At 50.6% G+C, this 51,084-nt stretch overlaps 4 protein-coding genes across 5 annotated transcripts; 2 read left to right on the top strand and 2 right to left on the bottom strand.

Moving 5' to 3' along the window:
• The first annotated feature begins 925 nt into the window (after positions 1 to 925).
• On the top strand, positions 926 to 6,828 carry NAT16 (N-acetyltransferase 16 (putative)). Its single transcript, XM_016199060.2, is given in 5 exon segments — positions 926 to 3,538; positions 4,103 to 4,510; positions 5,264 to 5,488; positions 6,111 to 6,415; positions 6,417 to 6,828. Coding segments are annotated over 4 exon segments (1,197 nt in total). The 5' UTR covers positions 926 to 3,538; positions 4,103 to 4,108; the 3' UTR covers positions 6,682 to 6,828.
• A 6,962-nt stretch (positions 6,829 to 13,790) lies between these two features.
• VGF (VGF nerve growth factor inducible) lies at positions 13,791 to 15,650 on the top strand. Its single transcript, XM_087815094.1, has one exon. The coding sequence runs from the start codon at positions 13,803 to 13,805 to the stop codon at positions 15,648 to 15,650; it is 1,848 nt and encodes a 615-aa protein (XP_087671220.1). The 5' UTR covers positions 13,791 to 13,802.
• Positions 15,651 to 17,023: 1,373 nt separating this feature from the next.
• AP1S1 (adaptor related protein complex 1 subunit sigma 1) lies at positions 17,024 to 20,723 on the bottom strand. The gene is made up of 4 exons (XM_016198974.2): positions 20,530 to 20,723; positions 19,810 to 19,918; positions 19,042 to 19,179; positions 17,024 to 17,787 (listed from the first exon to the last, which is right to left on the bottom strand). Exons 1-4 carry the CDS (start codon positions 20,706 to 20,708, stop codon positions 17,740 to 17,742), a joined length of 474 nt encoding a protein of 157 aa, XP_016054460.2. The 5' UTR covers positions 20,709 to 20,723; the 3' UTR covers positions 17,024 to 17,739.
• Positions 20,724 to 35,091: 14,368 nt separating this feature from the next.
• SERPINE1 (serpin family E member 1) lies at positions 35,092 to 40,493 on the bottom strand. Of its 2 annotated transcripts, XM_016198973.2 has the most exons (8): positions 40,223 to 40,493; positions 39,341 to 39,574; positions 38,602 to 38,796; positions 37,801 to 37,999; positions 36,623 to 36,723; positions 36,421 to 36,507; positions 35,777 to 35,860; positions 35,092 to 35,482 (listed from the first exon to the last, which is right to left on the bottom strand). In XM_016198973.2, exons 1-8 carry the CDS (start codon positions 40,491 to 40,493, stop codon positions 35,445 to 35,447), a joined length of 1,209 nt encoding a protein of 402 aa, XP_016054459.1. In that variant the 3' UTR covers positions 35,092 to 35,444. The 2 variants fall into 2 exon arrangements, with proteins under 2 accessions (XP_016054459.1, XP_087671219.1); XM_087815093.1 differs by lacking the exon at positions 36,421 to 36,507 and having other exon boundaries at positions 35,777 to 35,811.
• Positions 40,494 to 51,084: the final 10,591 nt, after the last annotated feature.

Here is a 51,084-nt window from a genome sequence, read left to right as displayed (position 1 = left end):
GATAACTAAGTCAGAGTCGCCTCCCCATCCTCTGGCCACCGCCCCGCCAGGGCGAGGGGCGGGGTCTCGTCCGCGGGACTAGGCCACCCGGCCGCCCCCGCCCCCAAGACCGCCCGCCAGGGGTCCTCTCCGCCCCGCCCCGCCCCGCTCCCGCAAGTCCCCGAGTCCGCTCCGGATCCGCGCCGGGTTTCCTCCTCGCCGCTGGGGTCTCCGCCCCTCGGAGTCGCCGGCCGGGGCCGAGCCGAGTGTCGCCGCGGGAGCCACACGCACCGCCCGCGCCCCGAACCGTTGGGTGCCGGAGCCCGCGCGCGACAGTGAGCTGCGGCGCGCACCCCGCTTTCGCATTCGAACTCCCGAGTCTGGACCGATACAGTCTGTGCGTCACCCGAATTAGACCCTCGGGGGTGCGAAGTGACCCCATCTCGGCACCGTGAGCTGCCTGCGCGGCCTCCCCGCTCCGCTTCTCAGCATCCCGGCCCGGGGTCCGACTCCGGCGAGGTAGGGGGGCCGTGGGACCTCCGGGGGCTGGCGTGCTCCTCCACCGCGGGATAGAGACAGCAGAGACCTCCGTCCCCGGGGGAAGAAAGCCGCTGCGCCCCCAGGACCAAACCCCTCCCAGTTCCGTGACCTGGAAAACTGAGACGGAGACCTCACCTCAGGTGTTCCGGGGCGCCCCCCCTTCCACCATCCCTACCCCCCCGTCGCCATTCCGCTCCCACCCGCCCCCGGATCTGCTGCCTGGGGGATCCCCTGCCAAGTGAGCTTCCTTGTAATCTCCCTACCGGCCTCTTTCCCCACCCCACTCCGGGGAAGACCCTCCAGTGCAGCCCCTCCGAGGCACCCCTCCCCCCACTCCTTGGTCCGCCTTCCTCCACCCGCGCCTCTGCCCCACTGCGTCTTGTCGCCCCGGCCTCTTTCCTCCAGGTCTCCGCTCTCCTCCAGCCTCTTTTCCGGCTCCCTCCTTTCCTTGACCCCTTCCCCCACCCCACGCCCGAGAGAAGGGGGTGTGTCACTCTGCTTTCTCTTTACTGGCTCCCTGGGGAGGGGGTGCAGTGCTAGAACTTTTTTTGCATCAGCTGAGCCCTGAGTCACGAGGTGTCGCGTCTGTGATTCCGTGTCCATGCCTGCCCTCCCCTCTCCTATCCTCTCTGACCCCACCTCCCTGTCCCCCTTTGTCTCCTCTCTGCCTATGCTCTCCTCCTTTCTGGTCTGGTACTTGGGCGCTTTGTGTAGCTGCCATCTCTTTGTCTCAGTCTCTCTGCTCTCTCTCCTCCTTCTTCCAGCTCCCAAAAGCTGGGATCTCAAGGGCATCAATATATCAGGTGTGTGGGGTCTGGTGGAGGTGGGAAGGGGGGGCTCCCAGCATGCCCAGAGATGACTTCAATCCTCCCCTTATCCCTACAGTGATCATTCACGTTTATGAGATTGAAAGAACAGATACAAGGATGTGGGGATATGGATGGCAGGGAAATGCTGCCCCTCTTCCTGGAACTTGGTCCACGTGATGCCTGAACTACGTTTCCCACAGTGCCCTGGAGGCACAGGACTGCCTCTGCCTAGACACTTTATGGGAGTTATAGTTCAAGGAGCCAAATTGGAGGGTATCATACTGGAGGGTGGGAAGTGATCAGTGTGTGGAGCAAAGGTTGTGGAGCTGGTTGGCAGCTTTGGCTTGGCGTGGAACCCCTGGCCTTATTTTTTTCCCCAGCACCCACCTCCTCCAGGGTTTAAGGGCCTTGGAATCTTTGTATCCCCCCAAAATGGAATAGGAGTAGAGAGGAGTGCCTTGGAAGAAAAGATGGGTGATGAACTGGCAAGCCTTTCCTTCTTCCCTGTGACCCTGGGAATCCCCTCCCCTCCCCTTTACAAACAACCTAGTCTGACATGTAGACACCATTGAAAATAGTCTCATCTTGAAAGCAAGGGAGGGAAAGAAAAGCCTAATGTCTTAGATTTGTTGGATATGCTCCAGTTTACAAGTTGCTCACATTCTGCCCCCCTTGGGGGCAGTGGGGAATTGCTGAAGTTACCCCTAAACTACCAGCTTTCACTTTCCAGGGATGCATGAACAGCTGGTGAGGTTGCCTGGAGATGCAGATGGGAGGCATCTCTAGGGCCCATCATCTCCAGAGTCTGACGCAAGGAGTCTGATGCTTCACCTTGTTGTTGGCCTAGAAATTGCTGACAGTGGGGGGAAGGCAGTGGGGGTTCCTCCCACAATCCCATCTCTGATTCTGAGTCAGCTCAGCCCTTAGCATTTGGGACATCTGATTCCTGCCAAGGACCCAGTAATTCCTATCTTTGCTTTTCAGACTGGGTTTGGAGATCTAGATACACAAAAAAATATTAAAAATTTACATTTTCCTGGCCCCCCCACTAGCCTGGGAGCCAGGAAAGCTTACAATCTTGAGAATGGATTTCCTCACTGTGAAATAAATGGGTTGAACTTGGTGGTCTCTGGTGACCCTAGCTCTAAGATCCTCTGAGCCTGTGCCTCGGATGATATTGGCCTGAACTGTCTTACCTAGAAGAACCTAAGGCATCAACATCAGATTGAAAAGAGGAAGATGGTGCTGATGTTTTGAAGCTTGTTTGTATAGTAAGCACTGTGTTTACATGAGCTCTGTTTATGGTATGGAAGCTAAAATCATCCCTAACCCACCTTTTGGTGCCCCTCCCAAGCCTAGGTCAAGTTCTTGTTAAAAAAAAAATCCTCGGGGCTGGTGTGGCTCAGCAGCTGAGCATCGACCTATGACCTGTAATCTAGGAGATCAGGGCTTAATTCCTGCTCAGGGCACATGCCTGGGTTTCAGGCTCGATCCCGAGTAGGGGGAGTGCTGAAGGCAGTCAATCAATGACTCTCATCATTAATGTTTCTCTCTCTCTCCCTCTCCCTTCCTCTCTGTGAAATAAATAAAGACATATTAAAAAAAAATCCGACCAAGCCAATTTCACCCTCCACAAAGTACCTGGTATGTGTGTCCCTTGGGATGTTTGTTAATGAGGTTTAATGCAGGTTATGTGAGGGGGAGTTATAACTGGCCAAAAGAGAGAGGAAGGGGATTTGATGGCTTGGTCTGGGAAATAGTCATCTGGACTTGGGGAAGGGGCTTTCTTTTTGGCCCTGTCTCTGGCAGGGAAAAGAGAAAAGACCAGAGGCCAAACAGGTGCCAGATCTACATGGAATTGACCCAAAAAGGAAACCTGGAGGAATGGGAAGGGCAGGGAAAGTCCTGTGTGGGAGATGGGGCAAAGATTACAGGAACAAATTTTAAAAGGAGGAAGGGGGAGAAGAGAGGAGAGGAGGGACTCCATCTTTGGAAGGGAGGAAAATGGGGAGAGCACATGGGTGATCTTGGTGGACATTTTTTTTGTTGGAGCCCCAACAGAGCCCTTTTCAAAATGATCATACTGGAGGGGAGCTAAGTCTTGCTAAGGAGGGAACAGACTCAAGGATGAAGGAAAGGGCGGTTTTGATGAGCCTGGAAGGAACGGCTTGACATTTTCTAATGGAGCTGTCCATCTGTCCACTCCTTTGGTTTGTATTTGAATATGTGTGTTGGAGGTGGAGGGCACTAGGGCAGCAATATGAAGAAAATCTGGGGTCTAAATCTCCCTCCCTTTGCCCTGGGATGATAAGTGACAGTGGCAGGAAAGGTGGTGGGAGTTGAATCCTTCCCTTTTCCTGAAAACCCTCCTGGAAGGGGAGTGCTGATGATAGGAATTCCTTTCTCATGTTCTTACAGAGAGGTGGTAGGGCCCTTGAGGGGATGTCCCTCCATTATTTACACCCCCTTCTTTCCTTTAAGTCTTTGGGCTGACTGGGGATGATGAGGGTCAGGGGCTAGTCTCTGGGGGGCTGACAAGATCCTGAGTTTGTGAGTGTTAAGAAGCATCCTGGTTGGGTGGAGCAGAGTAGGATTGGGAGTTCTTGAAGCGGGTGGGAGGGGGGAGCTAGAGGCCCTCTATTCCCAGGAGGATCTGTGTGGAGAGCAGAAGAGAAGCAGTGTTTGTGTAGAAAGGGGTTGTGGGGACTGTGTGTAGGGGGCCAGATGTGGAAACAGGAGGCTCTGACCCAACGCTGGGTTCTCTCTTTCTGCAGGGTATAATGAAGCTGGAAGCTGGCTGTGGCATAGCCACCTCAGAGGTCCCTAACCCCAAAAAAGAGGCAGAGCCAGATGTGGAGCCACTTTCAGAAATCTTGCCACAGGAGGCCAGGGCTAAGCCCAAGTCTGGATCAGGGATGGAGGCTGAAAAAGAGCCTCTGGGGTCCCAGTCAGGGCCTGAGGCCAAGGCCAAGTTCTTGGGGGCCAAGCCCAGGTCCAGATCTGGGCCTAAGACCAAGGTTGAGCAGTTGGACCTTGTGGTGGCCACATAACAGAAGTTTAAGGAGGTGCTGGCCATTTCAGGAGGCATCTATGGTGACCTTGGCTATCTTCCCAGCTGCTACCACAGCTGGCTCGGGGATCCCAACTGTACTATGGTGCTGGCCAAGCACAACAGAGGAGCGGTGAGAACCGGGGCTGGGACCCAGGTGAAAAAGGGTGAAGCCACCTTTGGGTGCCTGGATCTTAAGAAGGAGAGAGAGCAAGCCTTTCCCTCAGTCCTTGTCAGGTTGCTGAGGATATAGAGTAGGCTTTGGAATCAAAGAGTAGGACGTTCAGATTCAGGGGCCTAACCAGTGAGGGTGGGGTGGGGGACCTGTAGAACTCAGAATAGTGGAGGAACTGGAGGGATTGGTGAGAGCATCGGTATTTCAGGATTTGTTTGAGGAGTTTCTGGGCACAGGAGCACAAAAAGAGGGGAGCAGGTGGAGTGGAGGTAGAGTGGGGCCAGGACTCTTGAATAGACTGACCTTTCACACAATCACACAAAGAAGGCCTGGTTGAGGTGGGTGTGCAGGACTAGTTCAGAGATGGGCTGGGGGAGAAGCCTAGAAGAAGGGAGCAGGGTAGGTAGCTGGGACGTGGCCATCTCCTGGGGGTGGGCCCAATGAAAGGGGGCGTGGCGAGTGGTCAGGGACCTGTTTGCACTGGGAGCTAAAGCATCTCAAGAGGTGGAAGCGGCCCCGGCGAATGACCGTTACTGCCAGCTCTGGAATCCGAGACCCAAGTGCTGAGGAGACCTCCCAGGACTGGCACCAGGTCTGGCCTGGCGCCCAGGGTAATGACGAAGGAGCGCTCAGCGTGTGCGAAGAAGCCAGCCCTACCAGCCGAATGGGCTGGAGGCGGGGAAGGGGCCCCCTAATGACCTGGGTCCACAGATCGCGCTGGAGTCGGTGCTCGTGATCGATGCCGAGAAGACCGCGCTGGCGGAGGCGCTGCGCGTGGCGCTCCGGGAGCGCGGCGAGGGCGAGGCCAGGCTGCCGCAGCGCTTCTGCTCGCTGCTGGTCAAGCGACAGCACCCGCGGGTCAAGGTGGCACGGCTTACCCGGGACCGCCAGCTGGGTCCCCAGGAGCTAAAGAAATACCACCTAATCACCAAGCAGGTGAGAAGGACAAGGGGGCTCGGCGTCCTACCCCAGGCCCAGCCAGGCACCGGCTTTCTTTCTCTGCCGGCTCTACCGGGTGAGAGCGCCCACGAGCCCTGCCCTGGGATTCCCAGTCCTTACCCATGCCCTGTTGCCAAGGGGAAGTCAAACAGCTCCTGACTCCCAGCTGCCAAACCCTCAGTCCTTATTTGGGGAGACTGAAGAGCCCAGGAGTCGACTTCCGTGGCCCTGCCTCCCTCCCCTACATCAGCCCTGTCTCCCTTCAGGAACCCAAACACCGAGCCTTTACCCTCCCTCCGCCTCCCTCATGCCGCCAACTGATCTGCTTCCCCACTTCCACTTCCCTCGGAGACTCGGCGGCCCACATCCCCAGGCCCCTGGGTACTCCACACTGACCCCACGCCTCCTGTTCCGAGGCTTTGCCTCTGGTTCATCCATGCTATCCTCCGGGACCCAGGCTTTCACATGTTCACTTCACCCTGTAAAGCACGGTCTATGCCCCTGCAGGGCCCAAGTGGGACCCCGTGGCGTGAATGTGGGAGCGAAACGCCGAGAGGCAGTGGCGCCGGGCTCGCCAGCCCTCCCGCCGCCCTCGGGCGCTCACTTGTGCCCCCCACAGGGCATCCTTTTGTTCCGGCTCCGCGCGCCGGCGCTGCTGGCAGGACTGGACGCCGGGCTGGCGGCGCTGCGGGCCTCCGGCACTTACTCAGCGCTGCCCACTGAGGCCCGGGCAGAAGCAGGCGGTGACGTGGCCGGCCTCCTGCTGTCGATTTCCGTGCAGCGCGACGTGCTCCCGGGTGGAACCAGCATCCAGGACTCGCAGCCCTACCAGCCGATCGGGAGCAACTGGCACCTGTTGGCGGCCAAGGGCTTGGAGTGGTGCGTGGACAGCCGCCCGCGCCCGCGCGTGATCACACCGTGCACACCCCTTTCCTATCCCGCCTTGAGGCGACGGCACATGGTGCTGCCTCAACATCGATGCCTTCGGCTGCGACTGCTCCCAGGTGCAGAGCCAGCTTCTCTGGCACCTGCAGTGCCAGGCTCGGCGCCTTGCCGGCCTCAACGTCATGTGTCAGCTCTTCCTGGTGCCCCACTTGTGTTCACAGCTGGCTTATTTCTGCCAGGCCAGCTTGGGGCTCGAGCTGGTCAAGGGTTACACTGAGCAGTACCTGCTGGAGGCTGACATCTGAGGCTTCTACTACTTGAGAATAAGCACTTTAGACCCCCCTTCACCAGGTCCCCAGAAAGCCCTGTCCTTATTTGCAAGCTCCACCCCTACTCAGCGCCCTACCATCTCCCACTGCAGCCCCTTCCCTTTCCTTCCCCCCTAATCTCTATCTGCCATCTTGTCTCTAACCCCCCCCCCCCCAACGCTGTTGCCCACAGCCAGATCAGAATCACCTGGCTTGGTGGAGCCCCTTTCCCTGCTACTGTCCACCCTTTGCTTTCCCGGCAAAGAACTGTTTCCTTCACAGGCTTCAGAGCTCTTCCCTGTCCATTGCCCTAGCCTGGGAGTGAACTCTGTCCTCTCTTGCTTCTCCCTTGTGCCTCCTGCTGGATGGAAGTAGACTGAAGCGCGTGCAATGCCTAGCACCTCTCCAGTAGCACAGCTGTCTCATGCGTATTTTCTTCCTTCTGCTCTTACTCAAGCCCTCTGAGCTTGCTCCATTTCCCCCTCACTGCCCTCTTAGCCTCTTGTCCCTCTAAATCAGTGTCTTTTCCCTCCTTCTCTCTGTACCCCCATCTTCCTCCTCCCTGGACCTCTCAGACACTTAGTTCCTCCTTGCCTCTTTGTTCCCTTTCCCCATTCTCTCTTTATCACCCACCTTGTGTGCAATATGGAAAGAGACCCTGTAAATGAAATCGATTTATACTGTTCCCTCTGCTTTGGCCCCCTGTTTATGCTCTGGTGATGCACCTTTCTGACCTTGCACCCCCTGACTGAGGTTCCCTCCATTTTTGCACTATGTTGCTAATGTCCCCAACCAGTGGTAGAACCAGAGGGTTCAGGCTGGAGAGTTTGGTGTAGTGGAGGGCAGGTCCCTCAGTCAGTGTGGGGCTCGCTCCTGACTAATGAGGCTGCCTTCAGGTGAGACTGGAACCCCCACCTCCAGGTATTTCTGGACACTCCTCTTTTTCTCTAGTTCCTTTATGCTTTCTTGGACTTTGACAGTCTTCTATTTAAATTCAAGTAGTAACAGTTGTATTTGCGCGGCACTATCTTCTAACTGGATCCTCACATCTACCACAGAGGGAGGAAATAGAGGCCCAGAAAGATCAAAGTGACTTCCCAGTCACTTGCAGTAGCTGGAAGCCTCTCAGGGATTAGAACCCAGGTGTCCCAAGCCCAAAGCATGCCTCAGAACATCACTCATGGACGGTGATAGCTTGAGCTTCTTGTTGGACAATGAACAGCTGCTAAGGATACATCAACAGAGAGCACAGGGTTCACTGGGATGGGGTCCAAGACGTGGGCAGGCGAGGGTGCCAGGAGGTGGAAGGTGGGCAAAGAGGACCACCACTGCTTCACCACTGTCTCAGCTCTGGCTTTGCTGATGTACTCCTCTGCCTCCTGTGCCTGGCCATGCTGCCACCCTCCCTGTCACTTCAACCAAGTCTCTGTTAAAATAAAACAGATTCTTAGCCCACTCTGTTTGTCTTACTTCATTATCTTCCCCTTCCCCCGTAGCCTGTATTAGGATGTTTTAGCCCTATGGTAATGGGGCCAACGACTTCCTGGAGGGGAGCTGGGAAAAGCTACTAGCCCTCGCCCCCCCCCCCCCCCCCCCCACGGCAGCCAAGAGGCTGAAAGCCAGGCAGTAGCGCGGCGCCCGGACTAGACACTCCTCCCCCCTCCGCCCACCTCGGCGGTAAGCTGCTGTCCAAATTCTACGGGCTCTTCCGCCAAGTTCCCCTTGGCATCCACGACCAGCCTCCCTCAGCCCTGCGGTGCGGGCGTCTAACTCCCAGCTCTCGACCCTCTCGTGGCCAGCACGCTGGCTTTCTCCATTCCTGGATGGGCACCGCGCAGAAGGTGGAGGTAGCCTGGGAGGCTCTTCCCCTGGGAACCAAGCTCGAGAGCAGCGAAGACTGCGATCCCCAAAAGTAACACGCGGGGGCGCCAGGACGTGCGCGGACGAGGGCGAGGCAGTGCAAGGTGGTTTCCGTCCGTATGAGTGTGTCCACGGGCGTCTTTGTGTGTCTGCGTTTCTGTACATGTGTGTACGAGTGCGTAAGAGGGTGTCTGGGTGAGATGTGTTCGGGACAACGTGGCTGGTGTACCCCAGAATCAGGTACTCCAAGTGTCTTTTTGGTGAGGACGATGCTTGATATGTTGCTATGTACGTGTGGATGGGGAGGCAGGGAACTGTGTGTGTGTCCTCGTGTGCGCAAGGCGTAGCCTCTGAGTTCCTGATTTGAGTCTTGGATTTTTGAAGTCACATACCTTCAGGGTTTTTACTCCCTTCCACCATCCTGTGTAAAAAGAATGAAGGCTCTCAACGGGAATCTCCATTACCGTCACCTCTTCAGCATGGGTCTTCATGACCCTGCTAGGCTAGGTGTAACATTGTGTTTGTGTAAGTGGGTGTGTCTCAGAATATCAATGTAACTCTGAATGACAGTGTGTTGTGTGTGTGTGACAGGTGGGTGTTGGAGGAGGCTGCTTCAGGATTATGGAAGTAAAAAATTTCCTTTTTCCTGTTAGTTCGTGGATATCACCTTCATGGCATGTTTTCCTTTCTCAGTCTCTCCAGTAGTTGTCTCTCTTTGTGTCTCTCCTCATCTCTGTTTCTTTCTCTGTCTCCCTTTCTTGGTGACTCATCTCTGCGGCTTTGCCCTCCCCGGGCTTCCTGGGTCTCCCCTCCCCCACTCAGGAGTGGGTGGGAATATGAGGCAATGGGACTTGGGGACTGAAAATTAGGGAGAGCAACCCCTTCCTATCACTTATAATTCCAAGATGTGTCAGTGGCCCCCAGCCCTCTCCCAGTCTCCTTCCCAGGACTCCCCATCCTACTGAGCTGGGGTGGCAGAGGATAGGGCAATAATGCATTCTAATGGGGCCATTTGGGGGGGGGGGTGCCTCAGCAGCTTCTCTCCATTCAAAGTGGAGACCCCTGCCCCTCTAATAAAGTGCTCCCCCCCTGCCCTGCCTGTCCCCCCACCCTCTATGGCTGACGCAATGAAAGCCTGCAGAGGTGAGTCACCGGTTGGGGGAGAAAGAAGAGAAGGGGGGGGTGGACTGTGAGCTGTGAGGGGGAGGGGCTTGGGGTGAGGGAACAAGCCCCTGCTCTCTTTCTCTCCCAAACTTTCTCAGGGAATAGACCCAATGCTCTTCCCCCTCCCCTGGTTTTCCAAATCTTTAGTTTGGGTCACTACTCTGCTGGACCCCACCTTCTCCTGCTACCCTACTGGAGAGTGGGAGATTCAGAAACAAAGACAGAGAGAGATGGATTTATACAAACAATTCAGAGCAAACACCAGGCATCCTCTCCAGGTCCCCATCTCAGCTTTGCCTTTTCCAGCTCTGTCTCTTCATTTCTCTTTCTTCCCTGCCATCTTCCTCTCTCCCCGATCCCAGGAACCTGTCCCCAGTCCAGCTTTTTTTTTTTTTTTTTCTCTCCCAGCAGCCCCTAGAGTCAGCAGGGTATGAAGAACACAGTACATCTTCAAGAGGTAGAGTGTGTATGAATAAACTGACCCAGGTAGGGAACTGGAAAGGAGAGAGGCAGAAACAGACCCAGAGATTCAGAGACCATGAAGATAAGAGGGATCAAGATCCAGACTGTGGAATCACTGAGCCTATTGTCTTTGGTGCCTGGGGTTTCCACTTTGCTGCCCCTCCTTCACCCCATGATGAGTGAGACTCTCAGGGATGTTAATTTTTGAGTCGTTGCCCTGGGCTTCAGGGCTACTGTGGACAAAGGAAGGAGTGGGGAGTTGGGGTAGGATGGAGAAATGTAGGGACACTCTGAAAACAAGGGGCAAGGACCTGAACTTGAGGGCTGCAGATGAATGGCTTGGATACTGAGGCTTTATGGCATAGAAATCTAGAGAAAAAGGTGAATGTGGGGAAGAGGCAGGAAAGAGCAAAGTCACATATAAATCCACATATACCAACAGGCATGAAAGGACTCAGAGAACTGCACAAAGGCATATATGTACACACACACACATACACAGTATTGACGCACCAACTCAGGCACACTTTTCAGACACCAGCAGGTGCCCAGACTGGGTGCACTCAAGACTCTTAACTATGTAGGTATACTGGCACTCAGAAGGGATCAGAACCCACACACACTCACTTACACACAGACACCTGGAAAGAGGCAAAAACACAGCCACACAAATTGGAAAAGACTACATATTTAAACTGGAACACTACCATACCCATCTACTTTTGGTCCCAATTCCCTTTCTTTTCCTTTCCTCCCATATATCTCACTAATCTCTGTACACATATACACACACGTATGTGCACACAGAGGTGCGTGTCCACAGTAGCACAGTTTCTCTAGGTGCCTGTCTCCCCCCACACTTAGTCTCTAAGCCCATCAGCCTCTCAGTCTCCCCCACTCCCTCCCTGCTTCCTCGCTCTTGGGTGGCTTCCCCTCCCCCTCTCCAGATGTCTGAACCGTCTCTCTCCGATTCTTCCTCCTCAGGAAGGTAACATGACCCTTCCTCATTCCCAGGCTCTCAGTAACCACATTGGGGGAGAAAGGGGGAGATGGGGAAGGAGAGGAAGAATGAGGGGGGTGGGGACCATAGGGGCAGTGGGAGGTCCTAGATTGGTATGTGGGTGGAGGGGAGGGACTGCTGTGGGGTCTGCTGCCCCTCCTCTCCCTCCTTTCCTTGGCATCTCCGCAGTCACCTTGGCTTTCAGGAGTTTTTTCCTCCTTTAGCCTGTTCCTTCTACCTTTTCCAGAACCCCTCCTTCCTCCCTCTCCCGCTGCCTTCTGTTCTCTCTTTCCTCCTTCTCTACTCCTCCCCACCTCTTTCCTCGCAGAGCTGATGGGCTTTCTTCTGGGAAAGTCAAGCCACTGATGGAACCGAGAAGCCACTGTTGGCTATAGGGGGAAAACACGTGAGTGATTGTATGTGTGTGAGGTGGAGAGAGGAAGAGAGAGAGATGAGGATCAGTGCTGGGGAAAGATGAGGAGGGGGTTGAGGACTGGCTCTGAGCCCCGCGTGTGCCCATGGGCACCCCTGTGGGCGCAGTTCTTGTGTGTCTGGTGTGTGTCATTGTAACTCCCCCCTTTCCCTGCCCACGCCCCCGCACAGCTCTGTGCCTGCACCGCAGCCCCCCTCCCTCCCCTTCATTCCTGCAGTGCCTGCCCCCCTTGGCTCCCTCCCCTTCCCCTGCCCCCTCCCCATTTCCGTCCCCCCTCCGCCCCCGCCCACGGCTGGTCTCCCTTCACTGGACCCGGCTCCCTGATAGATTCTCTTTGCGCAATCTGTGCGTCATCGCCCCCCATTCCCCGGAACCTCTAGCTGTCCAAGCCCCCAGCCCCAACCTCTCAGGCCGGAGATACGGTCGAGGGGTATGGTTGCCATAAGGGGCGATCTCTGACGTTGCATGTCCACCCCCACCCCCTCCCGCACCGCGTTCAGACCTTCCCTTTAAGCAATGGAGAGCTGGAGTTGAGCCACCCGCCCCCACCTGCGCAACCCCCTCCCCACCTGGTTTGCTCTTGCCCTCCAAACGTCCTCTGGGGGGGAGGCAGCAGGAGGAAAAGAAGCTGAAGGAGGATGGGGAGTAGTGGGCTGAAAAGGGGCACAGCGGAGGCGCCAACATACATTACTGAGTCAGCTGGACAGAAGAACAGACACACCTTTTTCTTCAGACATGCACGGACCGTGTACAGACACGACACAGGGGCATACACCTCCTCAATCTTTTCCCTTTCTTTCAACTTGGACCCTTTTCGGTGGGATTACCAAAACCGCAAGAACCCACCCATCTGCCCTGGCCCAGGGCCGGCACCCCGCACCGCGGATCCCCGGACAGCGCCAGCAGGCGCGCAGATCCGTCCCTCCTTTCTCAGGTTCACGCCGTCCTTGGGTGTGTTCCCCATGGACTGTGATGTCGGAGGATGGGGAGCTTGCTCCTACCTCCGGCTTTGGATTCCTTATCCTCCCCCTCCCAGTACAGATTTCCTACTGGTGCCCAGTCAGACCTGGGAGTTTCCCCATCCTATTCTGTTTGGAGACGCGGGCTCCCGCCGTTGCAAATTGTTGGGTAAAACCCACCCTCCTGCCTTCCAGTGCCTCTGCATCCACCTTTCCTTCCATTCATTCATTCTTTTCTCCTTATCCCTCCTTCATTCATTCATAGCCCCCAACCCCGCCCGCCTCGGCATTTCATTCATTCACTCATTCATTCATTCATTTCTCCAGTGCTCCACTAGCGCACGCCCCTCCAGCAGAGGGCCCCAACGCGCAGGCGCAGGCCGGAAGAACATCGCATCCTCCAATCGCTGGGCATCCTCCCGCCTCTAGGCGCCCGCCCGCTTCCCCATGAATGAACATTGACGTCAATGGGGCGGGACGATCCCACGTGACACCGCGCGCTCCCGTTTATAAGGCGGCAGCGGCGCGGGCGCTGTCCAGCGTGCTGAAGCCGGAGCGAGCGAGCCGCCGAGAGCTGCGCGGACCCAGCGGAGCCCAGCCCACTGGACGCCAGACCTCGACACTCGATCGTATCCCAGCCACCTCTTGGAACCGAGGCGGACGCGTCTCGATCTTCGCCTGTCCCCACCTCGACCCTCTTCTCCACCTCCAGAGTCGTGACACCAGCTGGTAATTACTTCTGTCCGTCCCTCAAACCCTGGCAGAGGTGGGCGTGAGGGAGGGTTCTCTCTCTTTCCGGATGAGGGTGTTGAAAACATATCGAGGAGCCCCCCCCACAAGGGTCCCTGGTAAATGGGGGAGTCGCCGCTTTTTTTTTTTTTTTTTGCTGCTGAAGTCGCCCACGCACCATCCAGATTGTCCTGTGGGGAGGGAGCTGAGATTTTCCCCTTATCCTCGCTGCTTAGTACGTGGGCGCTGGCAATGAGATGGCTCAGAGACGGGGGCGAGGAGGCACCGTGGGTGTGAGGGTTGCGGGCATTTTCCCACTTATACGACTCCAAAGATTCACACAACATCCTCCTTTGCACCTAAACGTCCCTCTCTTGGGTAAGGTTTGGGGAAACCCTGATTTCCTGATTAAAGATGGGGGAAGGGAATATAGAAACAGCGGAAAATCCTTACAGAAATCCTTTCTTTCTTTTCCCCCTTCTGTTTTTCAGTCTCCAACAGTCCCCTGGTCATGAAATCGCTCAGGTTGCCGGCTTCTGCCCTATTCTGCTTCCTTCTGCTGATTAAGGGGCTGGGAGGAGCGCCCCCCGGGCGCCCTGAGGCGCAGTCACCTCCCCTCAGCTCTGAGCATAAAGAGTCGGTAGCTGGGGACGCAGTGCCAGGGCTGAAGGATGGTCGCGCCCCAGAGGTCCGAGCCGCTCGAAATTCAGAGCCGCAGGACGAGGGAGAGCTTTTCCAGGGTGTGGATCCCCGGGCGCTGGCCGAGGTGCTGCTACAAGCACTCGACCGCCGGGCCTCTCCCCCGGCGCCAGGCGGCTCCCAACGGGAGCCATCGGAAGAAGCAGCAGAAGCTCTATTAACCGAGACCGTGCGAAGCCAGACCCACAGCCTCCCAGCGCCAGACACCCAAGCGCCCGTGGCCCCATCTCGCCCTCAGACTCAGGAGAATGGTCCCGAGGCGGGCGACCCCTCCGAGGAACTTGAGGCGCTAGCTGCCCTGCTCCAGGAACTGAGAGATTTCAGTCCGAGCAGCGCCAAGCGCCAACAGGAGACCGCGGCAGCAGAGACGGAAACTCGCACGCACACACTGACCCGAGTCAACCTGGAGAGCCCCGGGCCGGAACGCGTGTGGCGCGCTTCCTGGGGAGAGTTCCAGGCGCGTGTCCCGGAGCGCGCACCCCTGCCACTCCCGGCTCCCCAGCAATTCCAGGCTCACATGCCCGAGAGCCGCCCCCTTCCCGAAGCCCACCAGTTCGGGGAAAAAGTGCCCTCCCCCAAAACACACCTAGGCGAGGCATTGGCACCCCTGTCCAAGGCGTACCAAGGCCTGGGTGCCCCCTTTCCCAAGGCGCGCCGGCCGGAGAGCTCACTCCTGAGCGGCTCCGAGGCGGGGGAGCGCCTTCTACAGCAAGGGCTGGCTCAGGTAGAGGCAGGACGGCGACAGGCGGAGGCCACCCGGCAGGCCGCGGCACAAGAAGAGCGGCTGGCGGACCTTGCTTCGGACCTGCTACTCCAGTATTTGCTGCAGGGTGGGGCCCGGCTGCACGGCCTGGGGGGTCGGGGGCTGCTGCCAGAGAAGGAGCGAGAGAGCGAGAGGGAGGAGGAGGCAGAGCAGGAGAGACGCGGCGGTGAGGAGAGGGTGGGGGAAGACGAGGAGGCGGCGGAGGCGGAGGCGGAGGCGGAGGAGGCGGAGAGGGCGCGGCAGAACGCGTTACTGTTCGCTGAGGAGGAGGACGGGGAAGCCGGAGCCGAGGACAAGCGCTCCCAGGAGGAGACTCCTGGCCACCGTCGGAAGGACGCTGAGGGGGCAGAGGGCGGGGAGGAGGAGGACGACGACGACGAAGAGATGGACCCACAGACGATAGATAGCCTCATTGAGCTGTCCACCAAACTCCACTTGCCTGCGGATGACGTGGTCAGCATCATCGAGGAGGTTGAGGAGAAGCGGAAGCGGAAGAAGAACGCCCCTCCCGAGCCAGTGCCTCCCCCACGGGCTGCCCCAGCCCCCACCCACGTCCGCTCCCCGCAGCCCCCGCCCCCCGCCCCCGCCCCCGCCCCAGCTCGAGAGGAGCTTTCGGATTGGAACGAGGTGCTCCCGCCCTGGGATCGGGAGGACGAGGTATTTCCCCCCGGGCCCTACCACCCTTTTCCCAACTACATCCGGCCGCGAACGCTGCAGCTCCCCGCTGCTTCGCGCCGCCGCCACTACCACCACGCCCTGCCGCCTTCGCGCCACTACCCGGGTGCGGAGGCCCAGGCCAGGCGCACGCAAGAGGAGGCGGAGGCGGAGGAGCGCCGGCTGCAGGAGCAGGAGGAGCTGGAGAATTACATCGAGCACGTGCTGCTCCGACGCCCGTGACCGGCCCCGCCCCTGAGCGCCACCTCAGCGAGCGCGGTCACCCCCCCCTCCGTGTCGCTCCAGTCCCTTCTGAGTATTTGCATGCGTCCCGGCCCTGCCCTCGGTCCCCGCCCCGCCCCGTCAGCGGGCTGCCCCACCTCCGGGCTGTGCGGGGGACCTGTCAGACTTCTTTTGGGTCCAAAGCCCGAACTCCCCAAACTCACTCATGGGTGTCCCAGGGCCAGCCCAGGCGGGCGGGTGGTTTGTGCGAGTTCCCTCCCCTCGCAGGGCGCTGTCCCCACCTAGTCTCCCAGTTCCATTTGTGTTTGTCTCCCGCCCTTTGGGCCTCCCACAAGCCTCCCCAGATCGCTGTGAATTTACCCCTTCCTTCCCTTCTCTCTTGTAAATACCCTCACGGAGGAAATAGTTTTGCTAAGAAATAAAGGTGACTATTTTATTAGGACTTTGTTCTCGGTTATTCACCCGTCCCCTTGGGCCCTGTGCGGTCCTTCCCAAGGGGCGGTGAGGGAAACGCCAGCCACAGCACCCATCTCCTCCTGCTCAAAAGTGAGGGTTGAGTGGCGCCAACCACTTTAAACCATATTTGGGGTAAAACAGGCTCACGTCCATTTGGAAACCCTAAATGGTGCTTAAAGTCATGGGTTCCCAGGGCCTGGCAGAGATGCAAAGTAGATAAGGAGTCACAGCTCTGGGCTACCTAGGAGGCTCTTATTTCGGTGACCCTGAGGGGCAACATAGGCAGTGCTGGTGGCTCCCTACAGCCCCTGTTCCACCTCATTGATGCACTTCCCTTAACTGCTCCCTAAATTTCCTGGCCTTACATACTTCACAAGAAATATGGGGAGAGGGGACCGTTGGCAGCCACAAAAAATTCTGGTTTTAGCTATTTCTCAACCCGTTTCTAAGCATAGGGAGTGGAATATACCCTTGAACTCCTGAGTCTCCTTCCCAAATAAAACTAAACCAGGCAAATGAAATCTTCCACAAAGAAACCTCAGAGGAGTGAAACCAGGTCCCCAGAAGTTTCTCCTCCCTGGCTGAAGACAGCTCAGGGAGCTAGCTGGTCTGACAGGGCATTGAGCTAGCAAATCTGTTTTGGGTAGGGGGCGTCAGATAAAATCTAGGACAGTTAAATTTGCATTTGAGATAAACAATGAATATATTTGCATACGATACTTAACCTTAAAAATTATTCATTACCATACAAATTGAACTTTTTTTTTTTAATTTTTTTTTTTTAATTTTTTTTTAAAATTTTTTCACCCTAATCTGGCAACCCCAATTCTGGGGAAGAGTCAAATGCAGTGTTCCCTTCACCTCCCAACTGATCCCAGCAGCCCAGTTTTCTTTCGCAGAGCCTCAGGCAGGCAAAGTCCAGAAATGCTTTTCCTTTTATTTCAGAGGAAAGGAAATAAAGTCAGACACTTCCCTGCCCCACCCCCTTAACTCCTGCCTCACCCAGAATCTGCAGTGAAGGAAGGTCAGGGCCCAGTCTCCTATGAAGTCTGCCCTTCCCCCAACCCTCCCTCTCTCAAAGTGGCAAGGTTAGAAAAAAATTAACTGTTGTTCCTCCCTCAGCACTGGACGGAGGCCCTTCTCCAGCCAAGAAGGGAGGGTGCAGATGAAGGGAAAGGATGACCCAGTCACTACACAGATGCCCCCTTCCCAGGCAGAGAAGCTGCCCTGGTAGGCTGTAGGGGTTAGGGGGGTAGAGGTAGGTTATGGGGCAGGGAGAAGAGCCCTGAAAACCTTTTCCCTTTAACCTGGCATATTTATATATTTACAGTTATAAGGGAGGGAAGGAAGTTTGGAGTAATAGTTCTTCAAAGGCAGGAAATGAAAGCCAAATAGCACCCATCTTGGGTCTTGGTGGTATTTTCCTGCCTCCTAGCTCCAAAAACCTTCAGTAGGAAAAGGGGAAACAGGAGGTAGGGGGTGCAGGGAGAGACTGTTTGAGGGTCCTGAGCTTACAGCTCACTCCAAAAGGTGAGACAGCAGAGGAGGGACAGCTGAGTCCCACCCAGAAAAGGGCAACTTGTGCCCTGTCTCTCCACCAGCTTCCCACATCTCCATGCGGCCTGGGCGGGGGCTATGCCAGACCCATCTCCTCCAACACACTGCGCGGCGACTCATCCTCCTAAGGCAGAGACAAACAGAGGGTGACAAAGAGACACCAGGAGAGGCAGACAGGGAACGAGGGAGGTGGGTGGGCAAGACAACAGCATCACAAGGACAGAGGCAGAGTGGGGGAAGCACGCAGAGAAATAGGGAGAGGAGAGAGAAGACAATGTGAGCTCAAGGTAGAACAGCTGGAACCCTTCAGAGGAGTTCCCCAGCCTCCTAGAACCACCTCCCAGAGCCAACTGTGGTAAGGGGGGGGGGGGTCTAGGTTGAGTACGCTACTACCCAGAGAACCCAAAGCCATATTGGTGAACAGGGGGCCCGGCCTTAGTATCTGAGGGGAAAGGGAGTGAAGGTGAGACTGGGGGATGGGAAACATTTTCTGAGGGCTGAGGGTGGTGGCAGATGGTTGGGTCCTTTTTTCAGGGGTGGGGGAGAGTGAGAAGTTGTCATTAGGGCTCTGAGGTAAGGTGAACCAGACTGCAGAGGGATGAGTCATTAGGGTCTGAACAGAGCACTAGTAACAAGGGTGTGTGTGTGTGTACCAGGGCATGTGTGTGCTAGGGTGTGTGTGTATGTGTGTGTGTGTGTAAGAGAATCTGTACCAGTGAGGTAGCAAGTCCAGTTCTGCTCTTTCTCCTATTGCAGAGATGAGCCCCCTATCTCACCCCCTCCTCAGAGCCAGCTCAGGCCAGCTTGCTTGTCACTGCAGATTCTGGTGACTCATCTTCCTGCACCAAGACTCAGCAGTGGCACAGCAGAGAGGGGGCAAACAGTAATGGGGTGAGGGCAGGGGCGCCAGATAGCAGGGTGAAACAACAGCTACGTGCTCTCTACTTCAACCCCCAAATCCCTACAGCCTTTTGCTTCTGAGAAACAGAGGTTCATTTTGAGCATGTGTGTGTAAAAAAAGGTGGGGAGGGGGAGACACCAGGGAAGAAAAGAATTATCTACCATGTGCTCCATCTCCAATTCTCTAAGTAACCTTTAAATGCCAAGAGAAGCATGGGACAAAGGAGATTCGGCTGAGGTGAGACACCATGGGTCTTTCAAGGAGAGAAGACCTGGCACAGGTGGGCTGTCTGCCACCCCGTCCCACCCCAAGCAACCAGGGCTTGAGGGCAACTTGGCCAACTGGGCATAGAGATGCCCCTTGGCGGCGGCAGGAAGTGGAAAGGGGGCAGCTGTGGCAGGCAGGCAGGGTGTCTGGGGGAGGGAGGGCCCCTCTACAGTGATACTCTTCTTCCTCCTCACTGTCTCGGGCCCATACCTCCTGTAGCAGGTCAGCCTGCTCAATAGCCTTTAGCACACTCTTCTTGGAGGTGTCCTGGACATCACCCCCCATCAAAAACTCATCCAAGATGAAGTAGGCCTTCTCAAAATTAAAGATGATGTCCAGCTCGCATACCTGAGAGGAGGGGGAAAAGGGAGAGTTGAGTAATGAAGTCCATTCCCACCCCACATGCCCCACCTCTTTTCTGAATATGTCTCTCCGTCTCCTTCTTGACTACTCCTCCCACCTTGGGTTCTTGTCCCAGGTTTATGTCCTCCTAACTCCTAGGCTTTAGTACTTGGTTCAAGTTTTCCCTCTCCTTCTCTTGCCTCTTTCTCTGTGATCATAAATTAGTTGCTCTTTACTATGGCTCTTATTGCCTCCCCCCAGATCCGCAACACTGTTCTCACTAGCGGCTGGGCTTGCCTCCTTCCTTAGGTCCTATGGGACAGGGAAGGGGGGGGGGTCAAGATTGGGAACTACTGATATAATCTGAATATCGCCTCTGTCCTTTTGTGATAAGTCTGAGCTAAGCTCCAGATGGACCGATTAAGTGGAAGGTTCTGGTCTCCACCCCACTCCCCCAGACTGATTAAGGGGCATGGCTAATGTGTTTAAGGGTTAAAGAGGGAGATTAATTACCGTTCTCAGTGCTCCAACTTCACCTCTCCCAAGTATCCCAGGGCAGAGAGTAGAAGGGCCCCAGAGTTTGGAGGAAAGAGGGGATTGCTGAGTATGGAAACAGGGGAGGGTGGGGAGACTTACACTGCCAAAGTATTTGTCCAGAAGCTCCACATATCTGTGGATCAGTTCCAGTGTGATGAGCTCATTGTCTTGGCCCTCAATGGCGCAGCAGAAATAGAGGCTGGCATATCTGAGGACAGGGGCACATGAGAGATAGCTGAAAGGGCTATTGGACCTGCTTCAGTACCCAGACAGTCTGGGCTCAAACCTCTCATTTCTCTTCTTTCCAGGCCCAGGTCTGTGTGGCTACTGGACAAAGTGGGGTGGCCCCAGGGTATAAAAATAGTACCTTGCTCAGCCTTAGTACCTCTCACAAACAGGCAAAAACCAAACTCTTTCCTCCTGCTCTCTGACCTGCTCAGTTTGACTCAGCAAAAACCTGAGCCAATTTCCCCGCCTCAGAGAAGGAACTGGAAATGGCGTGTGTGTGTGTATTGGGAAAAGTGGCACAGGATTCATGACTGTTGAATGAGACAGCAAGGGATATGTGTAATGGACAAGATAGGGCCTTTGGGACAGAAGTTAAATAGGTGTGAGACTAGAGCAAAACTAAGCGGAGAACAAGAATTTCTTTAAGGTGAACATGGAAAGGAAAGAAAGCTGGAGTTCATCATTGCTCTCGAGATGTCTTAGTTCCCAGTTCTCCCTGACCTAGGGACTGCTTATTACTCAGTCATTTAAACCCATGGCCAGGCCCCAATCAAGCAGGATCCAGGCAGATCTGAAAGTAGGTGGGGTCACCTCTTATAGACAACTTTGAGGTCCCTCCACTCCAGGAAGCTGCACATCTTGGGCTTGCGAGCCAGAACCACCTGCATGAGCTCCCGAACCATCTTCTTTCTCTCCTTGTCTGACGTGGCCAGGTACCATTTTTGCAGCCTCAGCTTTCCCTGCCGGCTGAATAGCAGCATGAATCGCATCTGGGGGAAGGGGGTGTAGGGGCAGGAGAAGGAAAGGCAGAGCTGAGGTTTAGAGATTTGGTTCTCTGAGTTTCTTTTCTCCACAAACACATAGCCCCAAACTCATCTCATCTAACTCTTCTCCACTCACAGTTTCTACTTTCTTCAAATAATCAGCCCTTGTTCCCACCAGCTGGTGCCTTTCCTTCTGGGGAGTATCAGAGCTTCTAAGTCTGTCTGTCATTTGGGTTCAAATCCTGGCTTTACTAGTTGAGTAATTTGCTTTGGACAATTATTTCATGTCTCTGGGCTTCAGCTTCCTGGTCTGTAAAACAGGTATAATAAACTACCTACCTTACAGAGTTGTTAGGAGGGATTAAATGAGTTAATACATGCAACAGTGCCTAGCACATGGTAAACACTATAACACATTAGGTATAACTATTATTTTTCCCTGACTTCCTGTTTCCTAACCATTTCCTACATGTTAAGTAAAATGTCTAGCACAGTGGCAATCAGCCCAGAGCTGATGTCAGCTTTCTTCCATATACCTTCTATCCGCCACCACATGAAATCAGGTATTTTGTCCCTGGAGAAGCTACCTCAATTCCCCAGCCCATCCTAGCCATTCACCTTTAAAGATGTCCCTAACACACTGCCCTCCCATGCCAGTCTATGCCCAGGGCTATCCTTCATGTTGCATATGGCATTGGGATCCCCCCTCCCCCAAATTCCTCTCTTCTCTCTCCTCAGCCATTCAGGCATTTGGGCATTGATATTCTTCTCTCTCTCTTTTTAATCCTTACCCTAGGATATGCTTTTTTATTGATTTTAGAGAGGAAGGGGGAGAGAGAGAAATATTGATGTGAAAGAAACATCAACCGGTTGTCTCCCATATGCACCCCGACCAGGGATCGAACTCACAACCTAGCCATATGCCCTGACCAGGAATCCAATCTGCAACCTTTTGGTGTAGAGGGACAATGCTCCAACCATCTGGGGCCACCCAGCCAGGGCTCCCCTCTTCTTCCTTTCATGGTACCTCCTGCTACATGCCCACTCCTTCCCAAACTGACCAATTTCCCTTTCAGTTAGGACACTGCTATCCAGGGTGGCTCTCCAAGGGAATGTTTATGGAACAGGCTCAAGCTGGGTAGAGTGGGGAGGAATGTAGAGCCCTCGATACACCGGTGCGCCCCAGCTACCCAGTTCCAAGGGGTCCAGGCCACATCCTGGAGTTACCGCCTTCTCCCTGCAGCTCTCCTCTCCACGGACATTACCAGGGCTGGAATCCCTGGGTGTGTAGAACAGTACTAGTTTAATACTGGTTAGTAGGCTAAAGATCATAATTAAAAGGGTTTTTTGGTGGTGAGGAAGGGGAAGCGCCGTTGGCATGAGGGGAAGGCAACAGAGGGGCGCAAGGGAGCCGTGCACGTCTAAGAAGGGGGTGGAGGGACCAGCAGGAAGACGGAAGGCCTGGGTTCCGGAAAGAGAATGGGGTGGGGGGCGGAGAGCGAAGAGCACCGGAGCCGGGGTTCCAAAGCCTAGGTCCCCAAGAGCAAGACCTCGAGCCCACTTGCTTTACCCACCTCACCCAGCCTCTAGGCGAGCCGGGCGATAAACAGAGGCAGGACGTCCACTCCTCGGACCCGGAAACTATCGCCTCCCATACAGCCCTAACCCCGGGGCCGCCGTGTGACCCGTGCCCCCGGCTGCCTCGCTCCGCCTACAGGCCCTCGTGCCCCTACTTCTCGGGCAACTTCCCTGCGGCAGTGGTCGGGACCCCTTGGATCGCGACCAGCGCGCTCCCCTTGGCTTGAGACGGTCCCGCCGCCCCCTAAATCAGCTCTCTCTCGCCCCACGAATGCGCCCTTTCCCCGCGCCTCCTATGTAAAGCCATTCCCAGCTGCTCTTCCGAGGCCGGCTCGCCCACTCGCCCAGGAAAGTGAGGTCCTCTGAGGACCCGAGGAAGGAAAAGTGGCTCCCACAGAGGGCGGCCTCCAAGGACCCTCACAGGTACAGCCCACGTCCCTCGGTCCTCCTCCCCTTCCTCTTCGCACAGCCTACCATCCTGCAGCCTCCGTCTTGGCAAGTCCCTCGCCGGCCACCGTAGGTGCCAGCTCCACTCCCTTTCTTATTCTTTCTTCTCTTCCTCCCCCTCCGGTTTGAAGCCCCGCCCCGTCCCGCCCCTTCACGTTGAATACTGCGCAGGCGCCAACGCTGCGGGGCGCGCGGGCGGGGACGGGGGAGGAGGAGCGGAAGCCATGGCAACCAGGTCCTTAACTTCAGGTTTGAGCAGCTCTGTCGTCATGGTAACCAGGCTGTCCTGTGGGCTGCTTGGGGGATGAGGGAGAAAGACAATGAGGTCCTCGAGCTTTGTAACCTTGGGTGAAAAGGGCGGGAAAAGGGGTGCGGGGTGAATGGGAGGAGCATTGGAGTTTGTGATTTGTAGGGAGTACTAATGGAGGGTCGTGGGCAATCGAGAGGGAGCAGGGTAGGAATTGGATGTAGGGAAGGAGGAATGACGAGGAAGACTGGAATACAATGGGTGGTGGGGCAGACATGAGGAAAAAGTATAGAGTTCAAAATAGATATCTACTGAAAACCTGGTAGATGCAACACCCTCTTTTTATTGAATTTATTGGGGTGACATTGGTTAATAAAATTATATAGGTTTCAGGTGTACAGCTCTATAATGCGTCATCTGTATGTTGTAGTCTGTATTCACCACACCAAGTCAAGTCTCCTTCCATCACCATTTATGCCCCTATACCCTCTTCTACCTCCATCCACCCCCTGTCCCTCTGGTAATAACCATACTGTTGTCTGTGACTATGAGTTGTTGTGGGTTTTTTTTTTTTTTTTCACTTAATCCCTTCACCTTTTTCACCCAGCCCCGCACCCCTCTGACAGTTGTCAGTCTGTTTTTTATCTATGAGTGTGTTTCTATTTTGTCTGTTAGTTTATTTTGTTCATTAGATTCCACATATGAGTGAAATTATATGGTACTTGTCTTTCTCCATGCTGTCTTAAAGGGTAAGATTTCCTTATTTTTTACTGCTGAGTAGTATTCCATTGGATAAAATGTACCACATCTTTTTTTATCCACTCACCTACTGATGGACACTTGGGCTGCTTCCAAATCTTGGCTATTGTAAATAACATAGGTGTGCATATATTCTTTCAGATTAGTGTTTTGGGTTTCTTCATATATATTCCCAGACATGGAATCACTGGGTCATAAGGCGGTTCCATTTTTAATTTTTTGAGGAAACTCCATACTGCTTTCCACAGTGGTAGCACCAATCTGCATTTCCACTAACAGTGCACAAGGGTTCCCTTTTCTCCACATCCTCACCAACACTTGCTGTTTATTGATTTATTGATGATAGTCATTCTGACAGGTATGAGGTGATATCTTATTGTGGTTTTAATTTGCATTTCTTTGATGATTAGTGACACTGAACATCTTTTCATATGTTTATTGGTCATCTATATGTCGTCTTTGGAGAAGTGTCCATTCAGATCCTTTGCCTAGTTATTAATTGGATTGTTTGTTTTTTTTGGTGTTGAGTTTTATAAGTTCTTTAATAAATTTTGGATATTAACCCCTTATCAGATGTATCATCAGCAAATATGTTCTTCCATTCAGTGGGTTGCCTTTTGTTGTTGTTGATGGTTTCCTTTGCTGTGCAAAAACTTTTTAGTTTGATGTAGTCCCATTTGTTTGATGTAGTCCCTAGCCCAAGGAGATATATCAGAAAAAATATTGGTAAGGGAAATGTCTGAGATTTTACTGCCTATGTTTTTTCTAGGATTTTTATGGTTTCAAGTTTTTAATCCATTTTGAGTTTATTCTTGTGTATAGTGTAAGAAGATGGTCTAGTTTCATTTTTTTGTATGTATCTGTCCAATTTTCCAACACGATTTTATTGAATAGACTGTCTTTACCCCACTGGATGTTTCTGCCTCCTTTGTCAAATATTAATTGACCATAAAGGCATGAGTTTATTTCTGGGCTCTCTATTCTGTTCCATTGATCTATGTGTCTGTTTTTATGCCAGTACCATGCTGTTTTAATTACCAAGGCCTTATATCAGGTGACATGATTGCTCCAACTTTGTTCTCCTTTCTCAAGATTACTATGGCTGTTCAGGGTATTTTATGGTTCCATATAAATTTTTGGAATATTTGTTCTAGTTCTGTGAAACATGCCATTGGTATTTTTGTATCTTGATAGGAATTGCTTTGAATCTATAGGTTGCTTTGGGTAGTGTGGACATTTTAATGATGTTAATTCTACCTATTCATGAACATGGTGTATGCTTCTACTTATTTGTATCTTCTTCTACTTGTTTCTTCAGTGTCTTACAACTTTTTGAGTACAGATCTTTTATATCTGCAGTCAAATTTATTCCTAGGTGTGTGCTTTTTTGTTTTTTAATCCTCACTTGAGGATATTTTTTCCATTGCTATTCAGAGAGAGAGAGAGAGAGAAATACAGATGTGAGAGAGACACATAGATTGGTTGCCCTCCTCACATGCCCCGACCTAGGGCAGGGATTGAGTCTGCAACCAAGGTATGTGCCCTTGGCTGGAATCAAACCTGGGACCCTTCAGTCCACAGGCCAGTGCTTTAGCCCCTGAGCCAAACCAGCTAGGGTTCTTAGGTGTGTTTTTTTATGCAATTGTATATGGGATTGTTTCCTTAGTTTCTCTTTCTGAGAGTTCATTATTGGTGTATAAAAATGCAACTGATTTCTGGATATTTTGTATTCTGCTACTTTACTGAATTCATTTATCAGTACTAGTAGTTTTTTTGGTGGAATCTTTAGGGTTTTCTATGTACCGTATCATGTTATCTGCAAATAATGACAGTTTTACTTCTCTCTTTCAATTTGGATGTCTTTTATTTCTTCTTATCTGATTACTCTGGCTAGGACTTCCAGTACTAGCAACACCTGGCTAAAGTAAGAGAAATATATAGGTGATAAGGGAGATGAGAATAAAAGAGAAAAGGAGGTGCTGATATAAAAGTGAAGTAAGGAAAAGGGGGAGAAACATGAAATAAGACAAAAGGAGGGAAATAAAGAGAATCTTAAAAGGTTAGCATGGGTCAAAACTAAAAAGGAACAGATATAACCCAGACACAAATGTAAAGATCAGGAGGAAGTAAATTGTAATATAAGCTTTTTAGCTGAGGATGTTCATGGGTGAGGGTGTATGCCAGTGTGTGTTTCCATGTAGTAAAGTAAAGGGGTTTGCATATAAGAGAAAAATTTTCAATTTTGTCATGCTGGAAACTTAATGGCTATCGAAAGATAATTGTTGGTAACGAATAATGCTATTATTTTTTTTAGTAGCACTTGAAGCAATTGTTGGTAAGGTCTTACCTGTCTCCACTTTATGTTATTCTTTTCTTACTCTTTGTTATGGAGATAATATTCTCTAGTTGCAAGAGGATGGGCTTAATTCACCCTGGGATGCAATCTGGTCTCTGACTCTTACTTGCCTTAGGTGAGCCATTTAACTCTCCATTTCCTCATTTTAAATTTGAGGATAAGAGATTGCAAGATTGTTCTGAGGGTGTGTAGAAAGTATCTGGCACACTGTAAACACTTGATAATGGTAGCAATTATCCTTATTTCCTTTTCTGAAATTCTGTTGCCTACTACTTTTTCTTCTTCCTTTCTTTTTCATTTCCCTTTCTCCCCTGCTCATACCTTAGGCTTGCCAATGGCATAGACATTGGCTGAATTACCTTGGTGTTTTTTAGGTCAAGAATAGTATCAATAGCTTGGCCAGTGTGGCTCAGTGGTTGAGCATGGACCTAGGATCCAGGAGATCACAGTTGGATTCCTGGTCAGGGCACATGCCCTGGGTTTTGGGCTCAATCCCCAGCAGGGGGCATGTGGGAGGCAGCTGATCAATGACTCTCAACACTGATGTTTTTGTCTCTCTCTTCCTCTCTGAAATCTATAAAAACATATTCTTTAAAAAAGAATAATATAAATAAAGCAAGTTATTAGGTTGAGAAGAGTAAATCATTATGGCGAGAAAAGAAGGAGTGGGAGTATGTAACAAGGGCAGGAGGCAAAACAAACCGAGATGTATCCCCTCTCATGGGGGAAAGGAGAAGGTTGTAATAAGGGAGTAATGAGAAGCGAGGTAAGGATGTAAAGCAGACAGGGAGGCAACAGCCGGTGGAAGTTTGGAAGCTTGAGAGGTGTAAACTACTGCACTCCTTGGAAAGCTGACACTTTCTAGAATTCCTTGTCTCAATGTGGGATCCCTAGTGAAACAATAAGATTCATGAAAGAATTGTTAGAAATGGGGATTTTGCTCCTGTAGAATCATAGAGCTCAAGTGGTTCTAACTAGTTAGAAAACATTGGTCAGGGTTTCCTCGTTGTTAGCGAATGACGACTATAGAGTCTGAGTCGGTAGGTCTGTTGTGGCTGTGTCTGCCGAGGAGTTCAGATTTGATGCAGTGGGCAGCTGGGAATTGTTATGACTTTCTGAACAACAGAATAACTTGGTGAAAACAGTTTTAAGAAAATTAATCTGAAACTAATGTGGGGGTCAATGTGAAAGGACAGATGGAAGGCTGGAAGGCCATCTAGGATGCAGTTTGGGGAATCCAGGCGCAAGGATGAAATGGAGAGGGACAGATTGGAGAGGTACCGGTAATGGGCGAGTAACTGAAGTTGATAACTCACCTAAGTAGAGAAGGAGGAGGAACCAAAGGAGTTGTGTGTGTGAGTTGACTCCGTCTCTCCAGCTGGATCGTAAGCTGCTCCTTGGGTGATGTCTTGTTCATCCTTTGTTCCTTTACAGCACCCTGCACAGTGTTTGTTGATTGGCGTCAAATGTGTCTGTATATCTGGTTGTCAAATCTAGGTTTTTAAATCTTACTTCTCTGCAATATACAGATTATGTATCATAGAAATGTACACTTAAAACCTATATAATCTTATTAACCAATGTCACCCCAATACATTTAATTTAAAAGTAAAATAATCTTATTTCTCACCCAAAATATGCTAAAATATAATTTCATATAAATGAAAAAATGGAAGAGGTGAGATTTTCCTCCATAGGTGTGCAGATGGTGTTTGTATCGTCCCTCTACAAACCATGCTGACGCCATCCTGTGCCTTCCCTCGTCTGGTTGTGGAGGTGGTTCCTGCAGTGGTTGAAAGAGTGGCCCGATAGTCTCTGAAGCCTTTCATCTTCTATAATGTGAGTTTCTCTCTCTCATGATGCTCTCTGCACCTATTTTTTACGTGTTCTTGAAGTAGTTCATAGTTCCCTGATGATGTCATTTGCAGTCATCTCTGAGTTTTTTTATACCTTTTTTTTTTTTTAAACTGAGCAATTGGGATCTTATCATGTGATGTTTCTAGCAGTCCTGGCATTAAAATACTTTCTGTGATAGATGTTTTCCATTCTTTTCACCTCCCAGGCTCGAAACCCCCTTACTAGGGTTTAGGAATCTCCAGCTTATGAGTCTAGAGGAGCTAGAACAACCTCCCAGTGTAGCATTTAAAATATCCAGATATTGGCTTTCACAGCTTTCTTTGCACACGCAGCATGAGCATGTCTGCTGGACATGGCCGATCCATGCACCAGCCTGGACTTTGGTCCAGAAAAGGATGGGGTGGGGATGGGGCGATGGAGGATAAGTAAGACTCTAGCAGAGGGTCATAGGATCAGATTCTAAGGTAGCAGTGGAGTGGCCCCAACTTACTCCAGTGCTTCCACTCCACCCTCACTAGATATGGCAGTGCCATTGGTGCCACTCATGCTATATTGTCCACTGGCTGAATGCTTGAGTCAGCCTCATCTCTGCAACTGGATTGTAAGCTCCTCGCTGGGCTGTGTCTTTTTTTTCGTTTATGGGCAGTGCCTTGTTCATTTTTGCTTCTTTCCAGCATCCTGCACAGTGCTTATTGATTGGTTTTGATTACGATCCTTGTCAAACCTATATATTTAAATCTTACTTCTCAAAATATGCTAAATTCTAATTTCATGTTTACTAGTACATATTTAATATCTGTTATTTCTGCTAGGTGATAAACTGTCTTCTTTTGCTGTTGCTCTTTCTACTGTGCCTGCCGCAGTGCCTGATACACAGCAGGCACCTGATGTTTGTTGCATAAATGTATATTGGATCACTCATTGGAAAAATTCCATTGTCATCTCAAATTTCACTTGCCAGAAAGAGTTACTTCCCCTGCTTTTCCCTGAAACCATCCCATCTCTAGGTTTCTCATTAGGGTCAATGCCGCTGCTGTTTCCTAGGCTTGCAGACTGTAAGTCTGGGATATGACTGGTAACATAAAAGCATGGCTATTCAAGGGACGCCAGTCAGGCTCACTTGACTAGACTAGGAGAGGGTACATGGAAGAAAGGGAGACAACTGGCTGGGTTATCTGAGGGGGATGACCCAAGGGGGAGGGCAGCAGTCTGAACACCACCTGGCGACTTGGGATTTCATCCTCAGGTGTGCTCCTTGAACCTGCCTCGCTGTTCTTTTTCTTCGTGATTTTGTTCGCATTGTTTTCTGGAATGCCCTGCTGTTCCTTCCCATAGACCTAAGTTCACCTTATTCACTCGTTAAGTTTCAGTCAAGCAGCAGCTCCTGATGAGCCTTTACGCTCTAGCCTGTAGTGATCATTTCTACGATGTTCCTTTCAATAAATTTTGCCGTGACTCGAGTAGTGTGTCAGCTTTTTGGTGTCTATTGTCCTTAGGTAACTGATAGTCAGAAACATCACTTACATTTTTTAAAAAGTGCTTCACAGCACCCAGTGTAAAATTAAGCTTTTCAATAAATACTTACTAAATTGAATGGAGTTCAAACTTGGCAAGATTTTGGTGGAAGCCACAGCTGCTTTCTTTAAAGAAGAGCTTTCTACTGGAGTCAAAGCGACATCTGGTGGCTAGGGAATCAAAGGCTACATTCAGGACGCTGGTGTTCGGTCTGGTAAGGCAAAGGTGTAAAACAGGACACTCTAGTGGTGACTGGCATGAGGATAGCACATTTGCTCCTAACTTCAACTGAGCTTTGCTCTGTGTTCAACGAGACCTCTGTTTACAGATGCATACGTATAAGGTGAGATGGTTAGGAGCATAGACTTGTCTGACTGCCTGGAGCTAAGTAACAATAACAACAGCGAGTTATTCAACCTCTCTCTGTCCTAGTTTCCTTATCTTTATATGTGTTTGCTACTATTTATACAACAAAACTTACTTGAGAAACCATCTTTAAAAAATGATTTGGTAACAGATTGTGTCTCCTTGACAAGTTTCACTCTGATAGAATAGTTTTTGCCATTGAGGAATTTACAAAGTTCAAACTCATTGACCATACTTGGACAGGCAGATAAATAATTTCACTGTGTGAGGTTTACAAGAAATCAACAGTAATGATGCTGGAAGTAGATCTCGTTGGTTGTTTTTTTAAATCTCTAAAGAAACAGAGGAAGAGGGCTTGGAATGACCAAGGAGGGGGCCGGGCAAAGCCAAGCAGGACTTCACAGGCACTGTGAGTCTGCATCATCATTTTTGTCCCCAGAATATCTGAGAAAAGCAGAGGGCACTATTAAATGGGACTCTTTGTGGAGCAAATGCCCTTTGCCATTGTAAGGCCGCCTGAAGAACTCTTTTCTGCTGAGCCTTCTCAGCAGGTATAGACAGTTTTTGAACTGTATACTGCAGAATGAAGGCTCGCTTGTTCTGCATTTTGAAGCATCTTGTGGAAAAAGAGGGTCTTTCGGTTTCTAAACAAATTTGTTACAGATGGGTAACTCCTCAACAACTAGCCCAGTGCCTGGAATTGGTCATATTTTCAGGGCGTAAGGAGGATGAAAGATATATCTGGGTCCTGGTGTCCCTGAATTCTTTGACTGTTGCCTTCATGACCCCAGCTGCCCCATGAGACTAAGGGGAGATCTCACAAATCTCAGTATAGAAATATCTTGTGAACTGGATCAGGTCACATCTAGTTTTTGAGTTGATGGTCTAAGACAGAAGTAGGCCAGATGGCCTCTTTGGCCTTTTTTCTCTACTTCTACAACCATATTGTTGTCCTACAAAGCTTGTCAGTTGCACAGGAAAGGAAAGAAGGAAAAATCACTAAGGTTAAAAGAGAGCATCTCTCTCTAAATCTGAGAGTAGCTTTAGTGAGCTACCCATTCTGGGCTCCTTTCCTCTGGGTTTTGCCCTGGATCCCACTGACTTTCTAAGGGGAGGGGGAAACCTTCCTTCCAGGCTTGAATGGGCTTTGGGTCCTCTCTGACTCTATCAGCTTTTGGAGAGAAAGCTTGAAGAAGGCAAACCTGAAGAGAGGAATCCATTAAAAGGAGGTGTCAAACAAGCACATCTTCTTTGAATATCTCAGTGCAGCAGTTTTCAACCTTTTTCATCTCATGGCACACATGAACAAATTACGAAAATTCTGCAGCACACCAAAAAATATATATTTTTCCAATCTGACAAAAAATATGTATAATTTTGATTCTTTCACTCTGGACAGCTATTGTTGTGATGGCTGCTGTCATTTTTTTATTTGACAATCTAAGGGAAAATAGGTCAGTGCCTCTGACTAAATAAGTAGTGCATGTTTTTAAAATTCTTGCTGCACATTGGTTGAAAATTGCTGTCTTAGTGTATTATGCTGAGGCACCCAAGAATGCCCCTTATGAACCTTGAGAGGAAAACAGAAATGGAAAGGGTAGTGAGATGTCCTTTAGTACATGTTGAATGATTGGGAAGTGAGTGAATACCCTTTCTGGATTTGCATCATGATCAAAATTTGCTCCAAGGAAGTTGAGCATAATTTTAGAAAGAATGATAATGTGAAGGTTCTTTTTAGTTCAAGGTCTAAAATTTATCTTTATTCACAGCAGTGGGCTTATTTAGGAAAGTTGTGAAAGCTTATTTAAGTTTGGGAAAAGTTAGGATTCTAACCCAACAAATGATCACTTTTGATTGTTTTGTACCATTTGAAAATGTTTGTACTACCAGAATCACAGAATTGCAGGATTGGGAGGTTCTTAAAAGATACTTGGTCCCCATTTACACCATAGAATACTATGCAGCTGTAAAAAAGAAGGATCCTTTACCCTTTGAGACAACATGCAGGGTGGGACCTGGAGAGTACTATGCTAAGTTAAATAAGCCAGTCAGAGAAAGATAAGTATCACATGATCTTACCTATATGTGTAATCTGATGAACAAAATAAATCCAGAGACATAGAAGCATGGAACATACTGACAAATCTCAGAGGGAGGGCAGGAGTGGATGGATGGGGAGAGATTAACCTACAAACTTATGTGCATATATGCATAACCCATGGACCCAGAAAATAGTGTGGTGAAGGCCTGGAGGGGGCATGCAGCGTGAAGAGGATCAATGGGGGGGGGGGGGGGACACATTTGTAGTATTTTCAACAATAAAGATAAAACATTAAAAAAAATACTTAGTCCCATCACTCGGAAGTCATTCTATGGAAACACAAGCACAAGCACATGTGCATAGGGACAAACACTGAAGGATATCCATCTCAGCATTGTTGGTAACAACAATGAGAAATTTTTTTTTTTTTAAATATATCTTTATTGATTTCAGAGAGAGGAAAGAAGAGGGAGGGAGAGAGATAGAAACATCAAGGATGAGAGAGTCATTGATCAGCTGCCTCCTGCACGCCCCCACTGGGGATCGGGCCCGCAACCCGGGCATGTGCCCTGACCAGGAACTGAACCCCGATCGCCTGGATCCTAGGTCGACGCTCAATCGCTGAGCCACGCCCGGCCGGGCAACAATGACAAATTTAAAAAGACGTGAAACAACCAAAATATCCAACTGCAGTAGTTAAGGAATTACAGTACATCTATATATGCAGTTGGTAAAAAGAATTAGGGACAGGTGTGTAGGATGTATCATTAGGCAAATAAAGTGATCTACAGAACACTACATACATACGGATATATACATATATATATAATGATCTTATTTGTGTGAAAGTAACTATTTTAAGTATTCTTATAAATGCTTAGCAAAGTTCTGAGAGAAACCCAAGAAACAGAGGCCTACTAAGTTCCACTTTTAACCTTTTGAGCTATTTGGATGTCTTCTAATAAGCATGTGTTCTTTATCACTTAAAAAAGTCACCTTGTCTTATACTCTGACCACTGAAGCGTCCCCACCAAGTGGTCGTCCTGGCTTTCTCAGAACACTTCCAGTACAGGGAACGCCTTACCTCTTAACTCTCAGACAGCGTTTTGGCCATTACCCTTCCAGATGATAATTACTTCCGATTAAGACATGATCTAGGATTCCAGGGCCTGGTTCTATCAGTCTTGTTTTGAGGGTCCTGGAGCTGGATGGCATACAGTTTTGACAGATAGTACTTGGTATTTTTTCAGTTTAAAAATTATTTTTTAATATATGAACAGAAACTAATGTTTCTAGGAAGAGTCTTCAAGATACTAGAGGAAGAGAATAAGAAACTTTTCAGGGTGCTATTTTAAGGAGGATATGAAGAGTGTGTGTAACAAAGGAGCCTTGTTTTTCAAGGAGTCTGATATGTAGATGGGTTGGGGGGTAACATGCTCACTCGAGCATACATGAATAAAAGCACTGTTACCAGGAAAAGGAAAAAAATCAGTAAATGCCCAGGGGAGCGTGATGATGTTGACTGGATCCATGGGAATGCTGGTTGGAGAAAATGGGCTTGGCCTGGGTTTTGAGAAATGGGGAGGGGGGTAGTTGCAGGAGATGGGGGCGTTTGGTGGTAGAAGGAAATGGCATTAATGGAGATGGAAACCCACAGGAACAGTAGGCGTGAGCAGGTCTGTCTGAGTGGATGAAAGGTATTTGGGGGAACCCTCTTTCCTTTTTGAGGATGATGCTCAACGAGAGAATCATGCCCACACGACATGTCCCTGGGCCTTTTGGCTGAGCCCCAGTGGCCAGTCTTGTGGACTTTCCCATGTGTGTATGTTTCCTAAAGATCCCTTTTACCCAAGACGGCTATGAGCTGACAGGATTTTGATTTTGTACTGTGTGAAATGTGGAAAGTAAGGGCAGGGACTGTTTTGGAATATTCTTTTTATTTATTTATTTTATTGGTGTTTTTTTTTTTTTAATTTTGCTTTTTATAATATATCAAAAGTGAAAAAGCATATAATTCAACACAATCTCAAGAACATTGGACCCCACATTTGAGTATCCTTCTGATACGGTGTGTAGCTATCACTGTCCAGTGCATGATGAAAAAAGAAAAAACAAAGAACCAAGATTTTTCTCTGAAAAGCACAATGGAATGATGAGGATTCTATGAGACTGCATTCAATTGACATCAATGTTCAATTCTTCAATAAATTGATCCTCAAGCCATACCCCTTAGCTAGTTTGTTTCAGAAAGATTATCTAACTAGGGTACTTGAGCCCGAGTTCGCTGTCTCTCCCTCATTCCCTCTCATTTTCTCTCTCCCTTTCTCTCTCACATGTCCACGGCTCTCACATAGCAGCCGGAAATGACACATTGAAGTGAGTCACCAATGCAGCTGTGAGTCACCCTGTAATTGGGGAAAGTTCTGTCCTCCTAGGTCGTGCATCCCTTTGCACTTCTGCTCCTAAATATATCGGAAAATTTTGAAACCACTCTGTCCTCACTCTAGTCTCTCTCACCCACCACATCCTTTAGGTCCCTAAAGTGCGAAGGTGGATAATCTTGGCAGGGCTCCTAATCCATCAAGTGGAAAGGCAAGGAAAGAAGAGCCATGGGGTTCAGGCAGCCACAAGGTGGCAGTGTGAGCCCCTCACGCTTGCTGCCCAGGGGGGTATGGCAGTTAAGTGGCTAGACTCCTGAGATGCAATGACACAGATCACAAAGGAACACTCTAAGCAAGTTTAAATAATACAGGTTTTTTGATAGTCCTCTTTCTCTCTAACAAGCACACAAGAATGTGATAAATATTCAAGCACACCCCTGGCATCCCATCCTCCCCATTAGGAGACTGGAGGCAGGAGCCAGGCACACCTCCCTCTATTCCTGCAAAATAATGTTTGTCGGAAGCAGAAACCTGCTTCTATAAGTAAACAAGTCACCTACACTCCAAAATAATATATGCTCACTGTTTCTGGGAGGGAAACAGCCAGGCCAGCTTGGGTCTCCGCAACTGGGTAGGCAGTGGCTCTGCCATTCCACAGCACCTCTGAGCTGGGGAAGGACGGACTTTGCAATGAAAAGGTGTTTCTTCCACTGGTCTTCCCTGGCCCGACGCCAGCCTCCTCAGCAGTGGCAGACAGTGCAAGAGTGAGGGCAACGTGACTGGAACACAAATAGTTTCTACCAAGCACACGAAAGCTCCTGCAAACCTGTGGTGACATCCTGCCAGAGCCCCAGTGGGATCCAGATCTGAAGACCCGAACAGGCAGAGTGATGGGCAGAAGCAGCTGCACAAGTGGCTCTGAGAGTTTTACAGGCTGGTTTGGAGACCTTCAGGGAGCTGTGCTTCGGAGGCCCCTCCCAGGGTCTCCACTAGGGAGTTTAACTTAAAGGTCCTCTTTCTCCCTGTTGGGAGAGGCTGAGGTCTAGAAGGCAGATTTACCATTAAAAAGGAAAAAAAAGTCAAATATCTTCTCTCTCTCCAGAAAGATTAATTAAAATAAAAGTTCTTTTCTTCGCAGTTTTCTTCTCTGATACATCTCCAGTTCTGTCCCAGATGAGAGCTTCTTTTTTCATGGTCAGGGTTCCATCACTTGGCCCATGAAAAGGACCGTTCCTGAGGATGGAAGAATCATGGGAGATGAGAGTTGGAAGGAATGGCACAGCTCACCAAGCTTAAAGTTTATGGATGAACTAAGATGTGAGAAGATGAGTGAGGTGTCTGGAGTCATAGCTGCTTTAGTGACTAAGCTAGGACTGGGGTCCTGGCACAGCACTCTGTGATGGAGCACTGCCTCTGAGGAGGGGAAGAGGAACAGATTCCTTGCTTAGAGTCCTGGAGTAAGAGGGGCATCTACACCAGTCTGGGCTGGTGCCTGAAATGGTGGGGCAGCGTGGGCCTCGGGCTCACCTGTGGGGTTGTGCCGCACCACAAAGAGGAAGGGTCTGTCCATGATGATCTCCTCAGGGGCCATTCGGGCTGAGACAGTAATGGCTGGAAGAGAAGGACAATGTTTTAGAATACAGGGACATCAGCACTGGTTCCTGGATTGATCACAAGCGATCCATTGACGACAGCCTTCCATCTGGTGGCAGCACTGGGGAGTGATTTTTAGGAGGCTCTGGTGTTCGCTTGGACCTGAACCTTAAAAGTTTAGGGAAGTTCCCCGAGGCCTGGTTTCCTCCAGGTGTTTGGCAGAGATCACCAGCTGCTCTCCTTCAAACAGACATTTATATAAACCCTTTTAGGGCATATTGATAAGCAAGTTCCTTAAGTTGACTATCCACTGTGAGGAAAACCCAGGTTTCCTTTGGGAGACCTTTCACATTTAGAGGACCTCAGGAGCCACTGGGTAAGGGAACTGGGTCCCAGAAAAGCAGGCCCATTTTCTAGGCTGAGAAACACTAGCGAGGAAAGGGCAATACTCCTGCACAGGAAGTGCTGCCATGAGGAGAGGCCTGGTGGAGCAGGGCAGAGGGGCTCATCCTAGGTGTGGGGACCATAATGGCCCCTCCTATAAGCCTTGGGCTGAGAGACTTGTGAGCCTGACTCACCTGTAGAGGAGGATGCCTCTGTGCCTCTCTCATTCACCTTGATCTTCACTTTTTGCAGTGCCTGTGATACGTAGAGAGGCTCTTGATCTGAAACGGGCGGATACAAGAGTAGATCAGCTGTGGTTTTCAGGGAAAAGCTTCTTTGTCCTCTAAGGGGCCTGCACAGTCCACCAGGATAAGAAATGATAGGAAAATCTCTTACCTGAAAAACTCGAGAAGTCTGCCTGGCTTGGACTAAACATGCTCGTCATCCCCAAGTTCTCCAAGGGCCTCCTGAGGTCAATTTCACTCTCCAGGGAGAACCTATACACAGGAGCAGGAAACAGCTCAAGCTCAGGCTACCTCTGGCCACCTCTCCCGGTTCCTACCAGGTTCACCCCAGCAGCCCTACAGGATTGGGACTGATGTGAAAGTAAAACAGGAAGGCTTGTTTTTTCAAATCTTTTTGCAAAGTCTCTGCTTGCTAGAGGTTCTAATACTAATGAACATTCTCCTGCACTCTCCCAACCCCCTCGAACTGATGACTAATTACTTTTCTCAAATAAGGCAGCAGTTTATTCAGTCTGGCTGGGGAGCCAAGGGCAAATTCTCCTGCAAGGCTATTTGAACAAAAATCTGGTCTGTAGATTGTGTTTCTGAGAGCTAACCCTGAAGAGGACTCAAGCAGTGAGGCCTTGGGGTACTCTCTGCTTCCCATCAGGTCACAACTAATTACCTCCATTTTTGAGAGAAAAGGAGGGAGAGAGAGAAAAAAGGAGAGAGAGAGATAACCAACTAAATTCTCCTCTTTTCTAAAGCCTGGCATGATAGTCTGTGGAAATTTGGGGTAAGCACGGTGGGAGGCTTTCCTGCAATTCTGGAATTACCAGGCCTCAGCCTTCTCCACCCTCTCTGCTTCTGCAGAAGGAATTAAAAAATCTGCTTGTTGGAAGCCAGCTAGAAGCTATAGTTCCAGCTGCTCCATCTGCAGAAGTAATTCCTTTTGTCCCCATTGTTTGGATATTGATTTGAGGAGATGGGGGTGGGAGTGAGGGGCATTCATAAAAAGGCAAAGGCAGATTTAGCCTCCCACCTCTATCATTTCTCTTGTTCTTCCTTTGGCTGGCTTTGGCTGGATATTTTGAGGGAGGTATGTGTGAGGACTTAGTCTAGAAAACTCCTCCTTGTCCTCTAGTAGAAATGGGAAGAGGAATGATGAGAGGAATCTTAATCAAACCTAGGCCAGAGTGTTTCCCGTCAGCCTCCCACATATGTCCCTGCCCTGCAAACATCACATTTTAGAAACTCATCATGGGGGCAGTGTTTTCAGGAAAGAGGGGAGGCAGGAGATAGAGGGGATTAGGGAATTGGCAAGTATGGCGAGAGCAAGGGGTGGCTTACTTGGGCAGAACCAGGAGGCGGGGCAGACAGGTCATATTCCCTTTCCACTGGCTGATGAGCTGGGCATCCAGAATGTTGGTGAGGGCAGAGAGAGGCACTTCTTTTTCATAGGGAGCAGCAATGAACATGCTGAGAGTGTCCCCGTGGTAGGGCAATTCCAAGATGTCGTAGTAATGGCCGTCAGGGGTGGAAAACTCAGCTGTGAAGACACCAAGAGGGCACATTGGAAATGGCTCCAGCTCTTGTTGATTCTAACCCAGCACTGGGTTTTCAACTAGTTCTCCTGTCCCCTCACTCTTTCTGGAAGCCAGCTCTCCATTTTGGCTTTTGAGGCTCACACCCCAGCAGTTCCCCTACTCAATGTTTTAATTTTCATTTCCCTTATTTTCTGTCAGTTCAGTTTCTTCTGGTTTCTCTCTTTACTGGCTTTCTTTATATTCACTCCACTCTCCATTATACCCAGCCACTAATTTATTCCAGTCTTCATCTCCTGAATCTCAACTTCCTCATAGCTCTTCCTACAGCAGGATTTGTGGGCCCCAGGTAAACACACTAGAACCACATGAGGATGAGAGACAGGGGTCAAGTCACCAAATGTGGGCATGAGGGAGCTGCTGGATTTCAGCTTCATTTTCTATAAGATAAAGCTATTTTATGCTGCTCCAGTTATCCTAGAGTCTCATATTTGGGAAGTCTTTGTTAAAGCTGGGGTATATTCTAGGTTTTTCCTCCCTTAGAGGGCAATACCCAGGGATGAGGTCCAGTAGGTGAAGGACTTGGGGAAAGGAGTCTTGCACTTACTGTAGTTGAACTTGTTGGTCTGAGACATCATGGGCACCAAGACAGTGCTGCCATCGGACTTGTGGAAGAGGCGGTGGTGGGTGGCCAACTCTGGGAAGGGTGTCTTCCAGTGGCCGTTGAAGTAGAGGGCATTCGCCAGCACCAGGCGTGTCAGCTGGTCTACTGCCCCTTCGCCAAGTAAGTCACTAATCATGCCTATGGGGGAAACCAGGTGATTAGGAGCTAGATGTTTTTTAAAATCTTCTTAGATAGTTCCCTTCAGCTCCCAGGCCTCAAATGGATGTGTGTCTGTTGAAATGATCCAGTCAGAAGATAGTCTGGGGTTTTAGGTGAACCAGTCTAGCTGTTTTCAACCTGTTCCATCTTCCTAAGGGTCTCAGAAAGTCTCCAGCTCACCACACTTTCTTGAGCCTGGGATCCTGTCCAGGATCAGAACTGAAAACTTAAGTCTTCCCTTACTTTGCTCCCTAAGCTGTAGTCTCGAAGGGTTGTGTGTGCTCCTCATCATGGTTACTATCATTCTAATGAAATAATGTAGCACGTTTTAGGGATGCCTTTAGAGTTGGTTCACGAGAAGGGCTAATTATGAAAAAATATAACACTGATTCTTAAAGCACTTGACCTTCCACCTACAAAGAAGAAAATGCTGAAAAGGAGAGGTTGGGATATTGGGGATTTGGAAACAAATCCCGTTTCTTGGCAGGCCCCTCTGCCTGGTTTTCTTTCTTTGTCTGCTCACCTTTTGTGTGTCTCTTCACCCAGTCGTTGATGATGAACCTGGCTCTCTCAATCTCTGAAAAGTCCACCTGCTTCACTGTGGTGTGGAACAGCCTGAAGAAGTGAGGCATGAAGCCTTGAACCAGCTTCAGATCCCGCTGGACAAAGATGGCATCGGCGATGCTGATCTCATCCTTGTTCCATGGCCCTATGAGTTCCTTGTACAGTTGACGGAGGGCAGGGGCCATGCCCTTCTCTGTGCAGGGGGGTGGAAAGGACACATCAGGCTCATGTTAAGCCAAGGGGTCCCAGCTGGGCCAACTTCCCCCATGAGAGACCTCACCCTGCCCTCATGGATGGGGCTCTTCTGCTCACCTAGGTGTCTCTGGAGGGAAATTTCATTTCAAATCTTAATCTCTTTTGCATCTCCCTCTTTTTCTCAAAGAAATCTCAGATTCTAACTCTTTCTTTGGGTTAGAATATTTTTCTGCTTTTAAGTTATGAACCCTACATTTTTTCTCATAATAATAATAATAATAATAATAATAATAGCTATGCAAAGCATTTCATATGGACAATTCTGTTTAATCCTTACAGCAGCCGTCTGTGCTAGGTACTTTTATTACCCCCGTTTTGTTAATGAGGAAACTAAGCCTCAGAGGAGTTAAGGTTATGCAGCTAATAAGTGGTGATGCAAGGCTGTTTTACACCAAATCCACTGGCCTGTACACCTTGCAACTGGTCAAGGGCCAAGTGACATAGGGTATGGTGGTCCTTATGACATGGCAATACAGGTGTTGGCTCAGCTGAGCTGGAGTCAGCCTTTCCTCCACTTCTGGTTGGTTACACTCCAGTTCTGTGAAGGCTGTAAGAGTGCCTGCCTCCTACTTCACCCATCTCTCACCTTCAATCTCGAATTGCATTGCCGCTTGGATCTGCTGCCTGGTTTCTCCTCTGGTTGTCAGCTGCAGCATGGCCAGGACTGAGGCCACCCCATAGGGTGAAAAAACCACATTACGGTCCTTGGAGGCCTGTGCCACCTGCTGAAACACCTTCACTCCAAAATCTGTGACCAGTTGGGCCGCTTGAGACTGGCGATGGTACAATGCAGATCCTTCATCAAAGATGAGGGCCAGGCCCAGAGCTAGACAGGCAAAAACTGGAGATATTTTCATCCTAGAGCAAGTGGGAAAGAATCTGATGAGGGAATAGTTCTAGAAGAATGGCGAATGGGGAGGGGAGACGACATCCCAGCCATGGGCCAGGCCTCCCATGTTTGTTGCTGATAGGTGCTAAATGAACACAAGGGCAAGATTCATTCAGAAATCATGATGGGGCCCTGGCTGGTGTGGCTCAGTTGGTTGGGGCGTCGTCCTGTACACCAAAAGTTGACAGGTTCAGTTCCCAGTCAGGGTACATACACAGGTTGCAGGTTCGATCCCCAGTCAGGGCACGTGTGGGAGGCAACGGATCAATGTTTCTCTCTCACACTGATGTTTCTCTTTCTCTCTCTCTCTCTCCCTCTCTTCCTCTCTCTGAGATCAATTTTTAAAATGGTTAATTTAAAATAAAAGAAAGAAACCATGATGGGCTCAGATTCTCAATCACTGCTATGGAGGGGCAACTTAGGGCTGCAGGTCTTGTCAGGAAGTGGGGACGAACAGTGGGGATCTTGGATGGGTAAATTCTGTGGAAGGGCATTCTTTGCCTTAACTGAAGGGAAGGGATGGAGAGAGTTTGTTTTTCTCTTACCTGAAGTTCTGCTGCTGGCGATTTGTCCTGCTGCTGCTGATGATTGTGGTGATTCCGAGGCTGGAGAGGAGGTGTGTCTTTCTTGACAGTGCCCTTAGCCCTGCAGCCAGACACAGCTGTGCTGTTAAGGAGGCAGCTGCCTCCCTTTATACCAGAAGTGGGCAGGAAATAGATTAACTCATGGCCCAGCCCCACCCACTTTCTGGCTCTGGATGTCTGACTCGCTGAGGCATGTGTGTGCGTGCCGCTGCAGTGTGTGTGTGTGTGCGTGAGGGCTCAGGAACTATTGAGCAAACCCCGACAGCCTTGGCCCAACAGCCTCCCCTGATTTTGCTGCTTTCTGCCTCTTTTTTGCTGTGTCCCTCTCTCTTTGGATATTATACCAGCCTGACCCCTGGCAGTGCCAGACAGCCTGAAATGCCCTGTGTTTGAGATTATCTTCTCCAGTGCTCAGCTTGAGGAAAAACAGTTTACATTTCTTCCTTTTCCTTTGGGGAAATGGATCACCACAGAGTTATCAAAGAAGCTAAGGATCCTGTGGACTTTGGTTTGCCAGCATCGTCTACACCATGTGCACACCAACCAAGGAAAAATGCCCCTCCCTCCTCTTGGCCACATCCCAGCGGCCACAGGGCACGGAGCGTGCCATGTGATTGTCTGGGTTTTGACTGTCTAAGACATGAGCCTGGCAGAGGACTCCCTCCTGTCTTTCCCTCTTCCCTTTCAAGTGTCGGATGATGCATGGCTGACTCTCCCACGTGTCCAGACTCTTGAGGTGCCCCTGAAGGCTCTCTTTTGTGTCAACAGCCCTGTCTGGCAGGGATTTGAGGTGTGCTGGGTAGGGTGGTGGAAGGACCAGGGGTTACTCGGATCAAGTCTTGCCAAGGAATGAGTAGTCTAACGTGTAAGTTTTGTATGTCTGAGCTGCCTGCTGTGATGGGAGAATTAAGTCTTACCCTCTTCCTCCCGGTGCAGACACTTGGGAGGGCTGGAGCGGCACAAGTAGGGATAGAAAAGCGGGCTTCAGTTCCTGGCTGGTTTGTGGGGTGTGCTCCTAGGGCATTGCATTAGAAGTGGAAGAGTGACCCAAGAATTTTAGAGAGGGTGGAAATTGGCTAGAGGTGAGTGAGTGGGACTGGACTAGTGTATGTGGGGGCCTGGCAGGGTCAGGTACCCTTGGCCATGTGGCCTGGATATTGTGGACAAGGGGTCCTGAGGGACAGAAATGGATGGTGCACTTCAGGGTCCACACACTGTCATGATTTGTGTAGGTGGTAGTGTTCAAGTGGGAGTATCCATGGAGACAGCCAATAACAGATTCACAGGAAGTTTAAGTGGGTGGAAGAGTTGGGATATTTGTTTTGGATTTTTTCAGTAAACAGATGCCAAGGGAACCAGAGCTGGAGGGCTTCCCCAAGTTTACTCAACTCAGCCTTTGTTTTCTCCTGTTGCCCCTGGGAGTCAGGTGGGGATGTGGGATGGAGGGGGGAGGGGCAACCTCGGCTGGAAAGTTAGGGTCACCAACCTGCCACAGGACTGTTCCCACGTAGTTGCTTCTTGTTTACCCCTTTTCCTTTACTTAGTCGTGGTTTGCAGTCCTGGAGAGAGCGGTTAGCCATGAGGAGGAAGTAGTCACCCCTGACTTCTCTCGGGTGGAGAGGACAGAAGTCCAGCTCCCCCATCTTCTATCCCTAGAAGTGCCCCCAGTGCCTTGCTGTCCACCCTTGGGGGTTGGAGTGAGACAGGGACTTGGGAATCTGGGTTGGGTACGGCAGGTCCCAAGCTGGAACAGCAGTGAGCTGAGACTCATTCAGAAACTGCTCCCTTCTGGTACCTCACTGCCTGGCCTCTCCAGCCACTGCAGCTGAGCTTCCTTCCCTTGCCCCATGGGTTAATCCAGTAGCCCTTGTCCATTGTCTTGCCAAGCCTCAGCTGTAAACGCCCCTGGTATTTTCTGTGGATCCTGGGCCCTGCCAGGGCTCTGACCAATTCTTTCCCCACTCCTGGACCTGATGGATGATCCTGATGCCATTCCAGAAAAGACACTCTGTTTCCAGGCTCAGGAGCCCAGGAGTAACTCTGTGTCCTGTTGGGGGTGGGGCGGGGGTGGGAGTGGTAGAGCAGGCACTATACATTGGAAACAGAAAGGGCTGACTTACTTAGGGGTCTTTCCGAAACTGGAAGGGACCTGAAGGCATCTGGTGGGTGTGTATTAGAGAATGAGGCAAAGCCTAGTGTAACCAAGTCCCAGGCCAGAGTTTCTGATGAGCTAGGGCCACAAGGTGACTTAAACCCAGACTTGACTGTGGTCCCTCCTGCTCCTCCCTGTGAAATGGCCTTGCCTTGACCTTGTCTGTCCTCTGGAGACCTTCCACACATCATGGTGCTGCTCGGCCACCCACTGCCCCCCAGGAGACCTCCCTGCTCCTCAGGAACCTCCCTGACCCCCAGGAGATCTCCCTGCAATGCCTTTCTCAGAATCTAACCTGACTCAAGGGGCTGTCACTTTCTCTCCATTCCCTGAACCCAAACTAACAGCCTTGACCCAATCACCTCTTTCAAGCTTTGGCCCTTTTTTAAGGGATCAGATGGAAAGAAAGAGAAAAGTCCCTGCTGTTGAAATAACTGGATCTCTGATTCCGGGAGAGTCAGAGATAAGAGAGTGAGTTACAGGGCTGTGGATTTTGGGGGAAGTTCCAGTTCTAGCCAACTGGGAAAGATGTTTCCATCTGTCCCTCAGCAGGTGGTTCGTGACTAGACCGGACTCATACTCACACTTTCCATCACTGACCCTCCCCCCGCCCCCCCCATCCCCATGCCCCAGTTTGGGCCACTGGTTGTCAACCTCCAACCCTTCACCTCCTGCCCTCCAGCTACCCTCTTGCCTGAGCTTGGCTCTTCCCCTTTGCTTCTCTGTTGCTTTCCCAATACCAACCATCTTCCCTCTTTCTCACTTTCCCTTTCTTGATCTCTTCTGTTCAAACATCCATCTACAGGGTTATCGCCCATTCCTTCCCCAGGTCTCCTCAAGTCTCAGCCTTGTGAGCTCACTCCTCATTTTCCCACTCTCTCTTTTCCTCTGTCTATGACTCAATCCCTCTTTCCCTCTCCTTTTCCAGAATCCCTTTTAGAGTCAAATGCTCCATTCCAAGCCTTCCTGTGAGGAGGAGAGTGCTGCCTCCTATCAGTTACACAGGCTCTCTGGAATGTTGGAGCAGGCCTCCTGATTCTTGGTGATTTCACTGGGAGAGCTGGGGGTGGAAGGACAGGGTCCTACTAACAGCACTATTTCTGGCCTGGTTGCTGTCCAAACAACATGACCAAAATAGCCTGTGTTTGGGCTGGGCTAGCTCTGCCGGTCTCGTAGGAGTGAGCTGGGGTGAGGGCTGTGTGTCTCAGCCTCTTAAGATCACGGCCTTGGGACAGCATGACAGAAACAGGGCCGCCTTGACCTTCCCAGATTCTCCTCACACTGGTGCCATGTCTGACTTGCCCCTCCTCTGCCTCCATAGCCTTTCTCCTTTCTGTCTTCTCCAGCCCCACCAGCCATGTCTCCTAAAACTCCTGTAACACTAAAACCTTTGTCCTCCAACGTAGCCCTTGCTTTCCATGGTTGTTTTTTCCTCCATTTATACCTAGAGTTTCAGGGGTATGGAGGGCTCTAAGAACCACTTAATGCAGCCCTTTGAATTTGCAGGTGAGGGTTCAGGTCCAGAGAGACTGAGCAAGGTCATGTGTTTGAGGCCACACAGTGACGTTCCGCAGAAGGGAGAACAGTGCTCATTGGAGCAGACAGACCCAGCCTGGCCAGGGGTCTGACACTTGCCTAGGTTATGTGTCTGTAGGCAAAACTTTGGTGAGACTTAGTTTTCTTGTTTGTGGATAGGTATGTAAACAGGGATTTATAGATATGTAGATAATGATTTCCATCCTCAGGGCTGCTGTGAAGAGTAGATGAAATATTGTCTGTCAGTGTCCGGCATATTGTAGGCTCTCACTAAGTGGCCACCACTCTTGGGACAGAGCCAGGACAGGAACCTGGACAACTTGAGCTGTTAATTTTGATACAACCCAAGCTCCTTGTTTTTATTTTTAAATAAGTCTTTATTGATTTCAGAGAGAGGAAGGGAGAGGGAGAGAGAGAGAGACAGAAACATCAATGATGAGAGAGAGTCATCGATGGGCTGCCTCCTGCATGCTCCTCACTGGGGATCGAGCCCGCAATCTGGGCATGTGCCCTGACCAGGAATCGAACCGCGATCTCCTGGATCATAGGTTGATGCTCAACCGCTGAACCATGCTGGCCAGGCCCAAGCTCCTTGTTTTAGACATTCCTTTTTACTTCCCTTGGCAATTAGCGGAGTAGATTAAATGCCTGGGAAGTGGATTGACTGGTTACCTGAGAGAATGGCTGCCAGCCCCTCTTGTCCACTTCAGGCCAGATCTTCCTGCTTCCACCCTGGTCCTGACATGCTCCCACTGCCCACCTTTGAAGGTTGTAGATCCTGAGAAGATTTTTCTCTCTGGCTATGGGGGTCACAGGGGGACCTCCACTGACATATGACACATGTCCTGATCCCTTCAGGGTACTAGAAAGTTGGGGGGGGGGGGCTTGTTTTACCAATAGGTCAAAATAAAACAGAGCTTGGCCTACTCTTCTAGTCTCAGCCCTCTTGACCCATTCTCTGCTACCCGTGTCTGCTATCTCTTATGTTGATCCCTCTATAACACCTCATAACCCTTTAACCACTTTTATGCACATCTCCTTGTCTTACAGTCGTTTCTTTACTTAAACTTACTGTGGTTATTGCCATGTCTTTATTTATCTTCATTCTGTAAGGGATCAGTATCCTCTTGAGGGTCCTCTCATAAAACCAGTGTTTGATGAGCACCAGAGACCCATATAGCCTCCCACCTGGCAAGAATGAGCCTCCTCTCTTGGGGGAAGAAGACAGAGGGAGGAAATGTGGCCCTGTGTGGCCAGAAAGGAAAGTTTCGGGCAGGGAAGGGTGGAAGATGCGATTCCTGGGGAAGATATGACCACAGAGCCAGATGGTATCAGCCAGAATGACACAATGCAGGCCCCAGGGTCCCCCAGCACCCCCATAAAATTCTGTCTCTTATTCCATTTCTCTTTACCTACGTGTCTGATTCCAACTCTGATTCACTTCTTTAATCTTTACCAGAACTTGTTCCTCATTCTGTACATTCCTGAATCTCCCTTTATAACTCTACTGGACACATTCTGTTTTATTTTACTCTGGCTGTTGTGTAAATCTTGGCTTCCCCAAAATGGCCAAATATTTGTTGACGAAGTTTAATGGTGTGATTCAGAGCAATATAAACTTCCCCCTTTCTTGAACGTATATACTCTTACTGGGACAGAAGATTATGCACATGCAATAATTAGATAAAAATGTAAAACTGTCTATGCTACGCTGTAAGACTTAGGCTGTCAGGGTACAGGCGGAGGGAAGGCTTCCTGGAGGAATAGGGACTGATGCTGGATTCGGAGGAAGAGGCAGAAAGAAGCAGAGGGCAATATGGAGGCGGTGGGTAGGGGAGACATAAAGCCCAGGAGGGGAAGGGAGGAAAAACGCTCCCATCCTTGCTCCCCTTGTCTTCATCTCTAGGGAGCACTCTTTTCCTTTCTACCTGAGGCATCCCATCTTCATCTTGCTCTTTGCGGGCTTCTGTGTCACAGGTCTCTGCTCTTTCTTCACTCTTCTTCCATTTCCTTGAAATAGATGTTCTTATTCTAGTCTGGATCCTGGCTCTGGATGCAACCAGTGTACTGGCAGACGGCCAGAGAGATGATGACCCTGGGTCAGTGGGGAACCTGTGGGTGGCGAAAGTCCTAGGGGTGAAGCAGCTGGTGATGCAGCCCAGATGGAATTTGCCATTGGAGAGCCAGGGACGCCCCTGACCATTCCTTCTCCCTTACTTCCTCACCAGACTGAAGCAGGCCCTTTCTGAGTGTCTCTTCATCTGAGTCAGCCTGCGGTACCTCAGCTGGCTTGGCCAGCAGTAACACAGCTGGGCCGCTGGCCTGCTTGGATCTACTGGAGCCCTCATGATTTTGAGCTGTAAGGGCTGGGAGGAGTGGGTGTACGGTGTGAAGGAAAGGGAACAGGAGGGCCTTAGCCTGGCTAGGGAGGTCATGGAGACAGCTGCCTTTCCGTTGTCCTCCAGCACAGCTCTTTGGAGGGTAGCGTCTTTGGATCTCTTCTGGGTTGGATTTAATGCAACATTCAGAGATGTGAGGGAGGAGCAGGTCCTATCTTCAAGTAGTTTACACTGTCCTAAGCAGACCCTCTCCTCTGAGGCAGGCTGGAGGCCACATGAAAGGACTTTCCTGACTCATCTCACTTCTACTTTCTTGTCTCCTGTTTCTGTGCCCACTCCCTTCTCTGGAGCACCCAGGTCCTCCTTGCCGCTGCCCCCCACCCCTTACGCCCCACTGCTGCCTCCCTCTCCTCATCTTATAGAGCCCTCCCTGATTAGGAGAGGCAATCCGAGGAGACCCGCCACCACAGAAGGTTGCCCTCCCCTTCCTGCCAAGTGTTCATTCAGACCTGCTTACTGAGCCACATGGGTTTGCTCTCAACACAGGATTCTCTGATGGTCATCCCTGTGAGCAGACAGTCCTCACTCCAGTTACCAGGGTGATTATGAACAAATCATTTTACCTTCCTAGAGCCTCAGTCTCCTCAGACAGACATCATGGGTCTGAATAAGAGGGTTTTCTGAGGAAAGAGGCAGATGTGGCCTGAGGGCTAGGAGAAAACTCTGGGCAACTTCTTTTATACCCCTGCTCCTCAGTTTTCTCTTCTACAAGGTGAGGAGGAGGATGCCACTGGGTCCATAACAGTGTGAGGATTTTAAAGGATGGCATGAGTGAAATGATCACCTGTATACATCCATGGAAAGAAAGTGATGAGCAACTTTCAGTTGACTAAAAATTGTGGGTTTTGTCTTTTTTTTCTTGTGTGCTTTTTCTTGAGCCCCTTGGTTTCCTGAGGGTAGAGACAGGGACTCCCGTGTTAAGGAAGGGGTGGCTAATCAGGGCTTCAGGTAAGGGATGCCAGACGTTCATCAGGTGGGGCTCACAGGGCCCACACTGGGGCAAGGAAAGCCACCCAAAGGCTCTGGCCCATGTCTGGTGTGGGCAGAGGAGGGCCAGGTCCTGTGGATGCCTGACAAAAGCATTATGACCATTTAAAGCTTCAATCTAAAGCAGACGCTCAAGGCTGGCAATGCCAACCACTCCTATTCCCAGGATCCAGAATTATAACATGTCTTCCTCCTGAGTCCTTTGCTTTCTGGGGGGCTTGCTGTGCACCCACATCTGTGTCAGGAACAAATAGGACTGTATGAGTAATGGCTGATGCAGGCAGAACGAGTGTTATTCACATCCCAGCTCTGCCTTGGGGGGCAACTGAGGGAGGGGATGGAGCTTTTGGAGTGAGGGGAGCTGAGGTGGCAGATATGATGCAGTTCAAACCTGACAAAGGGCTCCAAGGTTAGCAAGGCAGGCTGAGCTAAGGTATATCTAACACCCCAGGAATCAGACTTGGGCTCTTTCCTGGAGCTGGTCTGTGGGCTAGGGTCTAGGACAGGAGGGGGAGGCATGAGCCACCCCCCTCCACACCTGCCTCTTCTCCCCACCTTGTGCAACCCTACAGAAAGTGCCATGGGCAGGGAAGTTGGTACAGAATGGGCAGTCCTGCCCTCCACCTCCTGTCCTGTGACCATTGGAGATTGGTCTCAATACTGGCCTGTCTGTCTGGGTTCCTTGCCTTCCTTAGTACCAGGAGGGTCTTGTACAAAATCTAGGGGGAAACCAATTGGGAAGAATGAAGTCCAAGGCTGTAGGGTATGTCTCCATCCAAGTGGAACCTCTTCAGTGGCTAACCTAGGCTGGCTCCCTGGGCATATACAGCCCCACTGCTCACTCTGCAGGCCCCACGGAAGAGGCCCGAGACTCTGACCAAGGAGGAACAAAAGCTTCCCACTTCCTGCTTTCACCCTTTGCTGTCCTCAGTCCACGAATTGTCGAGGTCCTGGCTGGTAGCCAGCACTGTCTGGACAGGAGGAAACCGGGATATGAGGAATGGCTGTGGCGGGAGTAACACAGAACACTGAGTCCTCAAAAGCAAAAATTCCACCGGAAAGAAAACAATGTGCAGGGGACAGAGTCACCGTCCAGGGAGTAAGGGGGCAAGGAGAGGGACAGGGCTTTCCTGGCCCAAGCAGATAAACAACCTTGACCTGGGAAGTCCCACAATGAACTGTCTCCCAGGTATGGATGCTGCAGTGGCAAGGTGGGGGTCTGGGTCCCACCTGGAACAACTGGGAGAAATGGTTCCCTGCACCCTTCCTGGCCTTCTAAGGTAGATGAGCTCCTAGGAAGGGAAAACAGGGCCCTCTGCCAAGGTCAGGAGGACCACAGGGGGGCTAAGGGCATAGCTGAAAGAGCATGAGCAAAGAAACCTAGCTATGCTGAGACTGCAATAGCCACAGCCTCCAAGTGGCCAGCTGGCTGCCAGAAACCAAGTAAGAAAATTCTAGGTTCTAGGGCAGGATTTTCAGAAGCTGGAACCTGCGGGAGCTCCATTAGGGATAGAGGTCAGGCCAAGTCGGAGCAGAGGCCTGCCCAGGGCTTCCCACTGTGCCTGGTACCAGAGGGGGATGTTTCTTCCCCTTTGGGGGCCCAGAAGAAGTATACATCTGGAAGGGACAGAAAGAAACACCCCCACAGGGCTGCAGTGTCCCCAGGATCCCTTTCCGTCTCCCACGCTGGTAAGGCCGGTGTGGAAGGACGGATGCTGAGCATCTGAAAACTTGTGCCAGGCAGACTGGATTTGTGGTTGCCCCTGTGAATTTAGTTTATTTAGGTGGGTTTCTGGTCTGCAAATTCATTTATTTCTAAGTTGTTGTGGTCTTTTCTTTAGAGTTTTAGGTAAAGCTCCCTTTCCCAAACTGCAGCAATAACGATGGCTGAGATGCGCAGACCAGCTGCTGTCTGCCAGGCCCTGTGAGATAACACACTCATGGTCTTAGTTCATTTTCATATGGCTCAGGGACAGGGAGTGGCACTGTCCCCATGCTACAGATGAGGAAACTGACACAGAAGAGTTGGGCCTCTCACTCAAGGTCACTCAGCTAAGGAGAGGAGTTGGCTCCAGCACCACCACCACCTCGCTCTTAACCGGCCTCCACTCTTTCAGTGCCTCAGCTGACCCCTACCTGACCCCCTGCATGCCTGTCCCCCTCCCCCCAACCCAGGAGACATCCAGTTCCCTCCCTCAGTGTGTGCCCCACTGCTCCCCTTCCCATTCTGACTCTTTCCTTCAGAACTCTTCTGATCGAAGTGTTGTCCACTCCCTCCCTCCCCCTAAATCTGCTGCTAAGCAAGGAATGAATTCCAACTCAGGCCTTAATGATTTACTGTTTTAAACCCTCCCATGTCACACTCGCTTTAGAATTGGGACCTTCTGTGCTTTGGTCCCATAGTTCTCAGCCCAAGTGCACACTGGACTCCCCCAGGAGCTTTGGAAAAGTCCTGAGACCAGGCCCACCTCTGATGGCTTGAATCTTGAATTAGAGTGTTGGGAGACGGTTTCGGTTTGGTTTTTACTAGTGTCTCCAGGGTTGAGACCACTTGAGCAAGTGATGTGGACTTTCAGGTATCTGCTGCCTTGGGGCGGCTGTTGGAGTCAGGTTCTCTTATCACACAAAGAGTCTGTCCACCTGACTAGCTAAGGCAGGTCAGTCTTCCCTGAGGCCTTCAACCCAGGGTTGCTGGCTCACAGGCAGCTGCAGCCTGTGGCGGTGGAAAGGGGAGGAGGAATGCCCGGTTGCCCTTTGACCCATTTGCCCAGTGAGCAGTTTTTGTGCCCTGTACATGTTCGTAGGGTAGTTTTCTGCTAACCTTGAACTTCAGGCTCAGCTCTGAGATGGGTGGGGAAGGCCTAGAGGAACTGTCTTCATCTTCAGTGCCAGAGGAGGCAG

This window comes from Miniopterus natalensis, chromosome 3, assembly GCF_054644295.1.
Source record: "Miniopterus natalensis isolate mMinNat1 chromosome 3, mMinNat1.hap1, whole genome shotgun sequence".
NCBI lineage: Eukaryota > Metazoa > Chordata > Mammalia > Chiroptera > Miniopteridae > Miniopterus > Miniopterus natalensis.
This window is presented reverse-complemented; position numbering and strand designations above follow the sequence as displayed.

What these genes read in the sequence shown, in the direction of transcription:
- VGF (XM_087815094.1), top strand. Translation starts at nt 13,803, where the DNA reads ATGAAATCGCTCAGGTTGCCGGCTTCTGCCCTATTCTGCTTCCTTCTG.
- AP1S1 (XM_016198974.2), bottom strand. Translation starts at nt 20,708, where the DNA reads ATGCGATTCATGCTGCTATTCAGCCGGCAGGGAAAGCTGAGGCTGCAA. An exon ending in CTCAAAGTTGTCTATAAGAG is followed by an intron (nt 19,919 to 20,529) that starts GTGACCCCACCT and finishes CCCTGTCCTCAG; the next exon opens with ATATGCCAGCCTCTATTTCT. An exon ending in AGGCTGACCTGCTACAGGAG is followed by an intron (nt 17,788 to 19,041) that starts GTATGGGCCCGA and finishes TCTCTGCCTTAG; the next exon opens with GAGGATGAGTCGCCGCGCAG.
- SERPINE1 (XM_016198973.2), bottom strand. Translation starts at nt 40,493, where the DNA reads ATGAAAATATCTCCAGTTTTTGCCTGTCTAGCTCTGGGCCTGGCCCTC. An exon ending in CGCCTCCTGGTTCTGCCCAA is followed by an intron (nt 36,724 to 37,800) that starts GTAAGCCACCCC and finishes TCCTGTGTATAG; the next exon opens with GTTCTCCCTGGAGAGTGAAA. An exon ending in GGTGCGGCACAACCCCACAG is followed by an intron (nt 35,483 to 35,776) that starts GTGAGCCCGAGG and finishes TTCCATCCTCAG; the next exon opens with GAACGGTCCTTTTCATGGGC.